Below are 72089 nucleotides of genomic sequence, written 5' to 3'. Positions count from 1 at the left end.
AAAATGATTAAATAATTAGTGATAAATAGGAAAAAAAAAATACTAATTCTTGGTGGTTAAATTTTACCCTCCAAAGCACCAATTTAGGGACACTAAATTTCCCTATCTTACAAATTAACCCTACTAAAAATAATAATAACAAATATACTTAAATTTAATTAATTTACAAAGATAAAGCTTAACCATCATTGACCTTCTACCAAACACCCCTAAAAGAATTGTCAATTCTCTGCTCACGAATGTGTAATGCCTTTTCAATTAGTTAATCATGGAAGCAACAATCTCACCAACCCACTAATAAAGATTCTTGGAGAAATGGAAGCTTTCCTCCGGTCATCAATTATTTTAACCCCTGTTTATCATCACAGTTTAGATACCGTCCTTAGCCTTTAAGTAATCTTGTAATTGGATGCTGGCTAGCTTTGTGATTTGTTATTAAGAAACTCTAGTACATATGATGATAAGAGCAATAAGATTGCTCGTAGCAAAGATGAAAATTAGGTCAAGTCAAATCGGATTGGTGTGAAACAGCTTTGAACCCAGATGCTTATCGTTGGTTTTATATATTATTACTAGTGGATTAGTTGGATGGTGGTTTTGTTAGATCAATGGCTAGAGATTGTTTGAAGATTACAAGGATCGCTATCCATACCTTCATTCTTCGGAAAATATATTCTTGAATCATTTTTTTGCCAAATAATCTCTTAATATTAATTGTTTTTGTTTTATGTTGTTTATAAAATAATTTCTAAATTATAACTTAAAGTAAGAGAGAAAAAACTAACTTAATATATATATATATATATATATATATATATATATGAATGTATTGATTGCTATTAAGGAAAATGAACCATTCTTTCTTCTTCTTTTTTGGTTAAGGGGTGGATGAAAATTTACTTGTATTGGTAATTGATATAGATAGTACCAAGAAATCTATTTTCCATTGGGAATTCACTGTTCATACAAGGAGAGTTCATTGTTCATACAGAGAGAGTTCATTGTAGATTCACACAGTGTTCTCTTAATGTGTCCTTGGTTGTGTTTAGTTGTCTTAAAATTGTTTTCATGTGGATTACTTGCATACCATCTCTTTTTTCTTTTTCTTTTTCTTTTTCTTTTTCTTTTTTTTTTTAGGGAGGGGGGGGAGCTTCATGGTTTCAATCGGCATATTTGTGCCTGTTTTTCTTCCTTGATTCCTATATAGTGGGTTTTCATTGTTTTCAATTTCATTTAAGGGGGATGGGATTGTTCTTACGAGTGTGGGGTTCTGTGTTTGTTTAATTTTTTTGACATTATAGAACACGGATCCCATTACTTCTGTTCTTGTATTATTTTGGGTGTCCTTTCATGTCAATTCTATGGGTTCTAATGAAGCTACATTAAATGCAACACCCACTTACTTAGATGGGTTTTTTATCTTACGAGGGCAAAAAAAATTCTTTGTGATATTTTGGGAGGGCTATGGTTGGCTTTGTGGGATTGGACAATTTATTTTCCTCTTGCAGTTTCTTAGGTTATTGGTTCCTGATTCTACTTAGATTAAGTGTTGTTTGGTTTGATTTCAACTAGATGGACAATGGGATCCAACTTGGTTTGGTTTGATCTCCTTTTTTGCTTTACATTCAACTATCACTTTTGTGTTTTTCCTGTCATTTCATTTAGGTTAGGTTTAGGGAACGTTTGGGAACGCGGCTGCGGCTGCGTTCCTAAAAAATTTAAATTTTTTTTTTTTACTAAAATTTAATATGGTTTGTACGTTTTGGATCGTTTTGATGTGCTGATGTCAAAAATGATTTTTAAAAAATGAAAAAACATCATTGGCATGCATTTTGGCACGAAAAGTTATTTGAAAAGCACCCGCAACCACACTGCCAAATACGCTCTTAGTTGAGTTCAAATCAAGGGCAGAGGTATGTTAAGGGCTAGGGTGCGCTGTAGCTAAGGTCAAGATTTTATCAATATTTTTTTACTAGTTTTATGTAAAAAACAAATCATAATTCTCGATTGAGTTATCAAAAAATTCTGAAAATTTGCGTGAAACCTTATAATATGATGTTTTAGCTTGGGTTAAAATTTCAAAAGTTTTTGCGAAATTCAGAAATTTGATGAAAAATCACAATTTGATCAGTTTTACGTTATTGGGCGTAATTTTCAATCCGACCATCAGATTAACCTGAAATTTTACGAGAGATCTTAAAATATATTGAATAAAATCTGATTAAAGTTTTAGGATGAACGGAGCTTGGTAGTGCTACCGAAAGAAAAACCGTCAAATAAAAGCAAAACGACTCATTAAGAGTAAAATAGTTATTTGCCATTAAAAAATAAAACAAATCAGCTCTTCCTTCCTTTTATATGTTGCCGACTGGGCAGAAGCAGAATAGGAAAAGAAAGAAAAGAAAAGGTTAGAGAGAAATAGAGAAAAGTAAGGGGAAAATATAAAAACCAATCCAAGAAAAAAAATAAGAAAAGTGAGAAAATAACTTTGTAAACTTACAAAGTCCAACTTATAAAATACTAATCTAAAAAAGAATCAAGTGAAGGAAAGAGGAATTGAGAGAGGGAAAAAATTTAAATGCTTTGTTTTCCAGTTGACATGAGATTGTTATTTTATCCCGGTTGAGGGGTTGTTACAATATCAATTCAGATTCGATTATAGATGAATTATATTCCACAAAACATCAAATGATATAACTTTAATAGTGAGTTTATTTTTACTTTCACTTAATTTTATGTACTTTCAAATTTATTTTTTTAATACTTTAGGTAGTGTATTTGAATTAAAACTTTACTGTTAACTTTAAAAATTCATGTATATGAGTTAATAATTGATCTTAAAAAATATTTATATATTTATTTAATAGCCCAGGGCAGGAAAAATTCATGGCTCCGCCCTTGGTTCAAATCTTCTTTTTTTGTCTTCTTATTTGCCAAGGGTTAAGTATTTGAGTGTAATAAAAGACCTGTTATGAGCTACATGTAACATTCTCTGCCTTTTGTAAGCATTTCAACACATGTTTTCTCTATCAATTAGTGTTTTTTCTTTGCTTGGCTCTCAATTCTTGTGATTCTTTTGCTTTTGAGATTGATATTACTGTTATCGTTCCCTTGCTTATAGTAGAATTTGATATGGCAAGCCACCGGTGCGCCATGTCTTAGGTTAGTTTTAGTCTTACAAATTTTTTTGTTGTGGTTATAACCTTTGTTTCCCAGTAAGGTCTCTTTTGAGAGCCTTTTTCGATGTAGTTTCATGGCTTGTTGTTTATTGGGAATCGACTGGATTTGTTCACTGCCATATTCGTTTGTCATATTTTTAGGTCTCTTGCATACTAATTCTTTTTATTTAAACACAACCACTCTTGTTGTGACAAGCAACGAATGTGCCACGACTTAGTTTTTTTTTTTTTTTTTTTGTTCTCCTGTTTTTCAATTCAATTTTTGCTTTGATTCTCTAGAATTCATAGGAGTCTCCTAACCTCTTTACAGGTTTTGGCTTAATGTTCTACTCCTTTGATCTTTGTATTTTTTTCTTTCTTTTTCAATGATCAGTTTGGCTCGATGGATGTTTATTTCCATCCTTTTCTCCTTGTTTTACATCTTCCATCTCACTGCTAGTATACAAAATCTGTGATTGCTGATGCAATCAGGTATCCATATTTTTTTCTTTTGACATTCATAGTAACAATACAAGCAATCAAGTATACGATGCTTTTTGCAACATCGCATGACCAATATTGGATGTTGTTGTGCACACAAGGAAAAAGTAATTTGATAACCCACAATGTAAATTTTCATTTCACCATTTTTAATTATCAATTGTTCATAACAAGTAGCATTGATCGCAAGTTGATTCAATGAATTCTTTTGCAACTTAATAGTTAAATCGCCCTGCACTAGACAAATTAACTCTTTAACAAGTAAAGGGGTATAACATTTATTCCTTGCTTGTTTGAAAATGTTGATAAACTGCTGAGCAAATTTGCTATGCAATTGTGTTAACCTTGTAAGTTTAAAATTTTCAATTATATTATTTGAAATTTCTTGTTTGATCATAAACCGAACCAGAAATCCTGGATTGACACAAAAACAAAATTAAATTCAAAAAATAGATTAAACATAAAAACTCAAAAATTCTTGAACAAAACAGATCAAATACCAAAAAAATAAAGAACACGAAAAACACTGAAACTCAACCCCACAACATGAAACCCAAATCAAACCAAATACAGTCTAAACAAAGACACATACATGTTGGAAATCATGCAAGGATCAATAATTTAGCATTCATTCACTTAGATTATCACTTAAATATTGATGTAAATAAACTCTTGATTATTTATTAATCAAGAATAACGAAGGGTTCTAGGAAAGAAATTGACCAAAATTGATCTAAACCAAGGGGTTATGACAATGTTCTTCCCAGTAATGACATTTTTAGCTTCTAAAGCATTCTTTATTTAACTCAATAAGTCACACTACCATAAATAAACATGTTTGAATCACAAAAACTAACTATTAACATCAAAACATCAAAATCAAGCATGAGATACCAAATTCAAAAAATTACCAACTTAAAATAGTCTATATGTTCATGCAATATAGATTCAAGAATTGGTTTTCTAAACCCATTTTGTGCATGAACAAACCTAACAAACCCAAAATAAACATCATTGCTTCAACATGCATTCCTTAAGTTAAACTAAAACACTATATATATAAACAACTTAAATAATAACTTTATTATATCAAAAACATAAAAAAAAATTCAAAAAGAACATAGTAATTAAAGATCACAGTAACAAAGAGATGAATACAACATCTCTTATTAAGCATCACAAACCTCTTTTCTATAGTTGTAAATATAAATATAAAACAAATAAAAAAAACACCTCAAGCAAGCCACTAGGGCCTATTTTTGAATCAGAAAATATACCTAGAATAGCTACTCTCATTTTGTTTTCCTTCGAAAAGTTTTTTTTTTCTCATAAATTTATTATCCTTCCAAAGCTTAGGACATCTTCGTGTTAAGCCCTTGAATCTTTACACTTAGGTTTATTATTAATATTTGCCTACTTTTTTTTTTTCCTTTTTTCTCCCATCTTTCAGCCTTTCTCTATTCTTTTTAGCTCTCTTCTTAAAGGGGTATTTATAGAGTTTTTTTAGGCTTTTGGGAGGTCTTGAATCCATTTCTGACCTTTTGATGTTGAGGTAAGTGTTGTAAGCCCTTGATCAGAATCCATTCAGAAGCCTTTGTATATGAATACACGAAAATAAGGTCGGTTCTTACACAATTGTGTTCCAGTCATGGTTGACTGAGTTGCCTACTTTCAAGGCCTCATCGGAGCAATTCTGACGTCATTGTCACCTTAGACCATCTGAATTTAGTAGAAGAGATACACATCTTTCATATGGATCCAACCTTACTCAATTTAAAGATTTGTAACTCTACATTCATTCGTTTAATGTTGCCAAATCAATCAGCTAAAATTATCAAAATAGAGGTCAGTTTATCGAATAACGTTTCACTCACATTCTCTTTATTAAGTCTCTTAATGACGCATCATTTAGGGTTTTAATTTGGGATTGGCAAATTTTGATTAAGTCCCTGTTCTCCCAAGTCCTTTTATTTGCACTCATAATTACCTCCAAACATTTAATTTCATGGAATTTTATCCCTGTCAAACTCAATTGTCAGCCCCTAAGCTGATTACCTTTTTTATTTTGATCCTTGGTTCTGAATTTGTGCATTTTGACCATCAATTGACAAACAAACTTTCAATTACTTCAATTTGACCCCTGATTTGGGCTATTTCAACCACTACATTCACGTGTTTTTTTTCAGTTTAGTCCTTGGTTTCAAATTTCTTTAATAAAGTTCTTAATTGTCTATCAAACTTCAATATTTATACAATTATAAGCCCCTGATTTGACCAAATTAACTCTTACAAAATGCAATTCGACGCCTAGACTTTGATTTCTTCCAATTAAAGCCTAAATTGACTTCAAAAATCAATTTTTCTTGCAATTAGGCCCTCAATAAATTCAATTAAACTTTGAAAAATCTAATTGAGTCCTTAAACATCTAATTTTAAATGTTTCTTCTTAAATTGAATTTTCTTTGCTAATACAGCTTTCATTAGTTGAAAATATATTGTCAAATTGTCCAATCTCCTCAGCTAGTTTTCGGCAATTTCCTAGGCGTTTTGGTACATTTTTCTTAATGATATATGTTTTTATTTTTTTTAATTTTTTTGTTTATAAAGGGCTTCAAAAATGGATAACATTATATGCGAGAACAATAGTGTATACTAACTATGCTATAAATTATATACATCTAAATAACATTGATTTATTTATTCTATTTTTGTTACTAAAAAGATGTTAGGGTCATAATTGTTTTTTTATATAAAAAAAGAAAGAACATAAATACTATATTTATGAGATGAGTTTCAGAGTCATTGCCGAAATAAACTTTATGGCATGCTTAATCATGTATATCTTTCAAATATCAAATCCAATGAAGTGTACTAACCTCGTCTACAAAAGCAAATCTTAAAATCTTTATTGAATTACCAGCTCTGCGTGGAACAAGTCTCACTCTTATTAGATTTTCCAAAACATCCATGCTCCACCAAAAATAGCTTTCTAGTCTCAAATAGACTTAGCTAGCTACATATCCAAAGTTTTTTTTTTTTTAATGTGTATCGCCTTATAAAATATTATTTATTGTAATATTTTTTTTATTTGTTTGTTTATTTTTTGATTTTTTACTAAATTTTTTTTGTTTTATTAAAAACTAGACTTTGTGATTTATTATGATTTGTTTTCTATGTGATTTTTTTAATCTCATAACCCATATCGCAGGTTAACCTGAATTTTTGTATTAGTATTTTTTTAATTTTATCCTTCAGTATTGGGTTGATTAGAAATTACATTTTATGATTTATTTTAATTTATTTTTTATGAAATTGTCTCGGTTTTAAAATATTTTTAGTCAAACTATGTTTTTTTTCCTGATTGTCCAGGTTGTTTTTTGAATTTACTAAATTGACTAGGTCACTTCGGATCAAGCTCTACATGGTTTAAATTTTTTTTTTCTATCTTGAAAATATGTTAGCAATACTTGGATATTTTTTTAACCTAAAAATAAAATCAATCTGACTCGCAGCATAACACTAGGGAAGGTAATGGGTACCCGCGAGTTGAATTTCTTGATATCCATACCCTACCCATTATCCACCGGGTAAAAAATTTAGATATTCATAAAGTACTATCCATCGAGTTTCGGGTATCCAATAGGTATCTTTTATCTACCATTATTTATTAATCAATAAAAATAAAATAGTTTATATATATATATATATATAGATAGATATTTGAAGCATGTATATGTATTAAATGATAAATATTATTCACATATATGTGTGTGTTTTATATTAATATTAAGGTATGTATATATCATATTGTATTAAAAAAAATCTAAATATTCTACAAATATATTTATATAATATAAATATATATTTTGGGTTAAGTTCGGATAGGTTTTAAATTCGGATTAATAATATCCATAATCTATGATGTACAAAAATTTCATACATATTCAGATCGGTTTGCATCATGTTTGTATTAAATTCTGATGGCTTCATAACCCTTGTAAATGACAAAGTATAAAGTACTTCGAAAACAGGTTTGTTTGTTTCGAGAGATAAGTATTCAATGGTGCCTGCTTTGCTACCTCGCCAACCAAAACCATTTGTTTGTCTCTCGTAATTGTCTTTCACCAAAAAAGACATGGGAACCAAAACGTCCGGAACCATTAATATTTTTTTCTGTCTTTCCCTTCTTTGGATTTACCATATAGAATTCGAATTTGATAGTTTTTTTTTTTTTAACTTCTCAAGCTTCACAGGTACTAAATTTATCCAAGAGAAGAATTGACTAAAAGATAGAACATGCAGTACTAATTAATAATAGATCACAGTTGAAAATTCATTACATGCTTGGAAGTTGGGAAATTAGATAAAATGATGATAATTTTTTGTGTTTTGATAATTTAATTGATCGTATAAGATCAGTGCTGTTAAATTCTTAATATATAGTTGTAGTTGAGTATTTAATTTGTCACAAATAAAACAATCACTCATTCACTAGTTTGAATTAACTTTATCACGGGCTTTAAATATTCAGATTTATCCTTCTTTTTTTAATTCAGTGGCTTAGAAGCATATTATTCTTGAAATGATTTTGGTTAATTTCAAAATCTATAGCTTTTATGATACTTCATATATGTTTCAGAAGATCTTGCCCTCATCATATAAAAAGGCTATTAATTACGATGCATGAAATTGTCTTGTCCATTTTTCAGTTTGCTTCGATGGAGTTGATGAAGCTGCTATTACTGGGGCAATGGTGTCAATGGTTTTTAACTTTCTTTGGGTGTGATCGATTGGGGCTGCGATTTCTGGGAAAAATCGGGTATAGTTTTTTATGTGAGTTGTTGCTTGTGATGAAGGGGGGATCGGGTCTGTTGAGGGGCTGGGTTATTCATGGGGCTGCTGCTAGCAACGGCGAGGAGATCGGGTCTGTGGTGGGACTGCTGCTGTCGGGTTGAAAGGAGGAAGAAGGGGACATGCAACTATGGGTTTCAGTTGAAGTTAGCGTCGGTACTTGATGGTGTGGAGGAGGAGAGAGGCACGACTGGTTCGTCTGGCTTGGCTGGTTCGGTATTGGTGGAGAGAAAAGATTTAGAAAGTGTTTGAAATATACTGGTGGTTATTATTTAAAATTATTTTATTTAAAAATATATTAAAATAATATTTATTTTTTATTTTTAAAAATTTATTTTATTTTTAACATATTAAAATGATTTGAAAATATCAAAAAAATATTAATTTAAAATTAAAATTAAAATAAAATTTAAATTTATATCTTTTTAAAAACATTTTTAAAACACAAATACAAAAATATTCTAAAATCTGATCTATCTGATGGCTGCTTTAGTGTATCTGATGGTTGCTTCGACAAAAGAAGGGCATGGTGGGTGGGGTTGCTAGATTGACATTGTTTATACTGGTGTTGATGGGTGTTCGCCCCTGGGTTTTTTTTTTTTTTTTTTTAAGGTGAGGATTGGCTTTTAATCTATACATGGATTTTGTGGGTAGTGATGCCGCAAATACTGGTGTTTCCAAGAGTTTTGGTGTAATTGTTTGTTTATTAATCGCATTTGTTTCATGTTCAATGTAAAGTGTTTATTAAGCCCATTTGTTTTGTATAAATTATTTTCAAATTTTTTGTGATTATTTAATATTAAAAGAATTTATCAATGAAAATATTTTTCAGTTAAAAAAAAATTGGCTTGAGTTTTAGAAAAGTTTTTTTTTATTTTAAAAAGAAAATACATTTTAGAAGTTTTGAAAAATTTAAAAATATCTTGTTATTTGCTAATGATATCAAATTTAGTCTTCAATCTTTTGATAACTATATGTTTTTTAATCCTTTCTTTTACTTTTATTTTTTCAGTTTCATATCTTAGAATTTGATTTTTATATCAATTTGGTTCTCATTCTTTTGATTGTTATTTTTTTCTCTTATTCTTTTCTTAATTAAATATTTTTATATATCATATTTGGTTCTTATTGTTTTAATTTTTATTTATTTTATTTGAAATAATTTATATAAAATTAGAACTTCTTTTTATGTTCATCCTCTTTGAACTTTTTTATTTGTTAGATTTAGTTTTCATTCTTTTGATTACTATTTGTTTTATTTGAAATAATATATAAAATTGATTATTTTTTTCAATTTAATCCTCCTTCAAATTTTTTATTAATCAAATTTGGTCCATATTTTTTTATAAACTTGAAAACAAATTAAAATATTAATAAGTTATTTTGTAGTTTATTTTTCATGATATAATCAAATACTAAAAAGTATTTTTCAATTTATTTTCAATACACTATAAAACATCGAAAAATAATTCATTTTTCAAAAAATTAGTTTCCATATAAACCACTTTTCATAAACATACTTCTTTCTAGCCAGCAAAGCCTAAGAACTAGAAGAATGTGGGAACTTATTTTGGTGGATTTGGTAGGTTGAGTTTGGTTGAACATAAGATTGCTGGTGGCTAGCAAAGTCTGGTTGTGAAGGAGATGTCGGTTTCTGGAGTTTTTTTCTGGTTTTGGAATGGGCAAGGGTAAGAGAGTATTTTTATCATTAGGGTTGGTTTTGATCAGTTACATGGATAGGGTCAAAGGAATTTTTTGATTTCAAAATTTATTTCATGGGACATTAGATGTTTTTTTATGGTTAGGTTGCTGGGGATTTAAATTTTAAAATCATCCCCTTTTATCTTTCTATATGTGGTTTGCTAGACTATAAAATTTTTTGAAATTATGGTCTAATTGTGTATTAAAATTTATTATTTTAATATGTTAATGTTAAAAAAAAAATATTATTTTAATATATTTTCAAATATTCTCTTATATATTCAATATTCTTTATCAGGAACTTAGGTTAATTCCTAAGAATTAACCTCGTTTATTATAAAATCATCCCTTTTTATCTTTCTAGATGTGGTTTGCTAGACTATAAAATTATTTGGAATTGTGGTCCAATCATAATTTTAAAAAAATTTAATTTTTTTAGCATCAAATTAATATTTTTAGTGTTTTTTTATCATTTTGATATGCTAATATTAAAAAATAATATTATTTTAATGTTTTTTTAAACAAAAAAACACTTTAAAAAACCACATCTATCACATTTTCAAATAATCTTCCTATTATATGTCCAGTATTCTTTGTTAGGGACTTATATATATATATTGTCATGATGCAATTAAAACAAACATGATGTGCATATAAAATCCCTGCTGTCTAAATCATGTAACAGTCCCTCGACTTGTTCGAATTTGTTTTTTTTTTGGAATATATTTATGAACAGCAAAAAACACAAATACTTATGAAACATGACCAAAAGGCTAATGATGACATTGTCCGTGATGATGAATCGTCAAATTAACTCTATAGGTTTTTGCTTGACTTTTTTTTTTTTTTTTTGGAAGATATAACTATGCAATGCATGGTTTTATGAAAAATTGACAATGGTGGATTGACTGGTCAGAGGGAGAGGGAGAGAGGGAGAGAGGGAGAGGGAGAGAGCGGTGCTACATGGAAAGTGTGAGAGTTAAAGGCATTCCGATTAAAGCATCCTATATCGTCAGTCGCCACATGCACGAGAATAAACTGTCTTGTCTAGCAACCTCAACAAAGACATCAGCTCCCACTACTTCTAAAAGACAGACACGTGTTTATGGGACTATGGATTCATTGTGCTTTTGCTTTTTTTAAAAACCTAATTGAAAGCTAATTTAACTAAAATTGTTATAAAATTAAAAAGACAAAGGACACGGAAGAGATGGGTAGTGCTTTCGAACCTTTTCGTAAAATATTCAATTTAGTCTTTATATTTTATGAATTATAAACATTGGTCCTTCCAATTTTTAGATTAAAAAAACTGATTTTGATTCAAAACTTTGTTTTTCTTATCTTTCAGTTCTTGATTTGAGAAAGCAAAGAAAAACTCATTGAATTTTGACGGTAGAGAAAGAAATCATCATTGACTCAAACATCGGCCACCAAAATAATTGATTTTAGTGTCAATGAGTTTTATTTGGTAAGGAAAGCTTCACTTATGTGTTTTTTCACCTTCAAATTACCTAAAAAATAGATCTAAGCTCCAAAATATTTATGGTTTTGGGTTGATTTCAAGTTTTTAGACGAGTTTTTGAGGTCATGGATATGCTTATCAAGGTGTCAAATGTGTTTTCTAGGTGTTTTGATTTAAAAATAAATTTCTAGGATAAGAAAAATATCACTCGATTTTCCAACAACCATGGTGACCAAAATCTGGAGTGGAACATACATGCGACATGTCATCTACTTATTTTTTTTAAAAAATAGAAATGGATGATAAGTCATCCGCCTCTTTAAAAAAAAATTAAGTCAGCCTAAGCGCACTGGCCTGAGCTATAAGACCTAGGCTCCTATGCTTTTTTAAGCCCGAGCGTGCTGAGCCATCTAGGTTAAGCCCACGTCATGGGCCTCTTTTTTTGGGTCCATTGATTTGTTTTTTGTTCTTTTAGTTTTTTCCCTTTCAATTTCATCGTTTAATTTTTGTTTTTTAATGAATTCTTTTGTTGTTTTTTTTTTTTGGAAAGAAAAACAATAATTTTTATGATGTTTTTTAATGAATATTATTTAATTTAGTGTATGGCCTGTTTTTTTTTTAAAAATAAATTAGTTTGATGTATTTAAACACCTTAAAATTAAGAAAAAATTATTTCATTATTTGTTTGTTATTTTAAGGTCTTTTTTTATTTGACTTAAAAAAACCTCTTTTTGTTATCAAAATTAAAAAAAATAGGGCTATTTTTTATTTCAATCCCACTCATCACCCCTATTTATTTTAAGAAAAAATAAGGTCTTTGATATAAAAATAGTCTCATGCATCTAGGTAGCATATAATTAAATGAAAAATAATTTTAGAAATAAAAAATTGTTAAATTTAACAGGTTTCATGACTTGATTCGTCGGTAGGAGAGATTAACCCTGATTATCTCGGGTCCTTTTTTATTTTTTTAATTTATTATTTTACATTTTATTTTAATCATTCAACTTTTCTTTTGCATTATATATATATTCATTTTTCTTTGTTGATTAAAAAAATATTATTCTATATGGGGTGAAACACAAATCAAATATCTAGTTTTACCTATTTTTTTATGTCTCCCATCTCGTTTTGAATTTTAATATAAAGTCTCACGATAACCCTAATTAAATTAGTATAAATTATTATTATTATTTTCATTTGATAGTAAATGTATATTTAAATGAGTTTGTATATGAATTAAGATTAAATCTTTCGTTGAACAATCCTTCACCGATTTTAAAATCGCTATCCTTCCTTTAAATTGATGTTTATACTGGATTGATGTATTTGAATAAATTCAAGAGTTTTTTTAAAATACCACCTCCAAATTTTAAATCTATACTTAACCACACCAACCCTCTTAGCAGAAAGGAAGCTCGCACTTTTAAATGGAAGTTGGAAAGTGAAACCAATCGCTCAAGAAGAAAATGAGAAATCAAAAGCTGTTACAAACATATTACTATGTATCTTTAATCAGAAGTTCCAAACAACCTAACTCAATGCAGAAATTCACAATAATATAAGCATAAAAGCATACCCTTCCATTTACACCATGTCACAATAATATTCTGTCGTCCACACATAATGATATATATAGATATCATTCTGCCAATGTAAAGGGAAACAAGGAAAAGAAACTCATTGGTGTTCATGTTTACAAAAAGCAAAGAATTACTAATGCCTTGAGACTCATGCTGCCTGTTTCTATGGAGTCTTGATAGGGAGCTACAAGAATGGATAAAGAAGCTATAGACATCATGATGGTGGTCCATATCCAGGCAAATCATGTTTCCATTGATCTGGATTCAAGGGAGAGGAGCCAGCAGTGGGATTGATGTTACTGTTAGTGTGCCCTATGGTGGTGCTGGTGCTTGTACTCCACAAAGCAGTATCAGAGACAGTGGGGCTACTATTGCTCATAAAACCATGATGCCAATTTTGCTGCTGATGAGAAGAGGTGGCAGGCCTGCTTGATTGAATCAAGCTCTCTTGATTATGTGGGTAAAAAGAATGTTCAATACTCCTAGTATCTCTATAACCCACATGGTAGAATTGGCTTTGCTGTTGATTTTGGGACCCAAAAGCAGGAACTGCGTTGAAACCATGCAAAAGACCCAAATTTGAAGTCTCTCCTAAAACACCACCAAGATTGACAGGTTGATTTAGAGGCTGAAGAGGGAAAGACTGTATTGGTGGCTGGTTGTTATTCAATGACTGAATTGCTTCTAAAGATGTGAAGAATCCACCACCAGGAAAATAAGATCCCATTGTAGACATCCCAGGAGCTGGAGGTAAAACCAAATTCCCTGATTCTTTGTTCCTCAACGCAGGACTTGAAAGATTACCTGAATTATTAGTGGCTAGGATATTTTGTGGGGTTGCAAAATTATGCTGCAAAAGATGTGGTTGTTGCGGTAGCTGTTGCTGCAACCGCGAGTTCTCGCCAGAACTAGAAGATGATGATGTTTTTGCTCGCTTTCCTTTGCGACAACCACCTCCTACAGGAACATTCCTCAGGGTACCGCCAAGAGTCCAATACCTTCTACAAGTCTTGCAAAAGTACCGAGGCTGAGAAAGGTTGTAATTATTGTAATAACAAAACTTGGTATTCAGAGACTCGCAGCGAGGGCATTTTTGAGGCTGCTGCGGCTGATGTTGCTGTTGATCATCTCCTTGTGTCGATTTCAATCTCCTCTCTTGATTTGGCTTCACATCTTCACTTCCTCCCTGCATCTCTCCTCGTATCACTCTAAAAATCCAATCTTTTCTGTTTTATTGGTTATCTCGCTAAAATATATTATGTTAGAGAGATGAATTGGGTTATTTTGGCTTTGTCGGTGCATGCAGGTTTTGAGACAAGAATGTAGAGAAGGTTGGTTTTTCTTCAGATATAGAGAAGTCAGTAAACTGAACGTGTCTGCTTTTGGCTTCTGAGAATCTAATGTTACACGGTGCAAAACCACGGCGATTGTACTTACCTTGTGCATGCGTATCTGCTATCCATAAACAACCATAGTCTCTCTCTCTCCCTCCACGACAGTAATAAATATTGAAGAAGTCACACTAGATTTGAAATCAAGAGCTCAACATCTACCAAACCCCACTCAAATCCTCCAGGATTTTCAACACCCTCTCTTTCTCTAAATAAGATGCATAGAAAGATCACCTGCTTTTTATGTGAGAAACAGAAACGAGTGTACGGGTGTCGACTAAGACGAAGCCCCCAAAGGAGAAGTCTCAATCTGGAACTCAGACTATAGAGAGATTTCAAGAAAAGGATTCTGCTAAGAGTATATATATCCAGTAATGACCATCAAGAAACATCAAGCTATATATATATAATACCATCTGATTAGGTTTACCCCCATCTCTCACAAACCAAGAGAGATTTGTTTACATGGCATCAAAATTAAACCCCCAGTTTTACTGCCTCATCGGACCTGAAGTATCCTAGCTAGACATAAAACATTAATCCACCAAACAATAACCTCAAGTCACACGCGCAAAATTTATGGTCACTAAGATAAGAGAGATCTAGCTGTATCAGCTACAAAGAGATTGTCTGTAGTGTATAGTATGTTAGGAGATGGACCAGTGGTAAGTGGAGAAACGGCGGGCGCGGCCAAAGATGGTGGCTTCGCCTGATCATGAATATTGGGAGGTGGGGGTGTCGGAGTTGATCAGCGGCTCTCTCCCTCTCTCTCTGCTTTTTTGACTACTTTTGTTTTTTTTACAAACCTTTTGCTTTTTCTCTCATTCCACTTTAATACGATAACCATCTCTCCATATTTCATTATTTCTAACCCAAAAAAAAAAACAATCTTTCGGTATTCTATTGTTTATTTTAGTATTTTATTTCCTTCACCTGTTTGTTCTTCTTTTTGTTTTCTCTTACATCACTCTATTAACTGTTCCACTTGGATGCCCATTCTTGATCAATTCTACGCTCTATTACTTCAAAAGACATTGTTATCCCTTCATTTGCTTTTTTATTATTATTATTATTATTATTATTTTCTTTAGGTCAAGATTAGTTGTTGTTATCATTGTGATGAACACTTGCCCCAACAATTCGATTCGCTAATTCACTAACTTGGAATCTTACTTAAATCAAAGTTTGGTTTTTACATGTCCTAAAAAGTTAATCAAATTAAATTTAATTTAGTTAATCTAAAATATCAACTAACAAACTGATTTACATGGTTAAACTTAAATGAGATCTAATAAAATAAATCTTAATAATATTTTATTTAATTTTTATCTAAAAAAACATCGTTTTAATTTTTTAAAATTTTTTTATTCAAAACAAAATTGTTTTAAAAAAAAATTTGAATATGATTATTATTAGAAAGCTACCTTTTATTTCATGAAATATCTCATTGGATCAGCATACCATATTAATTAAACCACTTGCTATATAAAGTGGAGTCAAGATCAAATACAAATGAATGGGAAATCCTAAGAAACAAATCCATAATCTCTTAATACATACCAAAAGGTGACTGTTAATTAGAGAGTTGAAGATCGTCGGTCCATGTTGATATATCAAGGTGGTGAGGAGGAGGACTTCTTCCCTTGCCAATATAAGCTTTGATTTGCTTAATTAATTTGTCTTGTAGAAGAAAGTCTGAACTGGAATTGGTGAAGTGGCACGTGCAACGAGCTCGAGCATGGAACAGAAAGAGTGGTGACGACCATATCTCGAGGGGTTACAACTGCTCCCTATCCAATCAGGACAAGACAAATACTAACTAGTTAGAGCTTCTTCTTGTTCTTGTTCTTGTTCTTGTTCAGTTGTTGTTGTAGTAGTAGGGATGATAAAGCCACCATGTACTATGATCCAACATCTCCATGATGTATCCTTAAACTGCCAAGAACTTTCCCTCGCATAAGAAATGGTCTATGATTTTATGATCATCATCGCTTTTAAGGTTTAACGTGCTTTTTGACCACTCTATTGTCCAGTTGTTGAATAAACCACTGTATTTTGTGCTTTTTATTAATGGAATGCTGAGAGAGACGGTTGCGATTTAATGTATTTCTTGTTTGGAAATATATTAAAAAAAATTTATTTATTTTTTTAAAAAAAATATTCTTTACATCACCACGTCAAAACAATATGAAAATATAAAAATATAATTTTTAAAAATAAAAATAAAATTAAGTTTTTAAAAAATAAAATTTTAACCGTATTTCCTAATACTATCTTTCCAGAGAGATCTTTTTCTGATCTATGTGTAGGCCGGCAAAGAGATAGGGCACAACTACTACTAGGCTTTCGTAAATTCAGTAATGCAGTGTTGGACAAAGGTAAAATCATAAGGCCCAAGACCAACCCCAGCTAATATTGGTCCACACTCTCATTGGTTCGTTCTATTATAATGTCTTGTACCCTCCTAAAAGCTTAAACCATGAGAGAAATATCTCATAGTTTTAATAGTTGACTTTTTTTACAGGGGATATTTACCATACTCAACCAGATAATCTTGTGTTAATTAGAGTGGAACCTTTTCTTCTAGGAATTAATTAGAGTGGAACTCCCAACTCAGTTTCTATTTCGATTCCTTCTATATATATATATATATGACACTTTCTATGGTCATATTTGTAATACCTTAATGTTTATAGTAATAATTTACCTTATTACCTAGTGATGTAATTAATTATTTTCTGTGCGTGTGTTTCCATTTAGAATAAAAAAAATTTCAAATAATTATTTTTTATGGCACAAATTGATAAGCTTTGAGTTTTTGAAACGAATCTAAGCTTGAAATCATTCTCCTATGTTAAAAACAGTTCTAAGCTTATATAAATTCCATTTAGAATAAAGAAATCATATTTCAATGTAACAATTGCAATATTATCCTATTTTTTTACTATATTAAAAATAAGTTTGAAATTTTACATGTTTTTATTAATGTATATGATCTTCATTATATTTTATTCTATGTAAGCATCTACTTTTTGATTTACAGTTATATTTTTTACTCGCTGTAAAAAAAATTAATAACACCTATATATTTTGTATTAAAAAAAAATTATTCAACTTGCAGGTAGGTGAATTGAATAAACATGTTAACACTTTTTTTTTTATTGATACAAATAATTCTTGATTTATTTAATTAAATGCATGCATAGATCTTTTAATTTATAATTAGAATTTATGTTGTAAAAAAACATATTTGGAAATAATGCATATTTATTTATTATTTTTCAAAAAAATTATTCAATCTACGACGAAACAGAAGTTAAACAACTAGTATTCACTATAAAGATAAAACAACTCTCATTATAATTTTTTGCTCTACTACAACACACATATATTTTTCCCTATAATTCTTTTCTTTCTTTACTGATTTATACTTTCTTTACATTCTTTAAAAAAAAAAATCCCTTATTATGAAATTGGATTTTTTTTTCTCTTGGCTTTTTATAGCAATCTGCTCAATGTGAAGAGATTATATATTGATTCCGCTTTCTCACATGCTAAGTCCATGGTAATAAATCTTTCATCTCCTCAAAAGAAGAAATTATATTGGCAATATATAAAATGACGTTGAAAAATCAACTTGTATTCATCTACGAATCTCTACATATTTATACAAGTTTTGGCTTGTCGTCTTCCATGCATGTCCTTCAAACCTCAAGGGACATGTTTCAAGCTCTACAATGGCTATGGCGAACATTGTGCCTGAGGTCATGAGAAACTGAATCGCGAATATGAGAATTATTGTGCCAACAGTTTTGGAAAATTCAATCACTGTTATGATAAACTCATATATATACGATTGAGACTACCAGTCATGATCAAGAAATTCTTTATATCTGAAGATTGAAAAACTTGACCACATCTAAGACTATCATTGAGCAGCCAGAAGATTTGGCTGGCTCAAACATGATCAAGCCAAACAATTCTGGCTAGTCTGATCATGATGTGCCCCAAGATTTGACACACTCGATCGATGGAAAATATACTAGCTTAAAATCAAGGAGATAGTCCCAGATTTTTCATCACTTGGTTTCGTCACCAATAAATACTTGTCATGTTATGCTCGAGTGTTTTCTATTCGCCAAAGTTAATTCTTTGGATACTCTCCCTAACTAAAAATTACTTTTTAAGGATTTGTTAGGTGATGAATAATTGGTGCAATTAATTGATTTGTTAATTTAGTCTTTCGGTAAGTTTTATGGTTTTTGGTCGAAGTTGTACCAATTATGCTTGATTGATCAGGATATTGAGATTTTATATATATTATGGTCAAAAGAAAAACAAATTGTAAATTAGCCAAAATAAAATGTGTGGAGTGAGCAAAACTTTGACCATCATCTTAGTTATGGCATTTTTTTTTTTTTTTGTCAAAAGATATCAAACACCTATATATTTTCCTTTTAATTAAGCATAGAATTATTGGTGGATGGTGGTACTGATGCACTACTTTGTTATTATTGAGATGCATTGTAGATAATATCACAATTTGAATTATTTCAACATATCTCATATGTTGTGTTTGTTTTGCACCTGCTTTTGTGTTTGCAGTGCAAAAAACATAGCAATGTGTTTAGTAACTGTAAAAACTGCGTTTTATATTGCAGGACCCATTAAAAAATTGAGTTTGAAATGCAGTTTTCGTGAAGCTGTTTTTACATGCCTTTTTAACTGAGTTTCGTAAAATACTGTTTGTTTTTGCATTTCAAAAGCGCTTTTGAAAAATTTTGAAATTTTTTTATTTTTTTCTTTGCTTCAAATTAATTTTTTTTTTATGTTTTTAGATCATTTTGATGCGCTGATATCAAAAATAATTTTTTAAAAATAATAATATATTATTTTAATGCATTTTCAAGTAAAAAACACTTTAAAAAATAACTGCAATCACATAACTACCAAACATGCTGTACATGTTTTTTGCTATACATAAACTTCAATCATAATTTTTACCAAATACGTATCTAAATCCAACTAACCTCAGCTAACTATATTTTTTTAAAATTTATTTTTTTCAAATCACAACCATAAAAGTTACTTAAAAAACAAATACATTAATATTGATATAAATTATGAGTTGCATAATATCTGATGTTAAGGTAAAGGGGATGAGTAAGATTACAATTGATTTAAAGAGCTATTTTGGTACAAACTTGTCCTTGAACTAACATGATTTTTAGATGTAATTTGAATGCTACGATTAAATTACAAATTATTACAAATTAACTATGATTGCATTGAATTGTATTAAATATAATCTGTTGAGTTTTTTTTTCCTACTACAGTTGGAAAGCTAGAGAAATTATCTCTATCCAAAAAAAAAATATCAGCTCTCAAGTTGCGGATAATATTTTAAAAAAATAAAAGAAAAAATCACAAGTAACATCTCTCTATATGCTGCAATGCTACTTCAAAAAAATCAGGAAGCTATCGAATCAAAAGGCTTAAAAAGAAATAAAAAAAAAACACACACACACGAGAGTTTATCAAATCAATAGAGCCGAGATTCGTCATCAAAAGAAGAAACGGACATTTGCACGCTAAGGGTGGGAAGCATAATCTCTCATGTTCAGTCACACTTGCACGCTAACACGTGGGCCCAAACATAATGACCTCAAGCATCATAACAAGTGAATAATGGGATAGGAAATTAAATATAAAATGTCGCTGAAAAGTTTTTGAAGCTTGCTGAAAAGTTACGTGGGAAGTTAATTCCTTCGGCTATATCATATGAAAAATAAATTAAAAAATAATTTATTAGAATCAAATTATAAAACTAAAAAAAATCTAATTTTATAAATTATTTCAAATAAAATATAATATAATTTGATAAATAAAAATAAAATTAAAAAATATATAATTTCATAATTATTTTAAATAAAAAAACTTAATTAAAAAACAAGAAATAATAATTAAAAAATCAAAATCAAAATGATAAAAATATATATATATAGCATCAACTTCGTATTTGAAAAGTGGTCCACTCTTTAATCCAAATAATTATAAACGGTATCTTCTGTCCCCTCGGTCAATGACAAGGCCTTCAGCGGCAGTAGATAGCCCAGCCAACCTACCGAGGAAATCCTCACTCGGAGTAAAATAGTACACAATTATTGTGTTCGACATGATGCAAATTGCTTTATTTATTTATTTTTTATTTTTTTTTGGGTCGGAGCAGTACACTGTTGTTAATATCAAAGTAGCAAAAATTAACTAAATTACGGGCCACATAAAACCCAATTACGATTGTAATTAAACTAACTTATTTTTATCACCGTCAAGAACACAACCAAATGCTCTAGCACACCTCACTCCCTCGGTATTTCTTCTTCTTCTTCTTCTTCTTCTTCTTCTTCACATCCTCATCAATTCTCTCCAGCAGCAGCTCACCTCTTGTACTTCACAACATCTTCATCGATCTTCTCCCTCCTATAATCATCATCATCGTGATGATCATCTTTCCCCACCACAGTCTCTTTAATCTTCTGTGTAGTTTCCTTCGCAGCATCCAATGCTCCCTTCACTGTCTGTTTCGCCTTCTCTCCCACACTCTCCACCGTCTCAGCTATTTTATGAGTCCCGTCCTTTGCCTTCTCCCCTGCCGCTCCCGCATAGTCTTTTGCCTTCTCTTTCACATCACGTGCAGTATCCGCCACGCTCTCTGTCCCGTCTTTAGCCTTCTCTTTTGCAACATATGCATAATCTTTCGCTCCTTCTTTCGTTCTCTCTACCGTCTCCGCTGCCTTGTATGTCCCTTCCTTAACCTTCTCAGCGGCAGACTGCGCCGTGCCTTTGGCACTCTCCTTTGTCTCGTGTGCATACCCTTTCGCCTTCTCCTTCATTTCCTCTGCATTTCCCTTTACCTTCTCTTTCATTTCCTTAGAACGTTCTTTCGCCTTCTCCGCACGCTCTTTGGTCCTGTCAATTGTTTCATTTGCAGTTTCTTTCGCTCTCTCAGAAAATCCTGACGCTCGGTCTTCATCCTCCTCCGCTGCATACCGTCCCTGAAAACCAAAAAACCACCAATTATTTCAACAATGAATAGCATCCAGTACATGCCCATATATATTATGGTTAATTTCTTGAAAGAACTTTTGTACCTCGTTATATTTGGAGGCATAGGTAGTGAAGCAGACCCGTGAGACTTTAGGCGTGGAGTTGGGGAAGAGAGAGGGGGGCTGAGGGATCAAGGCTTTTGAGAGATTGAGCATAGCGTTTTTGGCAATGATAATGGCTGCCATAGTTAGGATGGTAACTGAAATCTTCTTTGTTTTTGCCTTGTGATGATCCTTTTGGTTGCGTTTGTGCAGGTTATATGGTGCAAGAAGAGAAGGTGGCGGTTTGCTCGAAGGACACGATGGCCTAGTTCATGCCACGCGTAGGACATGTGATATAACCTCGTCGGTGGATGGTCTACTAGTTAACACTTGTTCCCTCCCCGAGTTTTTTTTTCTCTTTCGAAATGAAAGTTAACAAAAATTATAAGACGCGGTATTTTCGATGCAGCAGTGGATATAGATTATCATAAATTATTACAGTGAGATTATCTTTTTATTTTTTTAATAAAAAAATTAAATTTTATTTTTCGGGTAGAGTAGTTTTTAACAGGGATAAAATATTCTTCGCATAAAACCATAAAAAAGTTATTAGCATAGAATGGAAGGGGTTTCTTTATTTTTTTTTTTCAAGCTCAGTGTAATTACTCTAATGCTATTAAACCAATATATATATATATATATATATATATATATATATATATATATATATATATAATGTGAATAAGGGTTGGTTTGTTCCTTTTAAAAATATGGCGCCAATATTTTGAGGAGAGCCATCATGTTCAAGTGGTTTGCGCACCTTCCTCAGAGCCCAATAAGGCCCAACCTCTATGTTGCTAGAACCGTCGAGTTAAAATGCTTTTAATAAAGAAAATGTTTGTTTATGCGACAATTTTAGCGTTTTGTAATATTTAATTTATTGTTTATGTGGACCATATAATTTATGTTGAAATCAAAGGTTTGCTAAAACAGCTGAGAGTTGTTTTTTCCCTTCTCTACGTCTTGACATTGGAGAGATTCACTCTACACGACAGAAGAAGAGGAATAGTGGAGAGTCTTGTTCCGGCCGGACCGGGTCCGACACATTAAAATAAAAAAAATTAATTTTTTTTATTTTTAATTGTGTTTTATTCGAAGAACTAGTGTTTAATATTATTCAATGATACTACATAAATTAGAAAGAGATCGTTTTATGACGTACCATTTACAAAATTTGATCGCAATCCCAATTTTGTTCTTGATGATATTTTATCTGATATTGTTGCGCGTTTAAGAAACCAAAAAAACTATAATCCTTGTTGGATGGATTTCATACGTGATGTAATTGAAGATAGTTTAATGAAACAATAAAAAATATTTTATATAAAGAATTATTTATGTCATGATATAATAGCAGTAGTTAAATCTATAATATTTAAATTAAAAACCATCAATATATATATATATATATATATATATATATATATATATATATATATATATATATATAACCTCAATTTGAACAGCATTCTTAACCAAACATATTAAACTAATTTTTGTTCAATTTCAATTTCAATTTCAATCACAGTTTTAACTTTTAGAGCCCATTTGGCTCAGCATTTGCGGCAACATTTTTACTTAACTGTGATTTCATCTCATTTGGTTACGAAACAAAATGTAATTTTCATGCGTTTGAAACTCAGTTTTGTAGAAGCTATTTCTACATGCTTTTCTTCATTTCTTCGAGTCTTCTATGTATTTGACAAAATAACTCTTCAGAATCCAAGACAACAACAATTCTTCTTCTCCCCCACATATATGCAGATCTCTCCATCTCTTCATCTCTTCATCTCTTATTAGTTTCAGAGATTTATCAAAACATCATCATAAAGTTTTAATCTTTTTTTTAGAGAAAAAATGGGTTTGCTTTCACCTGAATTGAGCTTGGATTTTGTCAGGCCTTCAACAGCAAAAACATTACCTTTTTTTGCCTAAAACGATAGCTGATTATCTCAAGGAGGTTTCAAATTTCAATGATACGTGATTCTGCTGTGAAGGTTTTTGCAAATGGCTAAAAACCCTAAAATTATTTAAGAATTATTTTTAAAAAAAATTAAAATACTTTGGCATGTTTTAAAACAATATATTGCATGAATTTTACAGCAAAATTATAAAATTCCAAATAATTTTGGTCTATATTTTAAAAAATACTGAAATTTTTTTATTTTGTTTATTTTAATATGCGGAATGAACTTTTACATAAAATGTATTCCTGGTATTAAAAAAAAACCAGTTTATTTTATTTTTATATTGACATTAAAATAACTAGGTTTTACCCTAATAAGATCCTCCTTACAAAGGAAGACTTTGCTTAAACCCTAAATAAACCAACAGTTAGAAAACATAACATCACCTTAGTTTACGAGGGTGTTTGTTTCTATGGTTACTTCTGCTTTTGAAGCAAACCACGGAAAAAACTTGTTTGGTAAAGTATAAAACACGGTTTACTGTTTGTGGGACCCAATATATTTTGCGTTTAAAACGCAAGTTAATCGAAAGCAGCTCCAAGCTACTTCTCTTCTTATATGCCGTCTGTGCAGAGTGAATTAATTCACTCTACACACAAAAGTAAACAATAACTAATTTGTTTTATTTTTAATTGTGTTTTATTCGAAAAACTATTGTTTAACATTATTCAATGACACTACATAAATTAGAAGGAGATCGCATGATGGCGTAGCATTTGCAGAATTTGATCGTAATCCCAATTTATTCCTGATGATATTTTACCTGATTTTGTTGCACGCTCAAAAAACCATGGAAACTGTAGTCGTTGTCGGATGAATTTTGTACATGATGGAATTATAGATAGTTTAATGAAACAATAGAAAATATTTTATATGAAGTATTATTTATTTCATGATGTAATAGCAGTAGTTAAATCTACAATTTTTAAATTAAAAACCATCAATATTATTATATATATATTTTAGTTATTTTATAACCTCAATTTAAAAATCATTCTTAATCAAACACATTAAATTACTTTTTGTCCAACCTCAATTTCAACCACAGTTTTAATCAAACATATATAAATACAAAACCAACCTCAACCAAAAGTGTTTTTTATAAAAAAAAAAAAACCTTTTTTCAAACCACAACCACAAAAGCTACCACAATACCGAACACAGTAGACATAAAATAAACAAATAAATAATGCAGCTTATCTCAAGTAAGGCGTATATTAAAGGTGCTAGTACCTTTACTTTACGCAATCAATCACTTGACACAGACTCCGAGACCAATTAAGATACCTAGCGACTAAAATATTAGGTGGTGACTCTTGTTCTCTTTTTTCTACTGGTAAAATACAAAAATTCCTTGTCTTTTTCACCCACACCATTCCTGACATTCCCAATCTGGCAGGATGATCGACGCAACGCCACTTACATGCGACAGTCAATTCAAGTAAACCTGAGTCAATTTAGTTTGACACGGTAAATCTAAAATAACATAAGATTTTTTTAAAATTAAACTATTATATTTTTTTAAAAATGTCAAATCAAGTCTTAATATAGTTTTGATCGGATTAATTGAGTTAATCAGGCCAACTATCAACCCAGTTTGACATAAAACTAGACTCAAACTAGATTTTGAATTGATGGATGTTAACCTAAGTTTAATAAACATGACACAAATAGTCACGACGTGGGTTGTTTAGACTGCTTTTTATGGTGTTGAAGGTAGTTTCTAGGCCATAGTTGAAAACTTTGATAGGTAAATTAGGAGGTTAGAGAGTTAACGGTTGTTTTTTATTTGGAAATATTTTAAAATAATATTTATTTATTTTTTAAAAATTATTTTTAATATTAACCTATCAAAATGATCTAAAAAATAAAAAAAAATTAATTTAAAGTAAAAAAAAATTATTTTTTAAAAAAATACTTTTAAAACTGACAAACAAACAATTCGGTATTAATAGGTGTAGTAAAGACTTGCTCGCTACGCTCACGTCAGCTTCAAATCTGATCACCTCAGGCCGTTAGCAAGAGACAAGATAATACATGCAATTTTAGCCCTTTTTAGGTTGTCGAATTCATAAGCTACTACAATCCATTAGCCCAAAACACTTGTAGCTGTCAGTTACATACCAAGTTTCTACTGCTCGAAGAAAATTCCACGACCGTTACAGCAATTTTACTAGGGAGACTGACACATGCATGCCTTGCAACAACACCCCATTTTTTCATCACCAATTTCAGGTACCACTCGCTATCACAATTTCTCCTCTGCAGTCCCTTTCACTTTTTTATCTCTGTTATTTTTTTTTCTTTTTATTTAATTTGGGTTTTATTGGTTTTTATTTTTGTACATTCTTTCCATGAAGCTATCTGGCATCATGTGATCAAACAATTTCACAAAATGAAAGTCTCAATTGTATTAGGCATATATTAAAATGGGTCATATACAAGTTGAGTGGAGTCCAGCAACACTTTGCCTTTATTTTGGTCAAAGTTCAAGCCAAATCCGAGTTTAGCTTCTTAATCTTGGTGGGTTCTAGGAAAAATTATTAACTCAGTCAATCACATAATTCATCCATGGATGAAATTAAGAAAAGATATCCATATTTATGGAGTCAGGGGAATGCTATGGGCTGTCTCTACTCATAGTCTAGGTAGCTGTTTTCCTCGAAGTTATTGCATTGCACAAGTATTCATTAACAAACTCTTATTTCACCTGTAGTTGGGGTCCAGATTATTCTGCTTTCAGGCAAATTTACAAGCAGTTGATATGCATTATTTTGTTGGGACTTATTTGTTGCAGTGAAAGGGGGAGGAGTTCATGAGTTTTTCCTTTAATGTTAGTGCTTACGTAAATCTTTAATGCCTTAGTAATTAGTTTGTTGAATGCCCTGGAAAATCTTGTAAGGAATCATTTCAATTAACTTGTTATTGCTGTAAGTTAGGGTAGTTGGTTCTTGTTCTATTGATGGCTGACAAATGAAATCCTTAAGGGGTGCAAAACTTAAAGGAGTATCTATACTTTAAGATGAGCTGGAACTGTTGAGACTTTGTTTTTGCTAGCTGAAGCAACAAGTTCAGTTGTAGCTTCTTAGTTGGGTGCAAAAGAGTGCCAAAAGAAAGAATTGGATCTAGGCTGTCTAATTTGTTATCGGATCAGAAGATGAAAACTTCTTGAATTTACATGGAGTGCTTCACACTATTGTAGATGTGATCCAAATAGCCTACAATGAAGAGAAGTGTTGAAAATGAAGACCCTTTTGGAATGGAACTCTTTATTCATATTGCTCTATCAGTTAATGGGGTATGTGGAAGTTTCTTGTAGCCCAAACCAACCTGATTGTTTCTTTTGAGCCATTGTAAGATTTTTGTTTGAGTTTGTTTTGTGATAATATATAACCAGTATTTTGGCCTTGCAATGAAAAAGAGGCCCTATTAGTCTGACTAGCCTATTAAAGATGCAAAGTACAACTTTTAAAGCCAAAGTTCTGAATAATCAATGGAGACTTTAAAAGGAGCTTTCTGAATCTAATCTGGAAATTCTATTGATGTGCTGATGAAATTAAAGTTCAAGGATACTCTGTCAATTAATATTCTAATTATGCTGGTCTTGCATGTTATAGGAAATTGAAAACTTAAATGTTGAGAAATTTTCTCTAAGAAGATGAATATGCTGATCTGCTACATGCATTCTTTATTGTCCATCCAATTATGCTTTTAATGCTTCCTATTAGCATTTCCAGACCTCTTGCTATCTGTTAAGTTCACTAATGCTCCTTTCCACTTCTAGCATATCTAGAACTATTATACGGTTACATTTTTGATGCTATACACGCCCCAATGCAGTCTTAGAGTATGCAGAACTCTTGCACGAAATTATATTTGTAAAATAATTTTCTGATCATTGATTTCTCCCTCCGTTTCTCATGCTATATCTTCCTATAGGTTTATTCAACCTCAATGATGAAGACAAACTGCGAGTGGGCTTTGTTGGATTTCTGATTCCTTGATGTTCTTGCCCATCTGCATGTTTTTGAAGCTATTTACTGATTTTGAATGGAAATGCGAATAAAGTTGCGGACGTGAATAATAAATTCATTCCATCTCTCTTAAATTGTCGTTTAGAGCATGATGTTTTGGCCATTATTCGACGTGTTTAGCAGTAACTTCTCGACTGTTGCAGCTATTGACACGGCAACACGCAGGTGTTGGATCAACACTTTTGCAGTTGCATGCAGGCTCTCTTCTCCACTCTATATAAACACTGGTTGCCCACAGTCTCTTTGCAAATATATCCATCCATCTTTCCTTTCTTCACTTTTGTTATTGCTAGACTTCCTTTTCTGCTTACAAAATTCTTGAAGTTTTCAATTTAAGAAACTATTAGATTCATAATGGCGATGAATGTTATTTTCATTTGCTGACATGGAGAGTTTTCCTTGCTATAGTTTCCAGAGTCTTGCTGAAGTTGCTCTGTAAGTCAAATGCTCAAGTTCTGCATTATGCTTCATGCATGCAAAGATCGTTCCAATTAAATTGCTTTATCATTATTATAGTGCAAATAAAGATGCGATCATAATGTCCATCAAGTGCTTAATGTGTCCTTCATATCTCTATTAACTAGATTTCATGAAGAAATTTTGTTCCATTTTCTTTCCTATTATTTGAATCTTCAGCTAATCTCTTTTTTTTTTCTTTTTTTTTTTCATGTTGGATTGCTTTTATATGGTTAAAACATTTTAATACGTAGATAGTATTCCTGATTTTACCTAAGACAATAAATCTCTCTGGTGAGTTCAGACACTGATATTACTTTTTAGGCATCCTTGTCAAACTTGCTCTTCTTTTCTTTCTACATGTAATTCAAGCATGGCTATGCAAGGTGAAGGGTCTGATTGGAAACTTTGGGAAAATAATGGCATGAATGAAGATGGTAGGAGGCCTAAATATTTTCTCCCAGCAGAAGATATGTTTTTTAGTTGAAGCAGGATACGGTTTTAGGTGCAAATTTTTTTTTTTAGAAAAAAAACTTTGTCATTGCCTTTTGACAAACTTGGAAAGTAATGATAGTGACTTTAATTTCAATATTACTTCTTAAAGCAACCATGGGAGTTCTAAAATATGTGATTATGATTTACAGTTGTCAACAAAAGTTAAGAAATATGCCTTGTTTACACAAATTCATGTATCATTTTGGCTTAAAATTGGAGATTTTCCGTCTTTAGCAGTATAAAAGGAAAACTTTGGTCTACCATTACATGCATACATGGGAAACAATGTTTAACCTTGTGTCTATATCAGTTTCTGTTTATAATTGGTGGTTTCCTCTGCTTCAATGCATGGCAACTTATACAAACAACTTTCTGTGTTCCATTTGCAATAGCAGAATCAGAAAAGAGTTTCAATGCATAACTTTTGCTACTTTTACAGTGTGTAATGCTGAATCTGGGGTAAATAGCGCCTTTATTACATGAGGCTGCTGAGTTTTACAAAAATAAAAAATAAAAAGAATTTCCTAATGATGTTAGTTACTGCTTTTTTTTGTTGGAATCAGAGGGATGCATGGATTCCCAAAAAAATAGATAACTCAAATGGCAGTGAGATTTTCATGTGGTAATAGATCTTTCTATTTTAAATCCTTTTTTGGCACATTAGAAATCAATATATTTGCATGAACTTTAATTCCATGAAAATGACATGAAAGGTGATCTTCAAGAAACATGGGGGCACCTAAGCACCTGGTTTCTTTTGCATAGTGGAATGAAATCATAGGTTATGTCACATTGATGTTGATAAGAGGATTGATTGTCTTGTTTATATCTAATGCAGCCTGCAAATAGAAGCAACTTTAAGCAGTGGACATTCTCAACTGTTGAAAACCATGAAGGAGCTGACAGCAAACTCAACCAAGGTGACTCTTTTAGGACATAGCATAGCCTAGTAATGTTAATGCTCAATGACCTGCAAAGAGATCTGATCAAGAAAATTTTATTTTGACAAATATAATCCACATCTTGCACTTTTATGCCCTTACTGATCAAATCATTTTAACTCCTATGCATTCATATTGATATGCGGCCCCCAATTTATTCCTGTTTGTCCAATTTCTGGGGCACCTCATATCAACTCTTTTGGCATATTTGACCACTGATTCTGAAAGAATAGTCTGTTTTATGATTTTCATATGGTACTTTTTTTGTAGATGTCTCAAGAGACAAATCAAATATATCTCGGCATGTCTTTGTTTCTTATTTTCTGCATGCGCGTGTGCCTGTGTGCAAATATGAGTAGTACATCATACTACTTTCTTTTTCATGGTTTGTTTATAATAATGATTGCTGCTTTGGGATGATTTGCCTATCATTTAAGAGGACTTCAGAATTTTATTAGAAGAATTTTAGTAATAATTCACTTGTACGATCACTGCCTCATCGCCATTTTATTAAATCTTGGCTGACTAATTTAAAGTTTTAGTGACTGATCAAACTTTCTTTTAATATCTTATATGGCATGGCCTTGTCGCCATTTTAAAGAGTGTGGTGCTCACATTAGTCACTGGATCCCTATATCGACTGCATGTTTTCTGCTTGTCTAAATCTAAAGCTCATTAAGTACACTTTCACTTGATGCAGGATGCACTTGGTCCTGAGTCCTTGACCAACTTGATGACTACCAAGGGAGTGGCTGAAAACCATGACAAACAAATTGCAATTTCAGTTTTCACCTCTCAATTTTACTCACATTCCAAACATTATTACCCTCTTTTACTCACATTCCAAACATTACATAACCCCTTAATTAGTTATAAAAATTTGGAATATAATATTTACTATAACTGACTAGAATAGTACTTAGCAGTGAATGTTTGAGCTAAATAAAACAAAGCTAACAGAGAGAAATTGCCAAAAGAGCAGAAGATGCCGAGTTGGTGCTTTCCGAGAGATGGAAACAGACTGGCAGTAAATCGTCTTTCCAGTCAATTTCTTTATAATTATGGGAGGCACTAGAATCTCTGTGCATGAGAATAGACAATCATGGAATTACCATAGTGCACAGGCTTCAGGCTCTAGGCTTTACCTTTTCCTACTACTGAACACTCTCACTAACCACATAACTCTAGGCACACTGGCATTAGAGTGTGCTGTGGAGGGAAAGAGACTGACAAAGATGGCATATAGAGAGGGAGGGCGTTGACTGTTGGCATTTGGTCATCAATGCATTGGTTTAGCCATTATAGAATGGTTTTCTGTGCAAGGTTTGGCCATGGGCAACCATATTTAAACCAAAGCTGGCGCCAAGTTTCAAACCTATGCCTCTCTGTCTCAAGTTCCTCACTGGTCAGTTGGGTATCCCAAAACCAGCATCCTCCGGCCACTTGTCACCCTCTTCACGCAATTGGCACTCTCCTTTCAGACCCCTATTCTTTCTTCATGGCCTTTCATCCCTATCTCTACAATCCAACCCCACTGCGTTTCTTGACGCGTTTATCTTGCTCTTTAACACCTGGGCTGTTTCGACTGGCAGCACCTTGCACTCTCGATAACCCTTTCTAACCAATTTTACCTTCACTAGAAATCAAAACACCTACTTAAACACCCACACCCACACAAACACAGGATTCTCTCTGATTACTTGCACAGCTCCGAAGACTCATCATTCACTCCTCTGCCCATTTTGATAATATGGAGAACGTTTTTCCCACTTCATCAACCAACTCAGGCAACACCACCACTACCACAAATGCTAGCTCAGTAATGATGGGTTGTCCTCAGAATTCCCAGTTCTCCTCTATATATGGACCATTGAGCTACCCTTCAACACCTTCAAGCTCATTAACTCAGTCAAACTATTTTGCACCACAGTACTATACGACACCGCCTTGTGAAACTACGCAATTTCCATCCACAGATTCTCTAGACCAGCGTAGCCAGTATACACCAGCTGCAGATCCTTTCTATCCTGTCATGGTTGGCCAAAATGCAATTGAAATGCAAAGATCGTGCATTTTGCAGCCTAATGCGTTGCAATTAGAGCAAGAAAGGAGAGCTCTAGATGCATACAAGACCAAGGTGGCAAGGTGCATGAGAAAACTTGCACGCCAAAGAAGGCTTGGTAGAGCTTCTTCTGGAGCTAGTTCGACTCGAATAACGGATGCAAGTAGATTGGCTTTGCATGGTGCTGGTACTGATGGCCAAAACAGCAGGACCAACACTAGCAAAGATCTTTTCGAGTTCTTAACACCAGATAACAAGGTGCGTTCTTGTCAAATCATGTATTTTGCTTACTCATGCGTTTTGCCTTTATCTGTAACCTTTTTTGAGTCCTTTAAGAATTTTTCTTGTTTGGGCGGCGCAGAAACTGAGAGCGTTGCTTAGGAAGGACTTGAAGAATAGTGATGTTGGGTCTCTTGGGAGAATTGTCCTTCCAAAGGTATGGTTCTCTTGATATGAATGATGTTATTTTTAGTCCCTTGTGATTGTATGCATATTTTTTTGGTTGCTTTGATTTCTGTTCCTTTCTTTCATCATTTCTTTTCTTCTAAAATGACAGAAAACGAGGCAAAATAACCAACCATTACCCATGTTTGACTTGCTGTCAATGAACACTGCTACATGAATGTGATTTAAGACTGCCCAATAACTAATCTCCTCCTGACTTCTCGATTTGAGCACAGAAACAAGAAATGTTAAAGATTGAAATTATCCTTTCTTTTTCATTTTCCTGTGTTTCTTACAGAAATGGTAACCTCTAATATTTAAATTTCTTCTTGCATGTCAATCCAGAGAGAGGTAGAGGAAAATCTTCCTCCTCTACATGATAAAGAAGGAATCCTACTTGTGCTCAGAGATATATACTCTAACCAAGAGTGGGGTTTAAAGTTAAAGTGAGCATTTTGATACTCCATCGTTCTTCTCCTTCTTTCCTTTAAACTGCGATTTTGAGTTCTGTTTCCCATTGAGGACAAGTTCTTTGTCTGTTGGTAACGTAGGTTCTGGACTAACAACAAAAGCAGGATGTATGTTCTTGAAAATACAGGTAAACTCACAGCTTTAGTCCAAGTTTTTATCTATTTCATTCTAATACTCAAATCTCTTTAATTTGCATTCCACAGGAGAATTCGTTAAGCGACATGGGCTGGAGACTGGAGATTCCCTTACACTTTACGAGGATGAGAGCAAGAATCTCGTGAGTTTATCTACCTAATTACTGCAATGTCACTGGTAATTTAGATTATGTCCAAAAATTAAATGTGGGATTTGAATTTTCTAACGCGCACAAGTTTGTTTAGCTATGTGACAACGCTGCCCTTGACTTTTTCAATGACGCTGACACATCCTTTGGAAGGATATATATGAAGGGATAAAGACACACTAATGGTGCTGAAAATGACAAAACTTAACTGATGATGTGCTGGTAATAAAACTGCATTACCATATACAACTTGGACACTCACCTGTGTGGCCCGAGTGCTATCTTGTGGGGCCGAGGAGGAAACGGTCCTTCTAGCTAGTTCGGCAGGACCTTTGCTGAACACGTAGGGCATGGCATTACATCACATTACAAAGAATGCCTTTTTTATCATCTAAAAGAAAAACACATAAGTGTATCGTATAATCACAGAAAAAAGATTTGAAACACAAACTTTTTAGTGCGAAAATTGCAGTCTTTTAGATGGGGCTCGCTAAAGGCAGCGCTCCGGTCCAGGACTGGCCCGTTTTGCCGTCCAGGGAGGATAACCCAGATGAGGCAGTCAAGACAAGGATCTGCCTCGAGCAATCTTTAGATTTAGATTGTGTTTAATTGAGTGAAGTGTTATATATGTTAATGTTGCCTGATTATTTTTTGAATAAATGTTCAGTAAATGCAAAGCCATGAATAACTTTTTGATGTCTTTTGTCGTGCGAGGAAGCAGTATTTCTCTATCACAAAGGTGCAGAGACCAGAATCAGCCCTAGCTCAAACACCACAACCTAAGAGCCACAACTGTAACCACCTGACAGAACATATGTGGCAAGATGGGGATGAAGAATATACATCTTTAGCATTACTGACAGAACAACTTGAGAATAAAGAACAAGAAGAAGCTAACAGCCTTGGAGCTGTGCCTATGGACTTTTCTTGTTCATATACAAACGAACTAGAACTTAACAACAATCCTTTCAACAACATTAGTACCTATACCCAACCAGCATCTGCAGCTATGCAAACTTCTCCGCCAAATGGTAAAATGAAGGCGGTAGATGATTCTCATGACGTAGATGACTGCTATACTGGTCTTGGTATGCTCCCTGATGTCCATAGCTACAATTTTTCGCTATGATCATTAGAATATTATTAACAATAGCTATCAAGATTCATGACATAAAAGAAGATGGGGTTACAGCAGTTTGTCAAAGCATGGTTGATGCAACTAAAAGGTTGAGTAATCAGTTGTTGATAGTATACTGATACATTCATTTTTAACAAGGGTATTGGATATTAGAAGTTTCTTTTTGTTTTTTTTTTAGCCGAGGAAAAGGAAGAGCAAGAAAAGAAAAGGAGAAAAATTTGTGTTCCTTGTATGTTTGTGGATTTTTTCTGTAATAGCGTGCGTTTCAAAAGTAAATAATCCTTTTCTATTGGAATCATTTCTCATTTGTTAGCAAAGCTGAGGGTCTTTTTTATAATATATATATATATATATATATATATACACACACACACACCAAGCTCTATTTATATTTATATACAAGGTAATTTTTAATCCTTCATAATTCTCTGACTTATAGAGGTGATGATGATCCACATTGTTATTTTTTTATAATCAATTTCAATCGAGTATATGGTATATTTACCATAAAAAAATAAATTCTTTTGATATTTATTGAAAAAAAGGGTGTGTATATATATTGAACAAAAATATATTGGGTTTTTCATTGTAGTAATAGAAATAATTTAATATGCGTTGCTATAATAAAATTACATTTCTTTTTTCTGTGGTTTAAAAAATGAGGATTTGGTGTTGGGAGCAGCTTATTTTTAATGGCTTATTGGTTATTAAAAAATTATTAACAACTAATTGGTGATAGAAAAAAACCAAAATACCTTTAGCTTCTTTATCTGCTTATAAGGTCACAATTGTGATTCCACTACAACAATGAATAGTGATTTAAGAGTGTGTACACAGTATTTTTATAGTTATCAGACCGACTGGAGGTGACCCGATCAAGGAGCCAGATCTCGAGTTACACAGGTTGACCCGGATAAACCTGGAGAAATTTAAAAAAAAAATAAAGTTTTAATATTTCATATGAAAAAATTAAGAAACAATCCTTGTGAATATATGTTATACATACTATAAATAATGAAGTTTAAAATATTATTTCCAAAAGTTTTTTATCCACATAAAAAAAATATTATGTTAGTATATTATTTTTTTAAGTTGAAATATTTAAACCAAAAAGATCTTTTTATTTCATATTGAAAAAATATAATTTTTTTCTTTTGAACATAAAGTATATATATATTAAAGGGTTTCAAATTCCATATTAAAAAAATAATTTTTTTCTTGTGAACATAAAATATATATACTAAAAGTTTCAAATTTCACATTAAAAAAATAAGATATTCTTCTTATATTTATATAGTGAACTTTGAAAATGTTAATAATCAACTAAAAAATATATAAAAAAAAAGGTATTTGACTAGAAAAAAAACACATTTGAAAAAAAAAGGGTTTCAACCGGGTTTTGTTGGGTCACCCGGGTCAACTTGGCGGATCAACTAGGTTTTGTCGGGTTTTTGCTCATCCTAGTCTTTTCACTTACTCAAATCAGTCCAGCCACCGGATCGACTTATTAGACCGGTCCGAATTTAATAACTATGGTATTTTCTCAATGCGTTTTAGCTTTTTGTTAATTAATATACTGCGAAATTTTGATAAATTGAAACAATTGATAACTTTATTGAAACTACATGTATAAATGAGGGACCGAGTTGTATTTCTCTTAATTTTTACACTCTCCTTTCACCTCCTCAATTCTCAACACCATCTGCTCTTTATCCTTCCTTTTGGGATAAGCCTTACTTCCCTTCTCCCCTTGGTCCTCCACGCACACCAATGTCCACCACCGCTGTAACTCTTTCCTCCCTCTCCCACCACACCACCACCGCCCCCACCTCCACCTCCACCACCACTCCCCGCCTTTCCCTCCTCAAACCCACCACCAAACTCCCTTTTTCCTTTTCTCTCTCACCCAAATCCCCATTTCTCTACCTCTTCTCTTCACACCCCAAAATCATAACAACAATCACAAGAGCCAATTCAAGTGACATTGGCACTTCCTTCTTTGACAATGTTAATCCAGAAGAAGAAGTTGTGTTTGACCCACCAACCCAACCTGAAGACTACATTCCTCCACCCTCCTTTGATGAAGGTCCAATGGAAACTGAAGAAGAAATAGCTGCAGCTTATGAGGAACTTTATGGTCCTGCATATAGTGGAGTTAGTTTTTTAGGCAAAGATATTTATGTAATGGATTCTAAGGTTAAAAAAAACTAGTGGGTGTGGCTCAAAATCAAAGAGAGAAAACTAAGGATGGGTTAGATGAGAGAGTTGTTCAAGTTCGGAGAGTTACTAAGGTTGTTAAGGGAGGGAAACAGTTGCATTTTAGAGCTGTTGTTGTTGTTGGAGATAAACAAGGTCAAGTTGGGGTTGGAGTTGGAAAAGCTAAGGAAGTTATTGCTGCTGTCCAAAAATCAGCTCTCAATGCTAGAAGAAATATTATTACCGTACCTATGACAAAGTACTTAACTTTTCCTCATCGGTATATCTCTTATCCTGAAAGTTTTAATATTTTTATCGGTTTGTTATTTTCATGTGGTTTATTATGTTTATAGATAATGTGAATGTTGGTTTTGTATTCTAAGGATTGTAATTGCATTTGGTTCTTTTTTATTTTTGTTTAAGTGTGAAGGCTTGGCTTTTCGGTTAATTTTATTGACTCTTTGGTTTTAAGTGAGTTTTGGATTTGTTGGTTCTAAGGATTTTAGGCTCTGACTGATTGTGAAATTTAACTTTTTTGTATTGGAGAACTAAGTCTGACCGAGAACATGCAGCTGTTTTGGAGATGGATAGTTTGCAAAATCGCATTTGAGATAGAATGTGGAAAACCAAATATATGAAGAATTGTTAAGTTGGCTGTGACAAGTCATTAAATTTTCCTGTATGAGTAAGGCTGACTTGATACGTAGAATTTCTGCAAGAATTAGAGGTGTTTTCTGGCAGTTTGGAGATGAGAGCTGTTAGAATTAAGGCTGCAAGAATTGTAGGTGTTTTCTGGCTGTTTGGAGATGGGAGCTGTTAGAATCAAGGATTATTAACTTTTTTTGTAACATGTAAGTGTAATGTTCTATGACAGAAACTGTCATTGAGTGAGTATTTAGGATTTGGAGTTGCTTTGGAGGGTTTGGCAATTCGTTAATCTTGGATATAGGTTTAGGACTAGCTGTTAATTGATGTATGTTTGGATTGGGTTCCTATAGGAAGCTTATGGCATCAACATCGCTTTTGAAAGTCTAATTTGATTTACTCAAAGCACTGCCTTTCATCATTCCTTATGTCTCAGTGCAAATTAGGCATTTTTTAATTTTTGGAAACTTTTGTGCTTTTTTTCTTTTTCCTTTTTTTTTTAAATTTCAAATTAAGACTTTATTTCTTAAAAATAAAACTGCAGGTCTATGGGGAGTTTTCTGAACTTCTATCTTGTTGTAGAACCTAGTTGCCTAGGAGGTGAAACATGAATATAAATCATCTGAAGTTGATTGACTCCATATTTTTTCAAGTTATATGCTCTGAAATAGGATGGGTATTCCTAGAAGGTCAAAATGAATATAGTATATCATCTCAAGTTGATTGGCTCATATATTATCAAGTTATACACCCTGACGATAGGTTGGATATGCATCTGCATTGATTTCCATTTTCTCTTCTACTGTGAACTGTTTTTTGTGTGTGTGAGTTTTGCTGTCATTTATCTAGCATTGATAATATAGTGCAATTGTAAAGAAAAGAAACACCTTCATTGACTATGAGACTAGACCATGTCCCGGGCCTTTTTGGTAGAGATTTGAGCATGATAAAGATATTGGAGCATGATAGATGCATAATTCACAAGAATACTCCTCTTTTAACCTGCCCTCAATAGCATGCCTTGCATTTTACTTATTTGGGTTTTCATATAACGGAGCAAACAGTTCCAAATTAGCTAATTTAGTAACTAAGCATTTTTAACAACTGAATGGCAGATCTGAGGGAGATTTTGGGGCAGCAAAGGTGATGCTCAGACCTGCCTCACCTGGTACCGGAGTGATTACTGGAGGTGCTGTGAGAATTGTTCTCGAAATGGCAGGTGTTGAGAATGCGCTCAATAATGCGAGAGCCACAGTTGTTGCAGTGCAAAAAATGAGGCAGTTCAGTGATGTTGCTCGTGAACGTGGGATCCCAATGGAAGAACTGTGGAAATGAGTTTTTTTCCCCCTGAATAACCTTTATTTTTGTTCCTCCAATGTACATTCTGTACAAGGTCATTGTGGTTCAAAATAGCAGCAACAAGAACAAGATTCATTCATTTTTCATTCATGTTTCTTGCCCAAGTTATTCTTTAATTGTCCTGAGAGCTATTTTATCCATCTTTCCTTGACAATCTGGCAGATTACTGTTACTCATCAATCCAAAAGTTTGGCACTCTAGACTTTTGAAGTTGTAACTGGAAAGTCCTGACTGTTTTACATCAGCATGATATCTGAATGGCTTCTCCAGGTAACAAAATGAAAATATTGAACATTCTGTTTGCAACGCAAGAATACTAATGGATGAAATGTTGGGCATGGAGTGGAAGCTACAGCAATTATGAAATATGTATGCCTTCTAAAATACTTGTTTATTATTTATACTAGTATAATTATTTTAAATGGCTAGTTGAAGCATCTACACGTTGGTAGTCGAGAGGTTGGGGTGGCCAGATGCTGGACACGGATACTGGATTCGACTCCCATTAGAAGTTCAGTAAATTTGTGGTTTATCATGTCAATCGGTGTGAGCATAAAAGATTTTGTGAAAATCCAACCCGTATTCAGGCATTCTACCGCATCGAGTTAGAAGCGTAGCAGTCTCATCAGGTGTAAGTTATGACATTCATTTTATTTATTTTTGTAATATTATTTTTTTTATATAGTATATGGATTTCTTGTTTTAATAAGTTATATGTAAGTCAGACATGGAGGATGTGATACAAACAGCTCCTCCAATTTGCATTTAGTATAGTTGGTTACATGTGTCATTCATTTTATTTATTCATGTATATATATTTAATTTATTAATAAAAGTTTATTTATATTTAATATTTATCAAATATTTTATTAATTAATCTAATGTTTGGTTAATGAATCTAGAGTAAAAATAAAGTTCTTGGGACAAAAATATTTTGCAACGGAAACTATAAAGTTGTTATAATTATGAAATTTCTATTGTATTAAAATATTGTTTCTAAATGTTATTGGTCAATACTCTATTAAAATTAGACATTAATTGGAGTTATTGAGAATTGAGATTAATACATATCATGTTCTTTCTTTTATGAAACGAAGCAGTTGTTCTTATAAGCTGAGTTATAAGGGATACCTAGAACTAATATGTATGTGCTTGTCAAATGACTTGTACATTGAACTGACCCGCATGAGAATTTCATATGGAGAGATCACATGTGTTTATAGAAAAGCTCATATGACTGTTGTGTAAGTGATCTTTAGACTTGAGATCACTAAGTTATCTTATATAAGGAGTGTTATTTTTTTATTCTGCTTCATGTTTTCCTAATCAATGATAATGAATGGACATATATTGGGTATAGCATGAACTATATGAAAATATTTAAGTAATCAAGAGAAGATTCATCACCTTATGTGAATTAGAGAAAATATTTCATATGTTCTCAAATAGTGTTGGTTATAAATCATTGTGCAAGATAGAATGAGATTTGGAAAGAGTTTCAAATCTTATTCAAATAATCAATGATTATGGTATTGAGAACAAACATGATTCGATAGAGTAGACATAATACATATTATAATGTCTAAATTAAAATATTGTTGATGAAATGATAATAATTACACTGAGAAACTGATCAATAAAATATTAAGTTAAACCACTTATGACTTTTCTAATATTTGAAAGATCATGACTTTTCTAATATTTGAAAGATCATGACAGGTTGTTAGATATTGTACTTGATCTTCAAATATAAATCAATCATTTGTTGAATTGATAATAAATTAATTTCTTTAATCCTATTTTATTTTAGGATTGTTATTTATATTTGGGCAACTTATTAGGGAATTTAATAAGTCACACACATAAGAATCATTGGTCAGAAATTAAAATGGAAAGATTAATCAAGTGTGACTTGATTGTAAATAAATTTTAGAAATCAAAGACTACATTATAATTAATACAGGGGATTACAATTCTAGACCTAAAAACAATCAAGTAAGGACTTCATTGAATAAATTTTTAAAATTAGCCTCAATAATATAAATGATATTATTTAATGGACAAACTGATATTTTGCTATTTATAAAGTTTTTTTAGGTTTTTCTATAAATAAAATGTTATGCCTCTTATTTCATGTGATAAAAAGGAGTAAGTAGAGTACAATATATAACATCTAAAACATAAAATAAAAGAGTTAGCACTCTAAGGTATAACAATCACTCTTTTTTAAAAATGTTTAGGATATTTCTCACTAGTGGTTCGTGTGAATTACCATTAGAGGCTAGAAATTTCAACGACTTGTAATTTACGACAATCCCGTCTTGAAACAAATATTCAAAGTAAAAAAAAATATCTGATCTCCAGGTAATTTTCAAATAAACCCGAAACAACTATATATTTATCCGACAAAATCCTTAATATTCTTGAAAAAATTTAAATTTTACACTTTTTGTTGTATATATATGTTTTGAAAAACCTAACAGCACAAGCCTCATGCAACGAGATATAATAAATTGGTATACATTAGTTCTGTTTATCAACATATAATAAATGCCTTAGGTATATATATTATAGATTCGTATATATTTTCCTTATGTATTCTGTGGCTTTTTTATACGGAGAGAGTCAAAGAGTAGTTGCGGTTCGAGACACAATTGATAATGCATGCCACAAATCGGCTCGCATCTTGTTGTTTTGAACTTTGACTTGGTTGGGAAGGCTTTATATCTAGATAATGTCATAGCTAAGGATGAGACAAATTTGCGAGGACAAGAACAAACATGAATCCCAAAACGTGATCTCGATGATGGCCGCCAATAATTAATTAAATCTAATTTGCCTTTCTTTTTTTTTAAATGTGAGTTTGTATTTAAGTTTACTTTTACTAGTATAATTGGTTAATTTAGGCTTACTAAAAAAGAATGATTATTACCGGTTAAATTATGTCTTGAATTAATCCGAGATTATTATTAACTCAACAACCTTAGACGTTTACCTTGTCAAGTCCTAAATCAATTAGTAGTAATTATGCTGCTGCTAGTAGTAGCGGTTATGATTTAAAATACTTTTCGTTTAGAAATGTATTAAAATGATATTTTTTTTATTTTTTAAAAATTATTTTTTATATCAGCACATTAAAACGATCTGAAAAGATTAAAAAATAATAATTTTTAATAAATAAAAAATAATTTAAATTTAAAGTAACGTGTTCCCAAACCCGCATCACAAGAAGCAAAAAGACAGTTAAAAACCCAACCGAAGGTATCGCCCTGAGTTAGGTCAACAGATCGAGGATGAGGGAAAGAAGCTCATCAGTGCTGATTTTCCATTTGAAGACCATTTATTGAATTGAGCAGATTCAAGTTACGTTTACTGTTGGGGATATGATCGTGCCTCGAAGGGACAAAATGGCATGTAAAACAGCCAGATGTGTGTTTTTTGGTATCATCTCCAAGAATTACTAAAACTAAATTTAATTTAATTGAACAAAAAATTAAAAGAGGTAGAACAATGCTCTTTTTTTTTTTATCTATTATTTTTTTTTTAATTTTATTATTTAACATTGAAATTACTGAAATTAGATGGATTAAAATAAAAATGTGTTTATGAACGTTCTAATGATTATTTTTTAAAATGATTTTTAAAAAAATTCTCCTAAACTAATCTTTTATTTCAATAAATAGCTGAACTAATATCCAACTATCTAGCAAATTAATTAAACTTTCTAACCCATAAACCTCTGTATTACACCTAAATTCATTGAAGTTTCCTCTACTATTAATTTGGGGTATGCTGCTTAAATTGATAGTCTGGGAATGTAAGTGAAAGCCACATCAAAATATGGGGACCTATTTTGAAGCCGCCTCAAATTTTTAAGAGCGTTTGCCAAGCCGCTAACATTGTTGTTTAGCCTCGCATATTGAGCTTTCTAGACGGGTTGTTCTCTAATGTTGAAGTCACAAAAACAGCATCAAAGCAGATCAATATAATCTTTGCAGGTTAATATTTGAAATGGATTCTGAAGACAACTTCCAAAGCATTCTCTCTACTCTGCAGTTGAGCATATTACACGGCAGATATAATCTCGAACTGATAGAACATGTCAATTTTCACGAACTACAAATATAATCCTACAGATCAGAATTTTTTCTACGGAGTTTCTTGAGCTCTTTCTTCTGGAAGAATGGTTACATATGCACACACATTAACACACATTACATGTTAACAACTAACAAATGAACAGTTATCACCTATGGATCATTACAGGCTGAATGAAGTTCCCATATATATAATCCTACAGATGAGAATTTTTCTACGGAGTTTCTTGAGCTCTTCTTCTGGAAGAATGGTTACATATGCACACACATTAACACATATTACATGTTAACAACTAACAAATGAACAGTTATCACCTATGGATCATTACAGGCTGAATGAGGTTCCCATATTGAAGGTATGCAGCTATGTGCAATGCTCATATCAGCCATCTCGCATGACAATTTCAACTTCCCATATATGTAGGACCTCTGAACGTTGGATCCTGCTGGAGCAGCCATTCTTTCTCCTTGAGATACTGCAAGAGTGGTTCTGGCTCATTCATGCCACCACATCCATAAGGGTTCGGTCTTTGATAACCATAAAAGAATTTGTTCCTTTGATCATCAGTTCCATGAACAGGAGGAAAACCTGGAAGCATTGGCGGGCTCCCTTCATAAACCAATTGATTAGAAGCCACAGGAGTTGCCCACTGATTAAAAAGACCGGACCTGGATATGTCGTGGAAGTTTCCAGTGTTCCCAATGGTGTAAGAATGTACTGGCCATAAGTGACTAGTGGTGCGCTCAGGATTCTGACTTTCCCTGTACTGACGAAGCCATTCAGAAGAAGTCATTCGACGCACTGGTGTGTATGCATCCATGAAGCCTGGAATTCCAGGACCGTGATGAAGAGGTTGATGAGAACCAGTCCAATTTGAATAGCCACTCACTTGAGATGTGTCAAAATAATTAGAATTAGTTCTGTTGATAGTTCCCGAGCTATTGTAGTCAGTGAAAGTAGATTGGATGCCATTAAGCCACACAGCATCATCAGGAAGAAATGGGGCAGACGGCACTGGAGCTGAATAAGGAGGAGAAGAGTAATGTGGGGTCAAATGTTCATGCGTGGAACTAATTACAGAGTCAGTTTCACTGATAGAGAGATCATTCATGGATGCTGAAGCCATTTCCTGAATAGGTGCCAAGCTATGTCTACTCATGTCACCTTTACCTTTCACCCTTTCATTGCTCAAACCTCTATTGAGAACCCAAGCATTGAGTGAGGGTGGCCCAGCAGAAATGGAGGTGCTGAGAGACGGAGTCCCATGAGAGTTAGGAGCTTCTGAAACCAGGTGGTCTGCTGTATCCTTTAGGGGAGGCTCCTGCTGTTTCACTGGTTTGATGCACCTGAAATTGGTGAGGTCAGAATGGAATGCTGAAGGATCACCCTGCCGCTGGTTTTGTGCTATTAGTAGTGACGTAGCACGTCGCAAGCATTCATCAGCAGGCACGACCTGGTCCCCAGTGTCTTCTGAAGGTGTTTGATCATTGGAGGTGATAGACCTATAAAGTGGTGCAGAATTGTATCTTGTGAGTGGCTTGAAGAGAATGACTTCTTCCTCCTCTAATGAAATGGATTTTCCATTCACAACAGGGCTACTTGGTTTCTCCTCAAGGATTACCTTCTCACTTTTTTCTGTTGATTGTAAAATTTGCTGGTTGGGATCTTTCTCTTGAACAACAGTACTAGCAGACCCCATCTTTTCCAGCTCTTTCCTGTCTTGAAATTTATTTGATTCAGCAACAGAAAATCTTCTTCCAGATTTATCATAGAAGATCCACTTGTGACTATTGTTTGTTCTATCTGCAATCTTCATTGCAGCATCAATGATGCGATTCGCACGGTATCGAGTTCCAGTTTCAAAACTGTCTCTGTGTCCCCAATGACTTGTAAAATCTAATGGCACCTGTGAATGAGCTACTGGTGCAAAGCCTCTCAACTCGTAGTCTTCCCAAAGAGCAATACTGTGTGGAGGCTCGACTTCACCACTATTAATGTCAAACTGATTCAAAAGTTCAAGAAACACTCCAAAGAAATAAGACATAGAACTTGTACTTTTATCATCAGATCCATGTGTTTCGAGTTCATCAAGAATACGAGCTAACCACTCCACAAAAACAAGCAAAGCTGGTAAAAGTGGGCAAGAGTCCAACAAATCTGCCTTCAAACATCTATCAGTAAGACGTCCCATGAAAATGAATGAAGCAGCCACTGCAGCTTGTATTAACGCAATTTGATGGACTTCAGTTTTACCCTTTGAATCTTTTTCATCTGGGATATTTATTAGATTCTCAATGACAAAGATGAGTAATGAGATAAATTGAAGGGTTCTAAAAGGACCACTCCTGGCTGAATTCATATGCTGATATGACTCCATTGCAGTTTTTAACGTTGCATCATCTAGTGCCATCAACACATCCAGCTCTTTAATAGTAGATGCAAAAGTACAAGGAAAGTCCTCAAAACTGCCACAAATTGAAAAGCAATTAGTACTGTATACAGCCATCTTTTGTTTAGTAAGGAGTTGAGAACAAGATACTTTAAAAAGCAGTTAACAAAATTTCAGCTCAGTATGACATAGTGGAAGTGGTACTTTCAGAATGCATATGGTAAAAACATGAATTAGTAATGTGACAGCATATTTCAGAAGGATGCCTCCTCAATCATGTTGCAGCTAATAGTCCTATATAATAAGGATAACAGTTTTAGTTTTGCTGGCCAAAATTCCAAACATAAACATTATTCTGTTGGCACAGAATTTATGGTAATTGCTTGATAAAAAAATTCTTACACCTTATGACTTTGAGAATCCACTAAAAGATCATTCCATCTCAGAAGCTCAACACAAGATGAACATTCAATTTCAGAAAAGATGATAATAGAACAATTATCAAGGAGACTACTCTGGATAGTGAATGCTATACCAATTAACGTATCAAGCATTCTACCAACAGAGTAGTGAAAATTACTGTAGGAACCAGAAGGCATTATAGCACATGCTACGTATAACAGAAATTGAGAAAAAACATAAACATTATTGCATAATTAAATCTAGAAGGGAACACTAAAATTGTTTGGTAGAAACAAAATGTGCTTCAAGGATTACCTGGATTTTATGAAGAAGAAACTTATTGTTCTAATGATTAGAGGCCATAAATGTGTCTCCCTTGAGCCTTCATCTTCAGCTTTCAGAGGCTTGCAATTCAAAAAATCATTAGCGGATTGTGCTTCAGTCCAGACGCTACTTTCAGATGGTCGTAAGAAATCAAAGCAGGCCTCACTAGAAAGGTAATGTAAATGAGATGACCTGTTCTGGAAAACCACAAAATCAACTGAGAACTGCCAAAGAAAAAAATATGGCAGCACAGCAATCTGTTGGTGATAGCATTTATACAAGAGAGAGTGAGAGAGAAAGAGAGCTGGAACATGAGCTGGAGTCTTACTCTTTCAAACAGTAAAATAAGGTTATTCCATGCATCAGGGAAAGGATCTTTAACAGCTAAACTTCTTATGCAGTGGTACAAAGCTAGGAACTCATCACCGACATATGTTGCCAACACTGCCAACTGAAAATTGAACATATTTGGTTATGTGCTATATATATGAAACCAGGATAGCAGGTTTTAAAAGCATACAAAGTTATAAAAGTCATTCTCATGACTGAGGACCTTTCATAAGTTTCTCTGCTGAGATCATAATAAGGAAGTAGCGTGAAAGTACCTGATTTTGGGGGTTTCCACTGTCGGGCCAAATTATTGTTGCTTCCAAGTAATGAGCGACTGCAACTGACCACTTGTGGTTCTGCGTGTCAGATTTTTCACATTGTTCTCTGTATCTAGCAAGATCCCCCAGACAAACTAAAAAGCGATGGCATAAAAATTGTAGTTTCTGCATTTTGTTGGGCTCAGGGGAAGCAGAATTGCCACCGTTTCTATGGAAGGAAAAATCTTCTGGGAGACCATAATATCTTTTGATTTTGAAGAAAAGATTTTGATAAAATTCAGTTGCTTCAGACAGAAATGATTTAAATCCATCAACATGGTTATCACTGCTTCTCTGTGCAGCCAACTTACTTTGTGGTGTCACAAACGTTATAGTCTCCCTGTTAGCAGAAAATTTCTTTATTCGTTTACGAAATTCATCAATATGTCTATAGTGAAGCTTCCACAGAGAATATTCAGTATCTTGAAGCTCCTCCAGTCTGTGATCACTGAGAATTAATTTCTCATAACTAGAGCATATTTTTCGATACAAGTCTTGAACATTGGAGTACAAAAGACCTCTCGTATGGACTAGTGTCCACAGCTGTTTTTCTAAATTAGCAACCTAAACCACAAAATTTCAAGAGTCAAGACTGGAAGAACAGGAATTTCATTGTTAAGTAAGAAGAATCACACAATTGAAGCTGCAGAATTTACCTCAACAAGAAGACTTGGTTTTTCTTTCTGATCTTTAAGAAGTGAATTAGTATCCATGACTGGAGTGGAAAAAGCCTTTTCTGACCTGTCATTTACCAGACAACGTAATGTAAGTGAATAAACTAAACCCCAAATTCCAATTTCAAAGATGTGATTATATCCCAGATAAATCTTCATATTCATGGATTCTAGTCATCACATACAAAATATTGAAGCTCGTGATATTTAGCAATGATAAAGCTCGAGTAAATGCCCCCGATGAATTCAACTAACAAGCGTTGCTTCCTAAGTATTGACTACGGAAACATAAAACGGAAGTAAACTTTTCCTAAAGTACTCCAAGATAATTCTAAGGGGAACTAAAATCAAATAATGAAGAAGTCAATCATTTGATAAACCAAAAAAAAGGGGAACCGCCACAAAATAATGTCCATTGATAGCATGTTATGTGATGATTAGCCAAAAAAAACAAAAAACAAAAAACAAATTCTCAATAACAGGCACCATGGACTCGAAGAACAACCTAAGAAGACATTTTAAAAGCATTCAAACTAGCTTAAAAATGGGAAGAATCTTTCTGAAAATGCTGTCAAGTGATCTGATTTCAATAGTACTTAAAGTCGAATTAAACTCCTGAAGTAAAATTTTGAAACAATCCAAAGTCAAAACAACATGTAACCTCCCTAAAAGAACTTGACGAGGCATATCACCCCCAAAAATCAACAAGCAATCAAGTATCAAGTGAACTCTACTAAAATTAAAAATTATTAGCAGTGTAGTAGCAGAATACAAGTAAAATCCAGCCTTTTTAAGCATATAACCATTAAAAAAATGGTCGTCAACCTCACAATTGAAGTCTGAAAGCAAGCATCATGCAAGTCTAAAAGTGAGAAGTGCTCAATTAATTGATGCCAACAAGTTGTAGACTTTAAGCAACCAGTCAGTTAAACGAAGAATTTTCCAACAGTACACTTCAAAGAGAATTTTTTTAAAAGAATTTTCCAACCGTACACTTCAGGAGAATTAAAGTGAAGAAAAAACTCATAAAACATGAATCAGGGAATTCTATAAGGGCACAAACCAAATTCACACAAATCAGAGTTGAACAACAGCAGAAGAAACAGTAAATGAAACCCACTTGAAATCAAGAAACTTGGACAGAAACAAGCATAAAAGCTATGATCTTTAATGATCATAAAAAGAAGGGGAAGAACTGTACTTGAAAATGAAAAAGAAAAAGAAAAAAAGACAGTACCTGAGGAAATTAAAGAGTCAAAAACTAATAAAAGAAAAATTCCATTAAGTAGGAACAACGTTTGTAGTAGAAACTAAGACAAAAACAGCCAGCCAACCAAAAGTGTACAGCTTTGAGAGAGAGAAGCGCCGGGATTGGAAGAAGCAAGAAGAGTAGCCACCTGGTACTGGTTCAGTTGTGAAACAGACAAAGTAAGAGGTGGCTGATTATTTATAAGACCGTCTTTGATAGCACTACTTTCATTTTTCTACTCGATTCTAATAATTTATTTATGAATCAACTGTAATTTTAAAGTTTTTTAAAATTTTTTTTAGTTATAAATTATCATTTTTTATGTTTTTATATGGTTTTGATTTGTTTAAATCAAAAATAAATTTTAAAAAATAAAAAAAATATTTTGATATATTTTGAAGCAAAAAATACTTTAAAAAAATAACATCTACTCAATTCATTAATTAAAAATCTAATCCAAACAAAATTTCTTTTAAATTAATATCTTAACCCAATCAATCGATAATTTAATATATCAATCTCTTATTCAGGGACGGAGTTAGGATTATTTATTAGGGTGACAAAATTAATATAACAAAATATAAATTTTGTTTAGTAGTTATTGTCGAAACAGGATCGAAGAGTCAAAATAAGTTGAATCAATCTGTCAACTAGTGGATAAATTATTGATTTTTCTGTTTCAACCAATCCTTGACATAAATCAGCAATCGATGACATGTTCTTTAATTTTGGATGATTGAGTACATGATCGGATGACATGTTCTAAAATCAAAACATATATCATGAGAAAAAATTGATAATTTTGGTGGCTCTGTTTAAAACAAAATATAAAAAAAAATTTAACATAATCAAAACAAACCAATAAAATATATCTAATTAATTAAAAAAATCTCCATAACAAGAATTCAAAAAACAATTGATAGAACTAGCAGATCTGAGAAAAAAAATAAGCAAAAATGGTGAAATTATAAAAAAACCTCATCAAATTATTAACAAACATCGCAAAACAAAACAAAAATATATTTTAAATTTAAGTTATCTTGTTTTATTTGATGAAAGATAAATTAATTGGTGGCTCTGCTTCAATCTTTTTATAGAAAAATTTTACTCGTAATTTGTGTTTTTATCGGCTATAATATTTATATTAGGGCTACACAAGATAATAACTTTATATTTTTTTCTTTCTACATTGGTCAAAAGTAAATAAAAAATCAAAAGTACAGTTACATTTAATTACTGTTAATAAAACCATCTTTTTAAAATAAAAAAATATCATACCTCTAGCTCATAATTAATTACCTAGCTCACAATTAATTATATTAATTACCTAGCTCACAATTAATTATCTAATTACCGAATGAAAAAGTTTTAAATGTACGGGGGGAGGGGGGGCCCTGGCCCCTGCTTGCCCCCCTTGCCTCTGCCCCTGCTCCTATTGGTTGATTTAATCAAGCATAAATAAGATTTAGTTTGGTTAATTTTAAAGATATTTGTTTAAAAAATTATCTAAATCTTTTTAGTTAAAAAAATATATAAAATGATATTATTTTAATAATAATCTAAGTTAATTCAAATTAATCAAATCAACCCCCAATCCAAAACCTAGTACAAAATCCATGTGAAAAGTATTCTCAAACCCATATTATATATCAAACTTACATCTTGATTAAATATGTGCTATTCATATCGAGATTCGTAATTAAATGGTATAAAAATATGATTATCTTTAACTTAACTTTTGCTTTATTGTGTTTTAATTTTTTCTACAAAAGTTTAGTTTTATTACATGCTATATATGTTCGTAGCTCGCAAAAGAATAGTAAAGAGAGGAATAAATAAAGGTGCATGAGCGATCATCATCACCATCATCAGTTTCTCTTGACAAAATGGGGAGGATCCCTTGCACTCCAAGCTAAATCCATCTTTTTGTCTTGAAACTTTGATAAGATATCAATAATAATAAATAAATAAATAATCATGCTTCATAGGTTACCTTGTTCTCATTAGATTGTCCACTGAATCCTAGGTTATGCTCGTTCTCTACTTTTCAATTTTTTAAAAAAAAAAAAGTAAAAAAAACCTAGTGCTCCCTCTATTCAATTCGATGAAGTCATTAAAACAAAACTAAATAAGTTTATGGAATAAATTAACACACCAAGCTAATAATATGAGGTATTTGCAGGGAGAAAATTTGAGTCTGGCCAAATAAGAGATTCAAATTTTGGGTTGAAAAGTCGTGCCAACGTATAAAAAATGTGGCCTTGATGAATGGATAAGGCATGGGGCAACTTAACATGGAGGCTTTGTGAAGGTAATATGCTCTCTAGGAAAACTTGTATATATACATACGAGTGTGTGGTTTGGTTGGCTTGGAAATTGGCAGGGCTACCTAGCTATCTGTGAAAGGTGGCTGGTGGGTGGTCGACGGGTCATGTTTCTTTCAAATGCTAACAAAAGTCAACAGATATGCTCAGCCATGTGAGAACAAAATACTTGTTAATGATGAGGGCCCTCAATGTCTTGTTTTGATGGAGTAGATGAGGACTTTATTAAGCTCCCTTGAACCTGACCACTGGTAGGTTAGGGCTCATTAAATTACAGGCTCTATCTGGTTCAAGAATAAAATTATAGGCTGTCTAAAAAGATGAAATAATTTAGAGCAGTGCTAAGATTACAAGACATGATATTTGAAGAGAGAACAAACCCTAGTGTTAGAGATTAGTTTCGAGGGCAATAACTATCAGCACAGTCATATTCACATCGGAAGGGAGCCAGAGACTGGGGGCCGGGAGAGAGAGTTATTGGTATTGTAAGGTGTGATGACGCAGAAACAAGTGCAGCTCGAATTTGGAATAAACGTGAGGGATGATTTAAACATATATTAAGACTTAATCAAGACTTTAGATAGCACTTTGGACTAATGGATGATTGTCTAAACATTTTATTCATTGATTCAACAATTAAGAAATCAATATGAATCCGAATAAATGTTGGTGGATGATGGGCTCAGAATTTACACTTCTTGTACAAGGCAAATAAACATTCATGCAAAATTGAAACCGGGTATAGATGTACTTGAAGCTTGCTAAGATGAAAACATACAAAATGGGCTAGTGTGACGAAAGGTCATAATTTGGGTCCGGGGTAACCTTGTGACCAATATCTTTTTAAAGATGCCTTGACTTGGGCGTAGGTTATCTTAATGACGCAACACATTCTGACATGGATGTATTAGCGTATTAGCTCTAATCAAATATAAAACCTTTTTAGCTGATATGTTATAATTTTTTTTTTCTATTTTGTACTGTTTTTATTCTATCATGATAATTGTATTCAGAATGATTAGATGGTAATTTTATGTTTAATATTGATAACTTGATATTGAAAATATTGGAGAAACTCTCCTGAATTTTTGATAAAAACATTTTTACTCTAATCTTAAATTGAATTATTATATTTCTATTTGTAAATTTAGGTCAAAAGATCGGAGGTTGTTACATTGGTATTAGAGTCCTAGTCTAGGTTAGGAGTTGAGTTTAAATCTAATAAGTATTGGATTGTTTCAGGATAGTGCGCATAAGATAAAATATGATGACAGATCCCTCTCTAGTATATATAGACAATGTCAACATCTTGGTTTAAAGGATATATATATATATATATTCCTTTGAGGATTCAGCCTCTCATATACTTGCAACACCTCATCCAAGAGAGGTGCCTCTTCTAGCAACAGCAGTGCCAGCAGCAACCCCTGCACCATATATTGATCTAACATTTATAGCCTAGATTGTGAGGGCATTGATTGAGGCAATGCCTCATACACTAGTACCAGCACCCGCAATAGCATAAGTAGCATAGGTACTGCCAGTTGCCCCGGCACTGATGGACAGTGTGGTTACACTGGTTCGGGTAGTGAAAAGCATGTGGGATTGGGGTGCGAGTTATTTTTAGGAGAATCAGATGCTGAGATAGCATGTAGATGGCTATGTACAGTAAAAGAAACCATGGAGTAGATTTAGGTGGCGAAATATTTGCGAGTAAATTGTGCCACTCATTTACTGTTAGATAAGGCATGATCTTTATAGGATACAATGCGGTCTAGTAGACCGTGAGGTGTTAGACATGGGCTGAGTTTAGGGTGCAGTTTGAAAATTAGTGACCCTTTAGAACCAGGAAGGTAAGATGGTGATGTTTAGAGGGGATAAAAATGTCATATCGAATAATATTATTTCGATTATGATGACTAAGAAGAATATATTGCTTATGGCGCCCACTAAATTAGCTAACTTGAAGATTCAACTACAAGAATTGTTGGATAAAAGGTTTATATGTCCAAGTAACTCACCCTGAGGAGCTCCAGTGTTATTTATGACGAAAAAAAAGATAGGACCCTCAGACTTTGTATTGATTATAGGCAGCTAAACAAGGTAACAATGAAGAATAAGTAATCACTGACACGGATAGATGACTTATTTGACCAGCTAAAACGGACAATGGTCTTCTTGAAGATAGATTTGAGGTCAAGGTACTTTAAATTCTTGATCAAGGAACAAGATGTGCCAAAGACTGCATTCAGAACCTGTTATGGACATCACAAGTTCTTAGTAATGCCATTTGAACTTACAAATGCTCCTACGATGTTTATAGATTTGATTAACTGGGTGTTCTGACCTTATTTGGATAAGTTTGTTGTAGTGTTTATAGATGATATTTTGGTTTATTTAAGATCATACCTAGAGCACGAACAACAATTGAGACAAATATTGCAAACCTTTAGGGAGCATTGATTGTATACCAACCTAAATAAATGTGAATGTTGGCTGAATAAAGTGATTTTTCTAGGGCATGTCATATCTGTTGAAGGGGTACTAGTGGATCCTAGGAAGATGGAGGCAGTATTAAAGTGGGAGGGACCCGCAAATATGACTGAAATTTATAGTTTTCTTGGATTAACAGGATACTACTAGAGATTCATTAAGGGATTCTTCATTATAGCTATTCCGATAACCCGACTAACTTAAAATGTGACAAAGTAAGAATGGAATAAAAACTGTGAAGAGAGCTTCTAAAAGAAAAAAAAAAAAAGGTTTACCATCGCTCCGATGTTAACATTACCTTCAGAGATGAAAAGGTTTGTAGTTTATAGTGATGCTTCAAGGAAAGGTCTAGGTTATGTATTGATGCGACATGACAAAGTGATTTCTTATACGCTAAGACAATTAAAGGCTCATGAGGGTAACTACCCAATACATGATTTAGAATTGGCTCTAGTGGTATTAACATTGTAGGTTTGGAAACACTATTTGTATAGGTCCCGTGTTTGAATTTTTATAGACCATGAAAGTTAGAGATATTTAATGACCCAAAGGGACTTAAACATGCGACAAAGAAGATGAGTGAAGCTCATTAAGGACTATGACTATGAAATTTAGTATCACTCGGGAAGGGCAAATGTGGTAGTTGATGCCCGTAGTCGCAAATACAAAACAGTATCAAATGAACAAGAAGTTTGGGATAAGAAAGAATTACTAGAATTAAGTAAAATTAACATCAAGATAGAAGTCAGGCTTGAAGATTCCTTAATCGCTCAATTAAAAATGTAGTCCACATTCTGGGATAAGGTGTTGGAGGCTCAACGGGAGGATGTTAAGGCAACTAAAATAAGAAATAAGGTTGAATCAAGAGTTGAGAATCCTTTTTGAATACTAGATGATGGAATTATCACCATGAGAAAGCGAATGTACCTAGCAAAAGATAAGATGTTAAAGAATGAAGTGTTAAAATAAGCATATGAATCCAGATTTGCAACATATCTTGGAAACACCAAGATGTATATGAACTTAAAAGATTACTACTGTTGGCCAAGTATGAAAAAAGAAGTAGCAGAGTATGTGTCCAAGTGTGGTGTTTGTCAGCAAACAAAAATGAAGCATCAGAAGCAGATAGGGCTTTTACAACCACTTTTAATATAAAAAAAATAGAAGTGGGAAGATATCATAATGAACTTTTGTGTCTGGTCAGCCTAAAAGAAAAGGGAGAAATGATGTCATTTGGGTTATTATAGACTAATTTACTAAATATGCTCTCTTTTTACATATGAAGATGACGGGCCCAGTTGACAAGTTAGCTAAGTTGTATGTAAACAAAGTAGTGAGATTGTATAGAGTGCTAAAGTTGATTGTCTCATATTGAAACCCCGGATTTACTTCTTGTTTATGGCCAAGTGTCCAGCATGCTCTAGAAACAAACCTAAATCTGAACACTACTTTTCACCCCCAAACTAACAGACAATCTAAAAGAACAATCCATAACCTAGAAGACTATTAAGGGCATGTATATTGTAGTTTGAAGGTAATTGGGAGGATCACTTGCCATTGATCGAATTTAATTATAATAACAATTATCAATCTACAATCAGGATGGCTCCCTATGAAGCCTTATATGGATGAAAATGCTAGACCCCCGTGTGTCGGGAGGATGTTAGAGATATGAAATTGATTGGGCCTGAATTGGTGTAACTCACCTCAGAAAAAATGAGAATCATAAAGGATATAATAAAAGTAGCACAAAATAGGAAAAATATTTATGCAGATAAAAGGAGAAGGCCTCTTGAATTCAAAGTAGGGGACAAAGTGTATTTAAAGGTTTCTCTATAGAAACACATGTTATGATTCGGGATGAAAAATAAGATGGTGTCGAGATATATTGGACCATATGAAATCGAGAAGAGAATTGGGCTTGTAACATACAAATTGATTTTACCCCCCCTCACTTGGCCAAGATTCATGATGTGTTTCATGTTCCATTAGAAACCAAGGAAGATTTGACGTTAAAGTGAAAGCCAACAAGGATATTAGACCGAAGTCAAAAGGTCTTCAGAAACAAGAAGATTCTTATGGTAAAAGTATTGTAGAGGAGCTTACAAATCAAGGAATAGGCTTAAGAAAGAGAGACGGAAATGAAAAGAAAATATCCCGAATTGTTTGTAAATTCAGGTAAAAGATTTAAATTTCAAGGACAAAATTCTCTTTAAAAATGGGAGAATATAAAACCCCGATTAAAATTTTTTCATGATTTGATTTAAAATAATAAAAAATAAAAGGATGTTAAGAACATAAGAAAGGGGTAAACTAGGAATATAAAAGGGAAAGAAAATTTCATCATTTCTCTCTAATGGTGGTTGGCTGCTACTTGAGAGAGGGGGGGTTTCAAAAATTTATTCATTTTTCTCTCTAGAAATTGGTTGGGTTTTATCATAAATCAAAGGGGAAAGTTGCTAACATCATTAAGACAAGAATTGAAAGGAGGATTTAGAGGTTCTAGAGAGAGAATTGACAAGCTAACATTTGAAGCTCACTTCCACGTACGAATTTTTTAACCCAATTATTTGAGTTTTATGGAATAAATTCTAGTTTTATACATGAAATTGAATTTTTCTAGTTAGAGTTCTTGAATAGAAATTTGGGGAAAATTTTATATTGTAATAAATTATTGCAATTGGGGTAAATTGTGTTACAAATAATGTCTTATAGTAAACAATTGAAGAAAATATATTGGGTTATTAGAAGAGATTAGTGCCGACCATAATAGGGAAAAATGGAGAGTTTGAGGAAATTGATTTGTTACTTGAGAGGTGTTATGAGTGTGTCTGATATGAATTAATGCTTTTGGTGGTAGAAATTATTGTATGAATGAATGAAATAAATTTCGTTGACCTATTATATTAATGGTTGTTATCAATATTGATTTTTAGCCTAAATCGATTGACTTCATTAATTAATTATGTTGCTAATGTTAAATTTGATCATTGTGTTACATCAATTAAATTCGTTGATTTGTTATAATAATTATTATGTTGATGAAAAACATCAAAATAAATTGTTGAATTGAATTAGTTGGTTGAGTTGATTTATTATGTCTATAAGAATTATTGGAATGAATTATTGGGTTGAATTAATTGATATGTTGATTTGTTATGTCGATAAGTAATATTAGAAATAAATTATTGAATTGAATTGATCAATCAAATTGACTATGTCATTTGATTTATCATTAATGTATGTGTTATATTAAAATCGTTTATTTTGTTATTTAGTTAAATGGTTATTTAGTTGTATTGGAAAGTTAATTCAACCCAATAAAAGATGGTTGTTCTAAGATTCAAATATATATTATTGTTCTCAAATGTCCCTAGGCATTTAGATTGATACATATTATGTTATTTTCTTTATAAAAAGAAATACTTATTTTTATAAGTTGAGATATGAAAGATACCTGAAACTGATATATAGGTGTCTGTCACATAAGAGGTACACCAAACTTACTCGTATGAGAATTCCTTAAGGAAAAAATATTTGTGTCTATGAAAATGCTCATATAAAAGTTATGTAAGTGATCCTTATACTTGAAATCACTAAGTTATTTTATATATGGAATGTTTGTTTTAATATTGACTATACATTGTCCTAATCAAGGGTAACAGATATGCAAATATTGAGTATAACATGAACGATATGAAGATATTTGAGTTATCAAGAGATAATTCATCACTTTAGGTGAATTAAAAAAAAATATTTCAAATGTTCTCAAATAGTATTAATTATAAAATCCTTATTTAAGGTGGAATGAGATTTGAAAAGAATTTAAAATTTTATTCAAATAATTAATGACTATGATGTTAAGAACAAACATGATTTGACAAAGCACATATATTATATGTTATAATATCTAAATTATAATATTATCATGCTCTAACTAATGCAGAGCCATAAGGACATTGACAAACTCTTAAATTGTGGATGAAAAAGAGATATTACTCACCATAAAAAAAAATCTAAAAACATTGGACTCCATCACACACACACAAAGAGAGAGAGAGAGATTTATTTCATATTATTCATAAGTACTTGAATTTACACTTGGCAAATCCAAGTCCATATAGCTTATAGCTAAATGCCATTGCTAAGGCATTGTTATTGCCCAGCTCAATTTGCAAAGCAAATCTATTGCAAATATACACACACACACACACACACACACACACACACATAATAGGTTTTCTCAATTATAAAATGTAAGCCTACTTAACATACTTACAAAAAAAACCGGTTGCATATTATTATTTTTAGAAGATATTAAGTAGTTAAAAAAAAATGTAGTAGTAATTGGGAACACATACTATAGAGTTTCGATGAATATTGTGTAAGCATTTTCCACATCAGCATCATGCAATCTGAGATTGTAAGGGTTCGAGAAAGGATAATCTCCTCGAGCAATTCTTCTATAATAATGATTCATGTAAAATTTTTAAAGTAACAAACCATATGTACATCTCTGCCTATCATACGATGACCATGAGTGATTTCAAGATCAAGCAAATGAGAAGAAGAAAAAAAATCTAAGAAGCAATTGAAATCCTTGCGTAAAAACTCAAACAAAAGCTAGGGTAGAGGACAAATACCAAATTGCATGTTCAATCAAAGCTCTTCAAAAATCAAAACACAACCCTAATGAATTAATCAAAACAACAATCATAAAAAAAAAAAACCCACCTAGAACAAAGATTAAATATTTTGAAAATGATGATGACCAAGGCTGAGAGTGGATGAAAATAATAGGCACCGAGAGAGACACACAAAATAAAGCAAACAGAAGCTGAATTAGTAGAAAAGAAGAAGAAGAAGAAGACTAGCATGGGATTGTGAGTGAGGGGAATAAACGTTGTGATAGTAGAGGAGAGGAGATATTGTAGTTGGGGTTAGGGATACTATATTTTATTAAAAGACTTTATCATATCTATTATTGTTATAAATAAATAGTGATTTGTTTAAAAGACTCTCATATCTATTATTTTATTAAAAGAATCTTTAACTTCTTTTTTTCTTGTAAATTTATTACTTTTTTGAAGAGCTAGACTCAAAAACTTTCTTTTTTTCTTTTTTCTTTATATAAAAAAAGGATAAATAATAAAAAGCAGACTGGTCAACAGTCAAGATCATCTGGATATGAGAGGTTTTCGTGAAGCATGTCGTGTACGCATGAATCTTTAACTTCAGGCCCATTTGGAAGACCATTTTATGCTGCAATATCATACAACTGATGGTAATATCTCAACAGTGAAGTACGGAAACTACCATTTGTGTCAATACAAGTGTATAGAAAGGTTAACAAACTACCTTCAAGGGCTGCATTCTTTTTTAATTGTCAATTACAGTTCCTTTGGTTTTAATCTCTTAGCAAAAGAAAAAAAAAAAACCGGCACTGTGAGGATCATAGTGCAGTTGAGCATGGAGCTACGAAACCCTAGATTTCCTAACTCCTTTAGTTTTTCTTAATTAATAATAATAGTATGTTAAACGAAATTGGATGTCTAATACAAAGGGGAAAAAAAACCTATTAAGTCCTAATTTGGGATTTGAGAGCGGGGCAAACATCTTCTCCATCCAGTCCATGAATTAAGATGTTAAAATCCAGCTAGCCCAACCCAACAGGCAGTAGCTCAAAGTCTCGAACAGCCGCACTATGCAGGTAAAATAGACATGATTCTTCCACAATCCAAACTCCGAAAACTCATAAACACAAGTGGTTTGGGCAGAAGAAATCACCAGCCAAATTTCATCACATAAAAACAAACAGGTCACTTCGATTCTTGCCATATATTGTCAGCATATCTTATATAACCTCCTCCAACTTTGCTAGCTATCCACAGGAGTCCAGCACTGAAAATATATATATGATAATTTAAATACAATGTTGAAATTAGATTGTCAATATGTCATTTCTCCAGTATCACAGTCTACTACCCCTTTCTCCCATGGTGAAAAAAGAATAAATGTGGACAACTGTATATAATGATAATGATTAGCAGTTAATTTAAAGGCCCAGGAGGCAGCGTGAAAAATCTCGCAAATCTTGCGGCGCAGCTGCAACTAAAATCCAAATAATTTTCACACCCTCGAGTGTTGATCAACTATTTCGATAGGTTTAGTTCTTGATTGCTGACTCAAGATTTAGATAAGAAAAATACACACCTCTTTTATTATCTCTTGTAGTGGGAATAAACGCATGCATGCAATCTTTTAAGAATTGTAGTGGGAATAAACACATCGGCCATTGACATTTGTCCATGGAACTTCCCATCGACAATTTCCCACCAAAATGTTTTATCTTAATATAGTGAGGTTCTTCCTGCCTTTAACATCGTTAATTAGAAAAGTTTATTCCATTCATATGAAAGTTGAAAAACTCGACATGCTTTTAATATTAATGTGCCTATCATTCAACATTTGACCCCACGAACGAATGAATCCACCCACATGATTGATTGAATTGGGGCATGCCGTGTGGAAAAGATGCAACTCGAAGAACAAATTGACAAGGTAAGGAAGAGGATGGCTTTGATGATGATCGGCGGGCAAAGAGCCAAAGAGCGGTCTCCACTCCAAACGGTGGCACATGGAAGTTTCAAATTTCTCAGTTAATGACCCACCATCTCTAGGGTGCAGAGTCTCCTAACCAGACTGTCGAAAGAAAGATACATGTAGTATTAAGACAAACAGGAGAAATCACAAGAGCCCACCCTTCCCACCATGTTTTCTGGCTTTTCCCATTACTGTCCCATCTTTTCTTTCCTTCCATCATCACACGTCCCACTATCCCTACCACCTTCACTTTCTCGTGTCCCATTTTCTACAGTTTTGGTCTTCTTCGAGTCAAAAAGGAAGCTTGAAATCAGTGTTAGATTCAACGAAAGAGGAACTGCCTTTGAATGATTGCTTTTCCAGCACTCTAGTGTTTGAATATCTAAGTAGTAAGTACCCCTCTAACTTAGGAAAACTCAAATGGGCCATTCCTTTCCCACTCGTTCTTCCACCAGTGGGCCCCAAAACTTACTTGGATCCCAACAAAACGACCTCCTGTGGCTGAAATTCCACCGGTCTGATCATCAAAACCACAAAGAATTTATTGCTTCCTTGAGACCCTAACTAGGTCTATCCTCCACTCCAAAGCAACAAAATATCGACCTTTTATTAAAAAAAAGGTTCGCACTGTATCACATGTTCAAGCTTGCTATATATATATAATGTAATCAAAACCCTGCCAAGCACAGTTTTTGATGGGGCCCTTTCATATCCGATGGTCAATTCCTTGTCCAACATGACCCCTCACGGCATATGCTACAACATTATGCAGGATAGACTAAAAATAGGTGTTCTGGGCCTTGAGTGTGATTTCTTAACAGATGTCTCGAGAAAGAGTTTTCAGAAAGAAAGAGTGGGGGAAGTGATACAGGGTGATATCAAAGAAAAGAAAAACACATAACAGTGCTTTTAATACAAGCACATAGTTGCCACTCTTGGCATCCTTTTCCTCCACTGTAGAAACTGAAAACAATAGGGATCAACAAGATTCCTTGGCCATTTATCCACTCTTTCTATGACAGCTGATCTAGTCCAAAGCTGCTTTTGCCCATTTCATACGAAATCTTTTACCATTAATCCCTTTCATTCCTCACTGTTCTTCCATTGCCTCTGCAATGAGTTGTTGAGCAACTACTGAATTGGGTTTCTTTTTGCATTTATTGAAAGAATGGAGAAATGGACAGTCAGTGATTTGTCCTATTCAAAATTCAAAATTATAGTGATCCTGCATTTACTCAGAATTTTATTAAAAATTGCTTGACAACTAAATTAAGTGAGAGATAACTACCAAATGGCTATTAAATTCTCTAGATACTACATGTAACGTAACGAACTAGAAGATCCAAAAAGTTTAACCTAGGCCAAATTTGAGTAAAGTCCAACTATAATAGTATTATTTCTAATTAATGGATTGCTTTTTATCAAAATTTACTACTACCACCACCACTTTATTGCAAACTTAAACGTTACAAGAGTCAAATTTTGACTCTTTCTTTCCTCTTTTATTTTTCAACTTTCCCATCAACCAAACACTTCAATCCCATAAAAAAAGGGGCCTAGTTGAGAACAGAAATTGAACAAACATCAAGATATACAATTGAAGCAAAGATCCTCTCATTCTCTTCAAATATTCAACATCAGAAGTTTTTTTTTTTTTGCTTACTCATAATCAGCACCACCTTAATACCATCAATGCCAGCAATAATATATATAATTATATATAAAAATCTTACACGAAAAAAAAGATTAAAAATGACATTTATTACGATTATTTTTTATTCAAGATGACGGACTAGCAGAACCTGAAACTCTTGGCGAAGTAACAGGAAATAGAGGTAACAATCGGGGCTCAGTCTCTCTTGGTGTGGATCCGGGTGATGGATGCAAGTAAAATCCTCTCTCTTTTATTGCTTTCTCCTCTGCATCAGTATCCATCACATTAGCATTAACGAAGTTGTTGTTGTTGTTGTTGTTGTTGTTGTTGTTGTTGTTCATGGGACTAAAACAATTAGTATACTTCGCTGATCCGGAACGGTCAAACGGGTCGGGTATTAAAGGAGTCACCGGGCTTAAAATAAGAGAAGGGAAATCGAGAATGCTTGGGGACAGAATCTCTGGCTTTCTTGGAGAAAAGCCTGGACTGGGTCTGGCAAATACCGGATTTAAAGGGTTGATCTTGAGGTTCTTGATTGAGTTTCTACGTTCATAAAGTTTGAACCCGGAAGATTGGTTCTTTTTTGGTATGGATTTAATTGGAGGGATGTTGTGGTTTCTAGGAGAAGGGTCGGGTTGTGAGATGGTTGGGGTGGTGGAGATGGAGGTGGTGGTGGAGGCGGGTTTGGGCGATCCAGTCAACATCTGGACTACTTGTTTGAAGGAAGAAGTGTCAGCTTGTACAAAAGTTGTCGGGTATGGGTTAGTGGATTCGGATCTGGAAATGGGTTTGGGTGACGGAAGTGGTGGTGGGTAGTTAATATTGTTGTTGAGTGCAACATTATTTGTCGTCGTCGTGGTGGAGCTACTGTTGCTGCTGCTGCTGCTGTGGCTATTTGGTGAAGGAAGGAAAGATTGTGGGTTCTGGTTATCTTGATGATGCCTTGGTGAGGTTTCCATTGATGTCTTCGTGGGTGTTTTTCTTCCTTTCCAATTGCCCTCTTCTAGCTGGAATGGAGGGAGGGAGGGAGGGAGGGAGATGGAGAAGAAGAAAAGGAACGTCTCTTGAAGTGAAGGGAAGTAGAGATGTGGGGGAGACTTTGTTGCTTCCTTTGGTTTGGTAAGAAATGTCTCGGTGGGGACTCACTTTGAAGTTTCCTAAGCTTGGAGGGAGTCTCACGCTTCAGTTAACGACACTAAAGAGTATTGATCTTTGAAATGGGTGTTTAATTAGGGTTTTGACCACAAATAAATAGCTTGTTAGGTCTTAAACATTCAACATCAAAGGGATCCTAATTCCTAACCACTAGTTTGATAAAATTATCAATCTTCATCAGCAAAATTTAATTTAATGAAAACCAAATACTATATGAAATTTGGTTTTGATTTTGTTACATTGCATCGTTCTTTAATCATAGTGTTATAAAATAAAATAATTAAAATATTTTAAAAAATATATTAATTCCCTTCAATTAAAATAATTATAATATCTATATTAGTTGATATAACATTGAGAACATAGTTTTAAAATCCGGTATGGTCTGGCAGGTTGATCCGGGGCTGGAGCTGGGCTGGGTTGAAGAAAAAATAGGGGAAGAAAAAACTCGGCGTACCCGACGGGTTGACCCGGCAAGACCCGATCAAAAAACCCGGTTACGATCCGTTCACTTTTTTTTACTAAAACAACATCGTTTTGATTTTTTAAAAAAAAAAGAATTGACCTGGGAGATTCGGTGACCCGGTCAAAACCCGGGATCCGGATCTTGGATTGGGCCGACCACCGAACCTGGTCTGAAAACTATGATCAAGAATCTTAATTAGTAATGATAAAAAATCAAAATATTTCTAAATATCAAAGTACAAATATAGTAGAAAAAGATTTTAAGGCTATTTTGTCTTGAAAAATAAATAGTTTTTCATTTTAAAAACCATATCTTCCTATATTTCTTGAAATAAAATTTAATCGACATGTCAGTGAAATTACTTAAAATTCTCTTAAATTAAATAATGAAATATAAAATTATTTATCCAAATTTTAAAATACAACAAAAAAAATCAAGAGATAAAACAGGCTCTGCACCTGTTCCTCAAGCATGATTAAGATACAAGAAACCTAATTCTTGAAAAGAAATTTAAGAATGTAAAGCTATTATATGTCATCATGATGTTTTTCCTTTTGTTTTTCTCCATCTATGAAACAATATACTAATAATTTAGACCATGGAAACAGAGCACACGCGCTTAGGTAGGAGGTGGCTCTGTTTTGATGTGAATTCCAGCTGGTAATATGCCATTGGCGGTGACAAGAATTTTGGACAAAAATGGGTGGGGCCTAGCTGTGACTGAACCCGAGAGAAATGGTCAAAAAAGAGTTTAATATTTCGCATTGACCTAAAGATTCCCTCGAGTCTGACTATGGTAAGCGAAGTTAGCATAAACAAGTTTATTCGCCTTCGCTACGTAGAGGGATGATAAAAAAAAAATGTATTTTTCTTTTAGATTTTTAATAATTATTTATAATTTTTTTAAAATTTCATTCCGTAAATTAATTTTAAAATCTATTTACCTATCTAAGTTATTTAGACTAAACCAATTAATTTGATAGATTTAAAAATAATTTAAAAAATTAGTAAAATATATGATTTAACTTTAAAAAATTTTAAAATAATATTTTTTTAATATTAAAACGATGATGACATATTAAATTAACTTGAATTTCACGGCTTAATTTGTCAAACTCACTCTTCGTATCATGAAATTTATTGAGTTTAGTAATTATATTTTTTAAAAAATTATTTTTTACTTAATTATACAATAACAAAAATAAACAATCATGAAATTAAGTACAAACAAAAAATTAAAATGCTTGTTTAAGATTATGATAATCTTATTAAAAATAAACTGAAAAAATATAAAGATAAATTTAAAATCAATTAAATATATAAAAATAAAATTAAAAAATCAATAAAAAATTGAATATATGATTAAATTAAATAAAAAAAAAAAGCAAAGAGAAAAAGAAAAGCAAAGGAAAAAAAAACACCTATGAGCGGTAAAGGAGGTGAATCATACCTTTAGAGTGTAGGATAATTTAATGGTCCCACTCATGATGAAGCATTCATGGGATTAAAATATCATCCCATGTTTATCTCTGGTCATAAGTAGATGATTTCTAGGTCTGAGTCATAACCAATTTAGAGGTTGGCCTAATTTACATTAGGAGACCTTTTCTTCTTAATTAGTTAAAAAAAACTTATAAATCATCATTATTTGTTTTTAATAAAATCAAATAAATAAATAAATTTAGTACAAATTGAGAACATAATATTTTTTTGACCATGAAATTAAAAGGCAAAGCCCAATTATACCCTCATTTGCATATTGTAATTCCAATTTTGCCTCTTGCACGGGTCCCCATGGGGCATGGATTAATGTACCCATTAGATTAAGTCAACAAAGGTAAATGAAGAAATCATGTGTGTTTTGTCATGTACAAATTATTTAAGTACAGATCAGTCAGACCTTTGTGAGTGTTTAGGTCCCCACGCCTCCATCGATGTCGATCCACCGAGCAAGTTAGGCAAAATGTGCACTTGACCATTTAATCCCCCGAAAATGTAGAGAGAAAATTATTCTTGTTAGGATTATTGCAGGCTGTATTCAAGACTTTGGACAAATCACAGAGGACTCGGTCTTGTTACGACTCCATGCCCTCATTGGAAACTCAGGAACGAGGGACAGAAACTCGAGTTCAAGTCTTCGTTCGAAGAATTGGCAATATGAAACAACATGATTTTCTCAGAATAAATAAGAAGCTACAATTGATGTTTGTAAATCTAAATCAAACAAGTTCTCATCAATACATTAATTTACAACGGAGAGATTTGTTTAAAACAAAATAAAAAATACATTATATATATATATATATTCAAATGAGATATCCAGAACAGTTTGCATATACCTTAACTAATCCTTATAAATATTAAAATTAATAATCAGGTAAGTTTTCAGGAGTTATCAATATTAGCGATAATAGAGAGCAACCCAAACTCTTACAACTGTGAACTACTAGATGATTAAAAAAGAAAATTACAAATTAAGATTATACAGTTATCCTTTTATAATATATAATTTATGCTTGATATGTATTATTTTACATAGCAAAACAAAAATATGTTAAAGTCATAGTACAGACAAACTAGCTCTCCGACCAAATGATCTCGTTGTGGAACCAAAGACTCGGTAGCTCCACATTTTAATCAAGTCACAGTCTGAGGTTCGGTAAAGTAATATTGGTTAACAGTCAAAATCTGGAGGAAAAAGAAAGCTCGTCACAGTGAATTTCATGGAAGGCGATCAGAGAGAGACTCGAACCTGGTTATGCATGCGCACATTGAAGTGGATACGCATCTGCCAGTATCCAAAGCTACAGCAATGTGAGAAAAGTGAAGGAAAGAGGTGAATCCAATTCTCATTTTCGATGAGTTGAAAGAAAGCAAATGCTGTGCAGCACACACTGTTTTATGAAGTGAAAGGGGCCACAATTCTCTTTTTAAGTGCAGCACTTGTACAGACTCTCTCTCTCTCTCTGTTGTCTTGAGCTGCTGCTGCTGTGACGTTATGTCATGGAAGAGAAGAGACTCAATGCTGGATGCAGATGCACCCACTTGACACGTTTGCCAAGATTTGGGTTCCTTCATAAATTGACCTGCAGCAATAGTCTTGTGACTATAAATGCATCTCGTGGTATTTCAACTACAAACAGTGAAGGAATATGTTCTTCTTTAAGAGGGTGTTTTTTTTAGTTTTGATTGTTTTTTAAATTAATTTTTATTTGTAAAATATTAAAATAATATTTTTTTTTATTTTTAAAATTTATTTTAATATTAGCATATCAAAACAATAAAAAAAAATTAATTTAAAATAAAAAATAATAATTTTTAATAAAAAAAAAACAAGTTGAAAAAACGCTATTAATACAAGTAGCTATCAGGGGTGGCAACTAAAATGTTACCAAGTCCTTGATCCTGAAAAAACTTTTCGCAGAAAGTTACAATTGCTTCTAGTAGTTCTGAATAACTCATCCCTTCTATTAATTACTGCAAAATGACCAAAGTTGCTGCAAATTCTTGCAGAATTAGGGTGACATGTACAATTTTATGGTCCTATTACGAAGAAATACCCTGCTCTTTCTTTAGTCCTACTAAAAAAATTGAATAATATATTTCATATTATCCATGCCACAAAAATTGTAGTAACCTTTATGTCCCATATTTTATTATATTCTATTGTTTCAATGAACTTCAATTAAAATCAGTAATTTTAATTCTTACTTGATATAAAAAATCATAATTTACAAGTATTTTTTAGTTAAAAAAATGTTCAAACTCGATGTCCAAGAACATTAATTCTAATTAAACTAAGATGAGGGATGAAATTTATATTCCTTCACAAAACACTAGATTGAACCTCATGTGTTTCCAAGGTCCAACAAGACAATACCAAAGACTAATCGTGTGCCCTTCAAATTGACCTTATGTTTTCTCTCGACACGCGAGCCTTGACCTCACATCTCCCTTGATGGACTAGCTAAGATAGAGCTTATTCTCCCGAACAAGACTTATACTCCGAACAAAGATTATACCTCTCCTCTAGATAGAGCTTATACCTATAAACATGACTTATAACTCTCCGATATGGTTTACTTCCGAGCAAATCTTATACCCTCAAACAGGGCTTATACCCCGACTACAACTTATACTCTTAGATGAAGCTTATACTCGTGAAAAGGGCTTATACCCTTGACATGGCTTACCTCTAAAAAAAGCTTATAACTCGAAGGACTTTATATTTGGACATAGCTTATACCTTTCAAATCCAACTACTACGCCAAAATATACCATCCTTACCTAGTCTACTCACCATCAACTATAGAGACAAATATACATGTATAAAATGAAGGCATGTCTCTTGACAACGTATCCCCTCTAGAGTTTGGTCTTGTTTTTTTCGTCAACAATATATAACCATAAAACTCAAAACTAAGGTATTTTTTGCAATGGCTTATAGTTATTATGAGCATTTGTCTTAAGTAGTTTAAAATTATAAAAACTATCTAGGTAGTGGCTCAATAGTAAGAGCTTGAGACCAAGAGTTTTGTTCCCTCTGTGGTCTTAGGTTCGAGCCATGTGGTTGCTTATATGATGGTTACTGGAAGCTTACATGGTCGTTAACTTCAGGATCCGTGGGATTAGTCGAGGTGCACGCAAACTGGCCCGGACACCTACGTTAAACTAAAAAAAATAAAATTATAAATTACCAGCATAGTAACCATCCCACTTTTATACGAACACACTCGTAAAAACCTTCTCCTGGAGAGAGAGAGGAAAATCATTTTCCTCCTCTTTAAGCTTTACTTTGTGGACACACCCACGACAAAGCCTTTAAGGCTCCTTTCCACTTCATTGGAGGGTGCTTTAAACCTAACAAAAGACTTGTTTTATAGATGCTCCTGCTTCTCAAATTCTTTCTCAACTTTTCATCTCTTTGATCAGCATCAGAAAGAGCTTCATCATCGTTGGGTTTTAACTTACAAATTAAAATTTTACTCAGATGTTTAAACATTAGTTCCAACTTTCAAATCCCAACCCAAGACTTTTATGGATCGACTGTCTTTCAATTGGTAATTTAACTTAATTAAATTAGCAGATTTAACCTAGCTATTGTGCATCTGATAGCTTTCTTTGATGAAACAGGTTAAAATCATAGAGGTTTAAATAAATTTATTTACGATGTAAAAGAAAGGAGACTCCCGCTATCTTGTAGCTTAATACTAAATTAAGCTCCGATGAACCAAAGAGAGAATCTATCGTGCTTTAATAAGCATATAAAAGCCAAACCGAACATGCTTTTGATAGACGTTAATGATCTTTCCTTGTAAAGCAAACTGGGAAAAATAAAGTTTGATTCAAGCTCCATCTCACCGCCACAAAGGGAAACAAAGGGCAAAAGGAAGAAATATTCTTATCACAACCCAGTTCATGCATTCATATTAATCAAACTATAGAAATTTGGTGGTTGTGGTACGTACTATACCATATATTGCTAGATAATTTGAGTTGAAAACTTTGACTTGGATGTTTCAACCACATCGCAAGAAACATGAACAGCAAAGATATCTCCTTACCAGATGCTTCGGCATGAATTACATATTACACAATGTGATGGGATTATAATCTGGTGGCTTAACAAGGCTGCGGATTGAAGATATATAAATATTTCATGACTAATTTTGCCTTCGTCCATACGGGTCTTCGTTCAGATTTAGATAACGAAGTAACGAACCACATTGCTCGTGCCCGACAAGAAAATTTGGCAGAGTAAAGGTCAAAAGTTTCGGCTATTATTAAATAAAGGTCAGAGAAGGTGGCGTGAGCTAGAAAATGCATTTCAATGTCATATTTATGGATTAGGTTTCCTTTTCAATGTTGTTAGCAGTTTTTTATTATTATTAATTTTTTTTTTTCCTTTCAATCATCAGGGGACTTATGACCCAATTTCATCATACCGATTCTTCGTCTTTTTTTCTAGTTAAGTTTTTAGACAAATGCATTCCATATTCGTGTTCACTAGACGTGGGCATGTGCTGTACAGTGGGCCACATAACTTTTTTTTCCTTCAAAAAATTATGTTTATGTGCTGTGAATCGTGGTTTTTTTTTTTAAAATCAACTATTTAGATTTGATTAAATTAAATAAATTAGCTTTACTTTAATTAGATAGAAAATAAATGATGATGATAGAGAATATATAAAAATTGAAAAAAAAGTTGGTCAACAATTCATTTATTGCCAAAGTTGATCAATATTAATTGTCATCTTAGGTGTTAAATTTGTTGTACTATTATCTATATAATAAATTTTCTAGCTATAATAATTTGTATACTTTTGGTTTTGTTTGCTTTGTTAATTTGCTTTTTAATAAACGATACAAACTTTTTGCTCAGTCTGTAAAATATGTTTTTTTAGTTATAATATTTCTCATAAAAGAATCTGAATTGTAACAAAATTTATATTTTTTAAAAAGTTATTTTCTTTAAAAATTAATATTTCTTCCCTACTTATGTTGAACTTTCCTTTGTTGATCAAATTCTTCCTACTCTTGAGGATTTGTTATCTTTTGAACTATCAAAGCAAAAAATTATGTATAAAAGATATCGACTAACTTTACTTAATTTTTTCTCAAGGCTACTTCACCACTTGAGAATACTCTTGAAACTATTTCTACGCTTCTTTAAATGAGTCTATTTTTTAGTGCTCCATAAAAGTATTTTGTCATCTCATAGATTTGATATTTTTGCTACCGTGTCCATTATTAATATTCCATCATATTACTCACAAGTTTTCAAATATGAGCAAGGCAAGAGAAACTTTAGGCTTTTTAGGATAATCATAGAAATTATTTCTTGTTCTTTAGCTATTAAGTTTATTGGATATAAATGGGTATACTCAATGAAGTTTTCACTATGATGGAACTCTAAATCAATATAAAACATAATTAGTTGCTTTTAGAAATAAGCAAAAGTATGAAGTGGACCATGAGGAGGATTTTTCTCATTTAGAAAAAAAAAGAGTACAGTGCATACCATTATTACCATTATTGCTTTTTAGGGTTGGCCCCTTTATCAAATGGACATTAAAAATGCCTTTTCTACATCAATTTATAACAAAAAAGATATTTATATAGAACCTATACCTAGTTTGTTCTTCTTTAATACATCAGTTATGTGTAAGTTGAAGAGGTCCTTGTATAGTTTGGAATAGGCTCCTCTAATATGGTTTGACAAGTTCTAATCTACCTTTCTTCGCTTATCTTTTGTGCAAAGCAAATATGATTCCTCGTTATTTGTTTACAAGTCATCTACTAGTTTTATTTCTTTTCTTGTTTATATGGATGACATTGTCATCTACATGCTATTTTTTCACGGGCTGGTGTATGTTTCTTGGTGATTCCTTAATATCTTGAAAACGTAAAAAACAAGATCAAATTTCCAATTTTTTGAATGAATCTGAATATAGAACCACGTCGGCTGCTTGCTTAGAGATTGTTTAGCTTCACGGGTTACTTGTAGAAATTAGATTTTCTCAAAGTGTTATTACTCCTCTCCATGTTGACAATACGAATGCTATTTAAATTGATCCTAATCCTGTTTTCATGAACATACTAGGTATATCGAAGTGAATTTTCATTCTATTCGAGAAGTCGTGGTTACTAAAGTTATTTATGTTCCACATATCTCCATTGACCTTCAAATCACTTAGATGTTTGCCACATCAATGACTTGCCAACGCCATTAGTTTTTAGTTTGCAAATTGAGATATCGTAATCACTCAACATCAATTTAAAAAGGGATGGTAATGTGGATCATCTCATTCGAATCAATAGTTTTTATATAAATATTAGCTATTTATATCAAGAAAATAGTTTTCAATATTTATATAATTATAATGTAAACAACTTTCTTTAATTATGGTAATATTATAGTTAATAGTAATTGACTTTGTGGAATGTAAATGAAAATTATTTCTATTGAATGAAAGAGACTTTCATGAAGAAGAGTCATTCAACCAATTTTAAAGTTGCTTGTATATTTAAGTGTTTTACTTGTTTTATAATGATAGTTTTGTACTATTAATATAGGATTTGTACTTTAGGGTTTGCTATTGATTTGAGTAAAATGAATTTAATTTGTCACTTGATAAAATTGAGTATGATTTTATAACTTGAGTGTGTTATAATTGAAAAAATCATGGGTAATTAATGGGTACCAATTATTTTTTATTAATTTTATAGTTAAGTTTAGAATTTATGAGAAATTGAATTTGTGTGAAATTGATAATAATTAAAGCTATAAATTTAAGTCGAATAAGCTTGTATTGATAAAATGGTAGATAATTGGTTGGGTCTAATTATTTTAGTCAATTTAGGGTTTTGTTGAAATTTTAGACAAATTAAATTAATGTGTCATTGATAATAATTAGGGTGTTAGTTAATATTATTTATTCTTGAATTTAATAAATAATAGGTGGTTAGATGGGTACCAATTATGTTTTTTTTTCTTTCAATTTTTTGGTTTATTTAAAATTTTAGGGAAAATTAAATATGTGTGGAATTGATAATACTTAGGGTTAAGTATGTTTCAGCTTATGAAGTGATTAATAGTTATTGAGTTTTGAATTATATTTTTCTAACTTAGGGTAATTGAATTACTTTGAAATTTAAGAAATAATGGGTTGTTAAGTTGTTGTTGTGAATTATTAGTCCATTGGTGTAGGTTAATTGTGATTTTTAATAAATTGTTGAATTTGTTATTGATATGTTTTATTATCATTTTATGTCTTGTATAATTGTGTAACAAAATTGAAAATGTGTAAGATGTTTATTGATGCTTTATAATGCATTATATTTATATGTGTTCGATAATTTTGTTGTATGTTTTTCTAATTTGTGTTCATTATTTTCTTTTAGATACCATGTTTACAAGAAATATCAAGTTTAAGTCCAAGTCCAAAAAAAAAAAAAGCACTCTTGTTTCATCAAGTAGTAATGTCGGTGATCATGCTGTAAATCTAGAGAAAGATTATGAAGAGACATCTAATGAAAAAGATATCGACCAAGGCTCAACAATTGAGGAAGATAAATTGGATATTCTTTTATTGACATATACTATTTTTAGGCAAATTGATAACAAAATAGAAGAGCGATATCTCAATGTAATTGTTTTGTCTCCTAAAATTATTTATTTTTATCAAGTTGTTTAAGTTTTGTTATTAGAAAATTCAAATGGCTTTCTAAAATTGATTTTAAAGTTTACAAATATTGAAGTTTCTCGTTTTACCATATCTATGATGAAATAGTCATTTAAAAAACAAATATTTTAATGAAATCA

The 72089-nt window shown here is 32.5% G+C and overlaps 5 protein-coding genes and 1 pseudogene across 12 annotated transcripts; 2 read left to right on the top strand and 4 right to left on the bottom strand.

The window, feature by feature from the left end:
- Positions 1–13211: 13211 nt before the first annotated feature.
- Positions 13212–15534, bottom strand: LOC18103041 (dof zinc finger protein 1). Its single transcript, XM_006377318.3, has one exon. The coding sequence runs from the start codon at positions 14446–14448 to the stop codon at positions 13471–13473; it is 978 nt and encodes a 325-aa protein (XP_006377380.2). The 5' UTR covers positions 14449–15534; the 3' UTR covers positions 13212–13470.
- A 5289-nt stretch (positions 15535–20823) lies between these two features.
- On the bottom strand, positions 20824–22176 carry LOC18103040 (uncharacterized protein ECU03_1610). The gene is made up of 2 exons (XM_006377317.3): positions 21799–22176; positions 20824–21702 (listed from the first exon to the last, which is right to left on the bottom strand). Exons 1-2 carry the CDS (start codon positions 21937–21939, stop codon positions 21085–21087), a joined length of 759 nt encoding a protein of 252 aa, XP_006377379.1. The 5' UTR covers positions 21940–22176; the 3' UTR covers positions 20824–21084.
- A 3577-nt stretch (positions 22177–25753) lies between these two features.
- LOC18103038 (B3 domain-containing transcription factor LEC2) lies at positions 25754–34338 on the top strand. Of its 3 annotated transcripts, none has more exons than XM_052445183.1 (9): positions 25754–25997; positions 27940–28231; positions 29586–29667; positions 30389–32008; positions 32112–32186; positions 32540–32640; positions 32746–32792; positions 32869–32942; positions 33670–34338. In XM_052445183.1, the coding sequence occupies exons 4-9, from the start codon at positions 31439–31441 to the stop codon at positions 34075–34077; spliced, it is 1275 nt and encodes a 424-aa protein (XP_052301143.1). In that variant the 5' UTR covers positions 25754–25997; positions 27940–28231; positions 29586–29667; positions 30389–31438; the 3' UTR covers positions 34078–34338. The 3 variants fall into 3 exon arrangements, with proteins under 3 accessions (XP_052301143.1, XP_024437157.2, XP_052301144.1); XM_024581389.2 differs by having other exon boundaries at positions 27702–28231; XM_052445184.1 differs by lacking the exon at positions 27940–28231.
- Positions 34339–35789: 1451 nt separating this feature from the next.
- On the top strand, positions 35790–38503 carry LOC18103037 (30S ribosomal protein S5, chloroplastic-like; annotated as a pseudogene).
- Positions 38504–42480: 3977 nt separating this feature from the next.
- On the bottom strand, positions 42481–48248 carry LOC18103036 (nonsense-mediated mRNA decay factor SMG7-like). Of its 6 annotated transcripts, none has more exons than XR_008056795.1 (6): positions 46803–48040; positions 46105–46710; positions 45828–45950; positions 45491–45723; positions 42725–44849; positions 42481–42562 (listed from the first exon to the last, which is right to left on the bottom strand). XR_008056795.1 is itself a non-coding variant. In XM_052445309.1 (6 exons), the coding sequence occupies exons 2-6, from the start codon at positions 46857–46859 to the stop codon at positions 42788–42790; spliced, it is 3081 nt and encodes a 1026-aa protein (XP_052301269.1). In that variant the 5' UTR covers positions 46860–46887; positions 48058–48248; the 3' UTR covers positions 42481–42787. The 6 variants fall into 6 exon arrangements, 5 of the variants coding, with proteins under 5 accessions (XP_052301269.1, XP_024436952.2, XP_052301270.1 ...); XM_052445309.1 differs by adding an exon at positions 48058–48248 and having other exon boundaries at positions 42481–44849; positions 46803–46887; XM_024581184.2 differs by adding an exon at positions 48058–48247 and having other exon boundaries at positions 42481–44849; positions 45491–45696; positions 46803–46887.
- A 12833-nt stretch (positions 48249–61081) lies between these two features.
- On the bottom strand, positions 61082–62307 carry LOC18103035 (VQ motif-containing protein 4). Its single transcript, XM_006377312.3, has one exon. It carries the CDS (start codon positions 62100–62102, stop codon positions 61269–61271), a length of 834 nt encoding a protein of 277 aa, XP_006377374.2. The 5' UTR covers positions 62103–62307; the 3' UTR covers positions 61082–61268.
- Between the last annotated feature and the right edge of the window lie 9782 nt (positions 62308–72089).

The sequence above is a fragment of the Populus trichocarpa genome, chromosome 11 (genome assembly GCF_000002775.5).
Source record: "Populus trichocarpa isolate Nisqually-1 chromosome 11, P.trichocarpa_v4.1, whole genome shotgun sequence".
In the NCBI taxonomy this organism is placed as follows: Eukaryota; Viridiplantae; Streptophyta; class Magnoliopsida; order Malpighiales; family Salicaceae; genus Populus; species Populus trichocarpa.
This window is presented reverse-complemented; position numbering and strand designations above follow the sequence as displayed.

Coding starts and splice junctions, on each gene's coding strand:
- LOC18103041 (XM_006377318.3), bottom strand. CDS start 14,448: ATGCAGGGAGGAAGTGAAGATGTGAAGCCAAATCAAGAGAGGAGATTG.
- LOC18103040 (XM_006377317.3), bottom strand. CDS start 21,939: ATGGCAGCCATTATCATTGCCAAAAACGCTATGCTCAATCTCTCAAAA. Junction 21,703..21,798: donor ATGCCTCCAAATATAACGAG/GTACAAAAGTTC, acceptor TTTGGTTTTCAG/GGACGGTATGCAGCGGAGGA.
- LOC18103038 (XM_052445184.1), top strand. CDS start 31,439: ATGGAGAACGTTTTTCCCACTTCATCAACCAACTCAGGCAACACCACC. Junction 32,641..32,745: donor GAGTGGGGTTTAAAGTTAAA/GTGAGCATTTTG, acceptor TTGGTAACGTAG/GTTCTGGACTAACAACAAAA. Junction 32,943..33,669: donor AGGATGAGAGCAAGAATCTC/GTGAGTTTATCT, acceptor GCGAGGAAGCAG/TATTTCTCTATCACAAAGGT.
- LOC18103036 (XM_052445308.1), bottom strand. CDS start 46,985: ATGAATATGAAGATTTATCTGGGATATAATCACATCTTTGAAATTGGA. Junction 46,711..46,802: donor AACCAAGTCTTCTTGTTGAG/GTAAATTCTGCA, acceptor TTTGTGGTTTAG/GTTGCTAATTTAGAAAAACA. Junction 45,724..45,827: donor TTATTTTACTGTTTGAAAGA/GTAAGACTCCAG, acceptor TTTCTTTGGCAG/TTCTCAGTTGATTTTGTGGT.
- LOC18103035 (XM_006377312.3), bottom strand. CDS start 62,102: ATGGAAACCTCACCAAGGCATCATCAAGATAACCAGAACCCACAATCT.